The 72,089-nt window shown below is 41.9% G+C and overlaps 2 protein-coding genes across 2 annotated transcripts in view; both read right to left on the reverse strand.

Moving 5' to 3' along the window:
- Positions 1-31,904: 31,904 nt before the first annotated feature.
- On the reverse strand, positions 31,905-43,149 carry T265_14632 (hypothetical protein; the record flags this gene model as incomplete). Its single annotated transcript, XM_009174496.1, has 4 exons — positions 31,905-32,327; positions 33,731-33,924; positions 42,234-42,468; positions 43,042-43,149. Coding segments are annotated over 4 exons (960 nt in total), but the record flags the coding sequence as incomplete, so codon positions are not given.
- Positions 43,150-69,711: 26,562 nt separating this feature from the next.
- T265_08630 (hypothetical protein) overlaps positions 69,712-72,089 on the reverse strand; it is a gene marked incomplete at both ends in the record, with an annotated part of 7,492 nt that continues 5,114 nt past the window's right edge. The window contains one exon of the mRNA XM_009174492.1: positions 69,712-70,179. Within this exon, the coding sequence (XP_009172756.1) occupies positions 69,965-70,179 (215 nt within the window). The remainder of the gene's footprint in view (positions 70,180-72,089) is intronic.

Here is a 72,089-nt window from a genome sequence, read left to right on the forward strand (position 1 = left end):
AAAATTCACAAACTTCCTGAACATTGCGCTCGTATTCCGCGATAACCTAACTACACCCAACGACTTTCCTTAGCATATTACCTGGCTGGATAGTAACCAACGGAAGAGGTAGAGAAAAATACAGAAAATATTTTAATTTGTCATTCTTCGTAGCCTTCTGCAACCATTTTTGAACATTCTGTTGTTCATTTTCAAGCCAAGGACGAACGACCTCTTTGATCTGTTGCATATTTGTGACTGGAAAGTAACGTTTACGCGTCCGTAATAAAAAATATGGTGGTGGTGGTGGTGGTGGAATGTCATCCAACTATGTCCCTAAGATAACCGGGTATAAAACAACCACCATTCACCTAAAAATATCACGTCGAGCATCCTGGTCGATCCGAAGGCTCCTTTTTCATTTATTTCTCGCCAGTTAGGAAGTACAGTGAGCCTTGGCCCACATGCGTGTGAGTATTTCCATTACATACTCTTGTGCTGCTCTGGCACCCAGCACGAGCCACCTTCAGAAGTTTTCGAAATCATTTATCGTGATTTAGACCAACACTCAACAAGTGTGCATGCCAAGGACTATCCCTGATAAATCTTCGTAACTGTCCGGTTCATTTTTGGGCAACAAAGGTAGAAAGGACTCATTCTTTGTGTCATAATTTTCGCAGGTACCAAAGCATGTAATTTCATGTGCCGTTTAGGCAGCTATGGGTAAGTTCGCTTCCAATTATCTGTAATATATTTAAGTTAGGACAAGTTTTAATTAACTCGTTAGGAAAAAGATTGGCCAGGTTCTGTGATATTGTCACGGCCTTGGTATTCGAATAACTCGTTTTAGAAAGTAAATTGCACAGTACGTAAAGCAAACCTGGAAAAATGGCACACAGCTACGTGGTTAAAGAATAATACAGAAGAAAACCATGAAGTATTCTTAAACGTCAGAATGTAAAATATGTAACACAAGGGGTTCTACGTACAAAAGAACCTGTTGAAACTCAGAAGCATTTAGTCGCTCTAGTTCTGGTACATCTCGAGATTTTTGGGAAAATATGCACTAAATATCACACGCCGACTCAGGAGTTCAGAGGAAGCCAAGCCCTGTGTCTAACTGCCATAATTCTGAGCAGGCCGGAGAAGCTTCGCCATCAAACCAAGACACGAACAATGCATGCAATCTGGTGGGAAACTGACAATCGTAAGAAAAATCATCCCCTTTATTGAACTGTGACTTTATGGTGCTTCTCTTGTTTTTTGATCCGGAAATTAGAGTCATGGCGCAGGGATACTTTTAATGGGAAATAAGTCGTTCGTATGACAATGCGCAAAATCTTTTGCGCACAATAAGCTTACCCGTAATATCCTGAATGCCCTCCACTTGTTTCAGATAGCCAATACAACCGTTGAACCGGATAAAAATAGGTTCGGACTTTGCGCCATCTGATGATCGCCATCTGGATTGCCGTAGTTAGCTTTGTTATCAGGGATAAAGGAATGATTCTGTAGTGACTGCAGCGGTGATTAGCCCCCTACTCCATGAGTACTAATTAGGAGGATTGGTGAAACCACCAACGTTGAACAGCATTGTAAGGCACAGCCCACTAGTTCCCCTACGACAGTCAGCTGTGGCATACTTGGAACTAACTAGCCTAATTAATTACGAATCTTACTCATAGCGGATTCATTTAAGGCAGCGTGAACGCATTTTTCTGTTGGGCAACGAAAACAGCCGATTGCCGCAGCCACCCGACAGACTTTCGTGCATACGACTTTTCGCGGCGAAGCTCTGTGCTAAGTGCGGAAGAATTTCTATGGCACTGACATTATGTTTGCAATTATTGTGCACTTATATACAGTAGAGCATATTTAATTAGAACGAAACTCACTCTCAGGCACGCCTCTCAGTATTCGCGCAATTGAACTGAATTGTCGAAAGCGACGGCATTTTCAGGATTACCACTTCATAATGAAGAATGTGTGTCTACAATGAATGGTTATGAAAATTATCTGGATGGATGTTTTGTTTAACTGAGTGAATCTTTACGGTATGCCGCAGAGGACCTTTCGGTGCTTTGGACTAAAACCAGACGTACAGCTATTAAATCTGCTAATCTGTCTACCAGCACATCTCTCGGCTCCACATCTTCGGAGACAGCCGAGACAGTATGAAATGCTAGTCCACAAAATGCCTCAGTCTTTTTTATACTAAACTTCACGTCATTAAACAGTCGGCTTGATTTGAACAATCGTCCATAATAGCACTTATAGAAGCCCGGCTGACACCAGATGCCTCTGACGCGGAGATTATAATAGACGGCTACTCCATTTTTTAAGCTGACTCAAAAATACGGGAGGGTTGGTTTGGTTGCTTTATACTTACACGCGGAGCACTCAGTATTTGCACAATGGAATTGAATTTTCGAAGGCTATGACTTGACCATGATGGACTGAAAGAGACAGGTAATTGAGTTCAGAGTCCCACCCAGGCATTCCGAGCTGGGATGCCAGAGGTATGAATACTTCAGTGGACAGTCAAATTTGGTGAGCTTCCAAAATAGGGTAGTAGATTTGAACGGCCTTTGGCTCGAGCACAAGAACACCCAGATGAAGCATTCTTGCACAAAAAGTTTTATTCCACTCGCAAAGTGTTCGCAAGTAAGAGCACTACGCGGCCAATGGGCCCCTACATGCGGCCATGCCTATACCGGTTGTCCTCCCCGATACCACTGCTGCACCTTTTTGCAATGCACTGTGGATCCAAATTCCGCTGTGCAAGACTGGTTTTCCTTTTCTCCCCGTGGTTAAGCGTTACCTCTCGGGTTCTCCATAAAAACGATTGAGAAACTCTCCTCCAGCTACCACTTCGCAGGTCTGTTGCTGATGAGTGATTTTAACCCACCCAAAACATTCTGGATGAATCTTCAACACGTTCGGTCTTGAAGATATCTTGCATCGGCGCCGACCAAAGTCGTTTAACAGAGCGCCTGGGCTCAAAATGTGGTCGCGTCCACCAGATACCGCGCAGGCCAACTACCATCCATCTTGGATTTGATCATCACCAACGAAGGGCACTTCGCCGATCAGGTGTTCATTAACGCCTCACTGGGACATAGTGGAGACTGCGAATCGATCTTGGCTTTCACCTGCTTCTGCGCCAGAAATCTTGAACTCAAGCGTGTATTCGAAACTTCTGCATTGGAAAGTTCCCAGAAATGAGTGGTTTTCTTGATCCAAGGTAAGTGTCATCAGCTTCAACGGAAAAGTTATATGGGACCATTTTCCAAAAATTTAATGAGGGTGACGCGATGTCCGTCCAAAAAACAGCACGCAGTCGGACGAACCGCAAGCTATCTGAAGGGATCCGACGTCTTCTAGAGAGAAAATCACAACTATTTTGCAAATAACCAACTACGATGTGGTGAACATTGACTCTATTCTATTCATTCTGTTTAGTGTATTATTATATGCCTTTGTTTTACGATGCGATATATAGTACGCCCGCGATATACGAAAATATCGGGCATCCACCAGTAAAACGTACAAAAGCAAGCTAAGATACTGGACCTCGTCCGGGGAAAAAAACAAAAATGCACTATTTGTGTACATGAGGCATCGCCACAGAAATAAGCCAGCCGCTCGTCACACCCAATGTGCTGTCGGCAGTCACCTCAGAAGGACGAAGTTCCAAAGCCCGAAAATGATATTTTTAGACCTACCGAAAGTGCTCTTATCAGGATAATCAGCGGTTGATAACCCTAGTGGTTGCTTCAAGCTTCACAGTTAGACAGTTCAGTTCAGGCGAATCACAATTGGGTGGCGGACTGGAAGTTGTTACTTAGAGCACGATTCCTCTGGCTCTGAGACTAGCACCTTACTTTCTCAACCATTGTGGAGTTTTGGTGCACGCTTGGACATCGGGTAACATGGAGACCACCGAACGAAAAACCGGTCCAGGACTCGGTTGAATCATGTGGTCATCGATCCACGAGAGATAGCCTCGGTCACTGAATGTCATTTCTCCACTTGACCTCAGTGATATGTTCGTGTGGATTCGTTGTTTCTTAATATTGCGCGTGTCAAGGCAGAACAGCTTTGACTCCTCTCCTAAGGTTCAGCACGTTTCACTAGCCCAACAACATCAACAAAATTTGGCTAGAAGGCTACTAGAGATGCGCAGTTCCGCTGGTGACAAAGTGGTTCGAAGATGAGGGGAATAGTGGAATAGCTGCATTATCAGTCAGCAGGACAGTCTATTCGATACGCGTTATTCAATCCAGTGGAAATTCAATAACTTCAGGATCAATAGATTTTAATGCAGAAGAAAAAAATAGAAATGTCGACTAGCAAGCCAGCAACGTATGCAAATCGATCAACCACCGAATAATCGCAGAACTGAAGAAGGGTAGATAAGGCCGGTGGACCGTAAGACAGAGAGACTGATCTTAAGCAGGTGGCAGCTACGCCCTATTTTAGCCTATTCAATAAACTGGCAAACAGGATAGGCAGCAACGTAGCAGTTTACGAAAAAGACACAGAATCGCTATCTTGTAGTAGATGAACAGGGACTTTTAAATTCTGCTACATCTTATTTCGGACCCTTGTTCCTGAAGGAATTTTGGCAGTTCTAAAAGTAACCTATTTTTTTGTATCGGCCATGAAATAGTGTAACCAGGTGAGAGTTTTCAAATCATAGTAGTAGGAATCGACCGCTTAGTCTCTGCAGTTGAATTTCAATAATTCTACGGCTGTAATGGAGCAAGGAGCCAAATCGAGTCTAAATGCGCGGCATGTCGGCGAACGAGAAAAATCTTGGCTGGAATTTCATTTCACTTTCTTGTACGCATAAAATACAGGAGGCTCCAGGGTCCGAACATTGTGGCAATCCATGGGTAAGAGTTACACACAAGGTCTTTTATGTCCACCATTCTTCTCTGATCAGGGTAAACACTATTTTAAGTTACGACTTCATCATTTGCGAGTTCATCGTTCTGCGAAGATTTTGACGCGGTAATATGGATAGTCCTTATTGCACCATAAAGCGTGTAAACACACAAGCCCTATAAGCTTTCTTGGCGCGCAGTATAGCTTTTGGACCTAGTTGTTTGGTTTTAAAGGCTCCCAAATGTGTTTCTGTTCAGAGTCAATCTTGGCTAGTATTACCACCCGGCTTTAGAGACATTAAGGAATCTAAACTGCCCTCTTGGTTGTAGGCATTCCCAAACATCCATCGAATATGTCCATTTATTCTAACTACTGCTGTTTAGAGTGCAGCCATAACGTAAACAACCGTCTACAGTGCATTGGCTCCCCCCGATTTTATCATGAGAGCTGCACTGACCACTACACAGAAGAGTGGCTCTTTTAGATTCCGACCCATCCGTTGTTCGTCTCTGCGCAGTTTTGAATCACCCGCACTCGCCCACAAGTTCACTCTACCCACACCAATCCTCAAACAGACACCGCACTCTATATTACCGTGCCAACAATAAATATTTCCCTGGCATTTTTGCGGAGTTTTTAGCCCGGCTGAAAGTCAATCAGTCGACTCAGCTGTCTCATTTTGAATACATGTGCCTGGAACACGCTTTCCGCACTGACTAACCGGCAAGGAGTGTAGTAGGCCAGAAAAATAACTCGCAAAACTGCACCAAAAATTTTGCATTGCCCAAGCAGATGTGTCAACGGGTGACGAAAACACAACTGTATGGAGTCTGTCATTTAAGCTAGAAAACCTGAAACAGATAACAATGGACATTATTTCCTAGTCCAGGTAATCTATTTTTACGTGAAAGATAACAAAGCTATCTTAAGGTAAGATTTCTTCGCTATGAATCGGTTACCCATCGCAGTTCACTCAGCCAAAGGGCGCAAACTCGTTTTCTAGTTCCAAGTCTCTATTCCTACCGCTGGGATTTTTCCACTCATTCCCTAGGAGAGGATCACTATTCCAGGGACCACGGATGTACCCACCTCATTGTCACAATCATATCACTCAACTGTGAGTTCTTCAACCACAGGAAATCTTTAACTCTAAACTAATTAAAGGGACTCACAGTTTCACGCTCACAGCTCGCAATTTTCTAGACTACAGATATGGTAGCCGCAATTCAACTCTACATTTCTTAATGCCTAATAGCGCAGCTGACCTTGTGCCTGGACTTACTACTACTGAGAGCGCCCTTGCGTCTACGTCGATAGCCAAAACAGATACATTAGCCAACAAAAGTTACCTATATCTTCTCAGACTTTGAAATCACTTCGGGATCTCGCATTTCAGTGTCCGGAAAAAACACTATGGCTCCGACCAAAACTATCGTTTATAGTTCTCAGGAAAGTGGTCCACAACTCAAGTCCGAGTAAATATCCACTGCTTCCGTCTGTGTTCGCCAAAACTGGTTCAATGCCCCTATTTCCGTACTAAATGGCCAAATTCCTGTACTCAACTGGTACAAAGTAGCCCATCCCAGAGTGTCGTTTTGCATGTTAGATGTCTTACAACGCGCGTATCGAGTCACCCACATTCTCATTCCCGCATTCATACCCGGTAATTTTCGCTCCACCACTTTCCATCGAACATTTCCTTGATAGCTTGGACTCTTTTCTTTTCTCTTTCGTCGTGCATGTACCTCTGTGGATTAACTCCTCATCGGTTCCGCTAAACAAAAGCTCACTTGTGCTTTCGTGCACTGATCGCCTGCGTGTAACAAGGGAAAGAAGAATTGCTCTTTTTAGGGCTCACTGGTGAACACTGTCACCGACTTTTGGATTACCTGTATGTTGAAGACCACAAGATTGCAATGCAACCCCACAAAGTAGTCCGGGACGAATCCCTATGGAGACCGTATTGGTGGTGCATTCACTTATACGCATTGTAACATAATCCGATTTCTCCGGTGCACGCACCTGTCCCACTCGTAAATAGAGACCTTTTGGCCGCCCGCGCAATCGCAAGTTGATGGCTTGTTTTCAGTTGGTCTTTCTAGCCACCTTCTACTATACCCACCCCCAGTTTACTTACACGCTTTCCATTCAGTTTCAGTTTCCTCAGCCACCAAATGGCTATGACGGTTCCCAACTTCCGGCTTTTATTCCCCATTTTTATATATCACATCTATTTCTGGCATCACTGACGTTACAGATAGACAGGGCCCGGCTGCGGTCAGAGACCATTAGTTCGAGACCGGAGTCTCACCAGTGATCATACCGTGGTAGATGGGGTCACGATGCGCTCCGCGGTAGGCCAAAGTGATTGCACTGTGTCATGGAAGATTTCATGTTATAAGAGATTTAGTCGTGAGCATAGCCGACGTAGGCTCGACCTCCATACGGATTATTATGCTGCTGTCAACAGCTCCATTGGCTTCTTTGGAAGGTGGCAAGTATTGATCATCGGGGAGCGATGGCACAAAATCGCCACCAGGATCCTAGAGGCCCAGCACTTTTATATTTTCATCGTCTTTTCCAACCAGTTTCATTACCGAAAGAATACTGCTCTACTCTGAAAGCTTCATAATAAAAATACAGAGTGAGGGCATTGCACCCGAAATCAGAACAACGCCGATTAGTGCTATCTGGAACTCCGTCTTTAAAGCCTCCTAACCATCCAAACGTAGTGAAAAAAACCCAACTACTCACAGGGTTGCTGAGAACTCTTCGACGGCAAGTATACTGCAGTATCTCGAATATCGTACTAAATTAAACATGAGGCGAACTTTGTGCAACACGTTCAGTTGAAGAATATCATAAACGAGAGATTCAGTTGAGTCTCCCATGACAACCAGATTCATTTGCAAATTAGTGTATCTGTCGAAGATCTTACTACTTATGACAGCTCAATGGTCTCTAAGACTGCCATTCCATCACAACAGAATGCACAGCCCACAAACGACCGCCCCTCAGTCCCTTCCGTTGCATCTGAGTTTTTCTCTGATATATTGTGGAAAACCTACTATCTCTTTGCGACCCTAGGTATTCTCCTAAACCGTATGGTACACATCAGAGGATTCACAAGCTAAGCACGCTCATCATTGCATCTCCACACTGAATACTCTTCTGCACTAATTTTCCGGTGTACTTCATTCTTTTGGAGGATACTACTGATGAAGCATGCGAGCAGTACGTGGTTTTCTCATAAATCGGTTTGGCGTCCATTGAAAAGTGAGAGTTATTACAGAATTTGTGGAATCGCTCCGTAGAATTCGTTTACGTTTGAGTGATAGTCAATAAGTTTGCGAAGGCACGCTCGAGAACAGGACGGATGCACGGTTGTTATGAACAAAATGCATATGAGAGTTTCGTTTCCCTGTCCAATAGTTTGTAACTGTTCAGTTGGTGTCTTCCAATAAATAACCCCGCGGTGAAGACCTTCTCCCTCTCAGAGGTATATTGATGTACATGATTCTTCTAAAAAAACGTAATGAAACGTAAGAAGATGCATCAATGTTGTCCATTTATCACGAAGACCTACTCAATTGGGATTTATTCTTTTCCTTACACTCCTCCAAAACATGGTTTGCGCGCCGATTACTCGCATCTAAACAGTTCAATCGCTTTTCGGTCATCACGCAACCGCCGCTGAAAATGAGCAAAAGGTGGCTTGCATCCTCTCTGGTTCTTGGAAGGAATTTGGTGTGAACTTCGAGGATGATTGTGGATTGTTAGAAACCTTACGCACTGCGCGTTGCTTAGCCTCATTCAGGCGAGTTCTTCAATCTAGAGTAAGGGCATGTGTGCCGTTGAGCACCACTGCTGCTCTCAGAAGCTCTCCGAAGAATTTGTCATTACACATACACTATTTAACGCACTCCGTCTCTTCTCCACCGACATAGAAGTATGTCCTAGGTGTCCCACAATTCTCAACCAGCAATTGTCACCTGCTAACACAGGTCCCAGATCACCTACCTTCCATTCAGCTCCTACAAAATTGTATTTATACCCTTAAGAATACCATGCAGTTCTTTGTATGCCACTGTCAACCACCGTAAAGACTTGACGTCCAGATTTCACGCAAACTTACTCTATGTTGGCATGACGTCATTTATTGAAGAGATTGGCAGAATATTCAGTTATCTCCATCACTCATTTCCCTCCATTTTTCACCTGTCCAATTTTTATCCGTCCTCTTCTAAAACATCTAGCTTCCTGAGCTGATGAATGATGGGAATTCGGTTAGGAATATTTAACGAAAAGCTAAAATGCTCGTTATTTCATTCCGCACACGTTTAGTGAAGATCTCTCCGTAAGTATCGAATAATAGACTAATGAAAGTTAAGCCTGGGCGATCTAAAAACGCGACGAGCGTTCCAAGGCGCTGTACATCGTACGCCTTACTCTGTTCGAAAAAATGCAAAACACTAAAGCAAAAGTGATCAGTTCCAAATCCTCCGGATTCCGTGTTTCCTGGAGACCCAAGCTGGCGGTGATCAACTAGTCTACCGTCTGCGACATTCTTTCTGAACTAATAAAGTGGTCACTTACAGACCGGATCTCGAGTCAGCTGAAAAAACCTGGAGAACCAAGGCAACAAACGAATAAAACTGGTTTAATCGTCTTACCAACTTGAACAACACAACGCAGTAAGACAAGATTATGTACTGCCAAACTCTGGCAGTCTTCACAAAGTAATATCCTAGTGTATTTGAAATGACTTACTACTTATACGTTTGCTGGGAACTTGTCCACAACTCACGATCGGTTTTGACTTCCTCAAGTAGGTTTAATCCGTTAGTTTCCCCCAACATTATGTTCTATTTGTACCCCATAACGTGGGCAGCTGACGAAATATACTCAAAAATCATACTGCGGCTGGCATGAAGACAGCCTAACTCCTCGTTTCTCATATTATCAAATCGAGTCTTGTGCACAGAGGTAGCCTCACTTCTAAGCTAGCATGATATCTGAGATATCACCGTACGATATCCGCATAATATTCTGCCCATAAAGTTGCCAAATTTTGATCAGCAGGGCCCAGTTCGCAACGTACAAGTTCATTTTTAGTAAGGATACAGTAAGCTTGTCTGTCGATGTTATACTTTATAACGGTGGCTCTATGCAAGTTATGCATCCTCCGCGCGCTAACTGCTATATCTGGGATTTATTACCACTGTCACAAATTTTACTGGCCTGAGGCAAGCAGGAACACTTACCTTAATGTTAAACGTGCATATTGTGTAATTAGCTGGCGGTGCAATTTCGGGATTCTGCGCATCGTATTTTCAAACGCATCACGGTTCGAACGGCAAGCGCGTTACCAGTTCTGTTTCACTGCATCTTTAAGGTACGCGAATTAAACAGCCCGAGCGACTGAATCTTCTGGAACTTCATGGAATGAACCGACGCCTCTCAACTACTTTCCCTTAACTTTTCAGGGTATCTCTGGCCGATACCATATTTTCGAGCGCATTTGGGCGCATGAGGTCTGCTTTTTTAGTGACCTCCAAAAAGCACCATATCACAGCTGAGAAGAAGAGAAAATTATCGTCAAGTTATTTTTCTCTCGGAAAGAATCCTTTGACATGATCCATTAGAGCATAATTACTGACCGTAAAGCCACCTGAAAGCAAGTTGGTAAAGTGTCATTAGCTGGTAAGATGCTGTTGAACAAACTTTCAACTAATTTCTCTTTCTTATTATCACTCATAAATTAGGCCAATGTTTGTGCTCAGAAGAGATAAACACATTTGACACGCGCCAAAAATTCATCTCACGTCTACATTTTCTGTTCCACAGCAGTTCAAACACAATGCTCTAAATATTTTCCGTCACTCTGATAAGGCTCAGAGTGCCACTCAATAGTGGCTGAATAAATGGCCACAATCAAATCAGCCGTGGTAGCCGCTTTGGTCCTGGAGACCAATTCGCACTGGTCAATGAAATATGATATCACGCTTCTGCTATATGCTACTGGTTTACTCTGGGTTTTGCACACACAAATGGAGATTGGAGGTGGTTCGCCTGCGATTACTACGTAGCTAATACGATGACAATATGAAAATAAATTGAATAGTGTTCAGAAGATATTTATTGCTATGTTCTAGGCAGTTATCGAATTCATATCTTGGTATGAAACTTAAAGTTGCTAAATAGCCTGCTCGAGTTTACCAAGTTTTAAATGTACACTTTCTAAAATAAACTCAGTAATTTCTGCATGTCTCAGTCTTTGGACAGGGCGCTCAAAAGAAGGTGTCCGTATTTCTGCTCTGTCCACATAGTGATTGTAACATATGTGTTTATTTGACAGTTATTCACCGGCTCCGTAGCACAATAACTCCGTCTGGAAGAAGTACTTAGTTCCCTTTACAGATTCGAATGACGAGATCTGAGGAAGACTCAGCTTTATCAAACACGAGTGAAATATAGATCGATATGCTATTAGAAAGTCAAAATCCAAAAACTAGTAGCTAAGGATTTCACGACCTCAGTCAAGATGACCAAGGTAAAGCAATACTGTAGTCATTCCCTTTTAAACTCATTCTCTCGCCTTTTATCAGTGTAACGGTGGATATTACCAATTACGTCTGCGAATAGTATGTGGTTATCTGGAAGGTGGGATTTATTATGGACTTTGTGGAACTGCTTTGTAGCATTCGTTCACAGAAAGTTCAAGAGAACGCGTTCAAAAAGAAGATGGATATTCAGCTTTTATCAACAAGGTGCATATGAGAGTTTTGCGTTCCCGTTCAAATGTCTGTAACTGTTTAGTTGGTGTTTTCTAGTAAACAACTCCGTGGCGAGGTGCTTTCTTCCTTTCTCCCGGTCATGATTATTACACAGATGAAGGTCAACAAACAAGACCGAGGAGTTCGCGTGACCGCTTTAATGACAGTTCGTATCTCGGGCGCAACAGGACTGAGTTGGTTGTCTGGCGATCGAGGAGGTTGGACTAAACTAAATGTGTTCCGCTGAGTGTGGTCTTTTATGATTAAGATTACCTTATGGACTAGTTTTGGGCCAATATATGTAACCTTCACCGCAACTAAAGTTCAGTGAACAAACAGCCTGAACGGTGCACCCTTGGTTTGGAACTCCCATGCTAATTGCACCACGGGATACGTTTGCTTGACTATAGTATTCAAATTATTCGGCTACACCCAGCTATGAGGTTCCCTTAAAAAGCGCATCGAAGTTCTGTCATTTGCTTCAGCGTAGCTGGACGATGGGACTTACTATGAGGTAAAACGTAATTTTCAGGGTAATTCAGGGTGTCTGGCGTGCAGCTTATTCTGACCGTGTACAACAACCGATGATCGCTTTTGTTCTACTGGGGAGAAACTAAGAGAATGTTGGTACTATCCTGTGCAGGCAGGTTTGAGTTAAATGAAGCGCATGAATGTAGCACTCAATTATCCAGTGATCAAAGTACCGAAAATGACAGTACAAATTTTCTGCTTATGTTAGTACGTAAATTTGCAATTTTCTGTTTTGTCGTGCACAATGATAGATACGTTGTTCACATGACGTTTACAGAGGTGCGATCAGTCGACCTTTTGCCTCGGTTAATTTTTGTCTCACTGGGCTACCAACCGCTGGGAAATCAATTTGTTTTTCTCCGGAACAACAGGAGGTATTTTTCTGCGCAGTCAAATAAAAACCTTATTTAAATTGTCACGTGTTTTGGTTGACGACAGCGTGTACAATGGTTTGACCGGGCAGAATTAGTCTTTTTCTGTAATCCGGTATACATACGTACCTGGTTAGATTATACTTCCATATGTTTACGGTGGCCATAAATGTGGCGATTCACATCTATCTTGATTCGGCTTTCTGCTCAAGCTAAACAAGGTACGACACTTCAACAGATAGAAAATATAGGGGAGAATGTTGCTAGCTCAGGTAGATGGTCGCTGAGCCGAGCAATTTGATTGCAAGCGTTTCATCACAAATCGAGGTAACATCATCAGCTCACAGCCACCGACCTATTGCTACGCTCCAGTGCGCTCCCTAAAAATGCAATGACCATAAACCTAGATTGTCGACGAAACGTTTGAAATGAACTAGCACAGCACAGCTCGGTAAACAAACCAATGACCACCAACGATCAGAGCATCCTGGCTATCATCATTATTGTCAACACTAACTAGCCTATTCGCTGTCAACATCTGCATGCTGTTGCACGTCTCGTCATGGCCCTAGCCACCCCGGTGCTCGGCTGGGTTATAAAAGTCCACACCACTACTACTACTACTATTGTTATTGCTGAGAGTTCTACATTTAATAGTATCATTATATTTTAAACACAAAAGGCTTACTTCAGTACTTGCTGCGTCGTCGCCATCGGACGTTGTATACCTTGCCTACGTTGGGTTTAGCATTCAACTTCTCTGCGATCAAAGTGGGGATGGACCATATTTGGTCTGGTTTCCAATACACACTCGCCATACTAATTCGCACACGTATTTGAGCATACGCTCGAGCATCGATGTCGTGCACTTGTAACCAATCACATTGCAGCTGCTCGAGAGTCAAAGACAGTTTCATTCGTATCTGTTTTTTGGAAGGGGACGAATTATATGCAGCGGAATGAAAATCACAGCGACCTGTCACGCGAGCAATTTGTTGTGTATCCCTTTCACATGTTCTAAATAGTTCTCACAAGACGCCGGTACAGTGATTCCCTCAAATATGGTGGGTATTGAGTGAGAATCATTTCAAGGCTGAAGACAACCATGCAAATGTTGCAGTGTTGTCGTTTAGTTTCTAACTGCGAGGAATTCCCAGCTCCACAATGTTTTCCACTCAGACCCAATCAATGAACGGAATAGATATCAGTACTTCAGTCTACGTCATCGGCTTGACCTTCATGGGTTTTCGATGGGGTTAAATGTGAGAAAATAGCAAACAACCTTGAAAACCTGACGCTATAAGTGGATAGTGATGCTGGTTTCCTTGTCTAAACGTTGGAAAAAATGTAGGTATCGAATTAAACCTCAGCGGGAAAATGTTCATTGAGTACTACATGGTCCATTGAGTACTGCATGAATCGTTGTTTTTAAAGCGAAAGTCTCAAACTCATTCAAGTGGACTTTTTGCAAACTTTTCGTCCCAATACTTCGAATTTGGTTATATAAGTTCCAGGCCCAAAAAAGGCAGCTAACTGTTTTGAGTCCTATCGATTTAAATGTCCACAGAGATAGGTTGGTATGTAGCTAACTGATCCATACTGACCTTAAATTGGCCTGCTTCTCATACAGCGCTATTGTATCGAATTGAAACCAAAAATTTGAAAAAGAATTCTTCTCACTGTAAAGTAAGACAAACCGAGTTATTTAATCCTCACAGCACTGATTGGTCGCTGAGTTTTTTTTATCCAACCCTGCATACTCCACATCGGGCCTAGCTTCCATAGGAATGAACCTCGGGTCAAGTGCTTCCTTTTTTGGCGTGAAGCTGACAGACGGATTGCGCCAGGACAGGGGGAAGACCTTCAGGCGAGAGGGATGAGGATATAACACCCGTTGAATAAAAGCCACCGTTCTCATGAAGATGATTAGGGAAACTGCCACTTATTGAATTAGGTGGAGTATCCTAAATGAAGGCTACATGAAAAGAAAGCCTCCAGACGCCGGAGTGCATACTTGTCAGCCCACACTGGTAATTAACATTACCCATACTTCTGACCATCTATCTTGTTTTAGATCGCTTCATTTTCAGATGAAAATCGGCTCACATCCTTGTGCTTATTCACTGCACTCCATCATTTAGTGGCCATCATTTTGACCGTTAGCATCCCTCTGGAAAGTTAGTGTCGAAAAGTGGTGCTTAATGCCTGACATGAGTCGAAACTGACGAATCGTGAGATTTGCATTGCTGAGGAAACAGCTGTGCACAGAGATATGTGGCTTTTCAGCATAGGTTGGCTTCCTTGGAAGGATGAAAGCATTATTGAGTTGAGGATCCTTTATTTTTTGAAATAAAAATGGCCGTTAAATCTAAGACGTCCCTTGGAAAAATATTGAGTCTAGAATGTTATGGCACCGTGTACGATGGCATAATTGGACCTATTCGTGAGGTAACGAAAAAAAGCGAGGCACTAACCACATCCGCAGCGTCATTTAGATTTGTTAGAGTCACCGGCTTTCGTAGATATTCCCATCCACCTGGCTAGACGGGACTGATTTTCTCCGTTATTAATCTTGAACCAAGATGCAGTCAGGTTGACTAGGTAGATGGACGGTAAACTGCAGCCAATAGAGAGGGTTTTCGAATCAGGCACGGCGGTGTATCAGGTCTCCTGAGAACGATTCACGGGGTGCCAAGAATTTCTTTACATCATCATTGTCATCACCATTATCATAATCATCATCATCATCGACAACATGACATTAGCGTTCAACGCCGATGCTTTGCTGTTGTAAGTCTCGTGGTTGTACGTAGAACGGGATAGTGCTAGAGCGCCCACACCAAGACACGAGGACGATTAGGGTGCTCAACCAAAACCTTTGGTTCAAAAGTCTAACCGCAAGGTAGCGGTGTTTATCAGGAAATTCAGATTCATTACCAATTCTACGAAACGAGTTTGTGGGTCGTGTTCCGACCCCCAAACTGGGGGACCAGGAGACTGTTTGTCAGATTCCTAACCACTGACCAACTTGGTATGGGAGACTCTGAGTGTCGCGGGGACACCTCTCCAGTACAGCTAAATGGGTCACTGAGGTGCACAAACCGTCAAACCACGGTAAGGTCCTGTGTCTCCTTCGTATTTACTCTATCTCCGAAACACCCTACCTAGATCACCCTGAGTTCTTTAGAGGCAAGTTTACCTGAACTGAAAATAAGAAGTGACTTGGAGATATTGCAAAATATAGGCAGCTCAGAGGTGGTGCTTTTCTGTTTGTCTGTTTGCCGAGCTTGGCAGCTGGATTGCAAACGATTCACCAGCAATCGAGCTGACGATGTCATTTTGGGAGACCACGTACTGATGAAACGATTGAAAAAAAACTGTCAACCTTGGTGAACGGAACAACTATCATTGAAAACTGACTAGATATGATAAGTCAAACAGGACCACGATTCCTTACACAATGACTATCAGCGGCTCCTGAACTAGTGGACTACTGTATACCGCTTCATCCTGTCTCTCACTTGTATGTCTCTCATTCACCATTTTTAACTAGGAATATTTCAGCAAAAGTGCCTCTCTAATGCAAAGATTCCAGTCAAGTATCGTGATATAGGTTCCTCTAATACTGTGCAAAATGGAAACTTTTCGAAGTGACTGTTAACTGGCTACTCAGTGGCATGCGGTACCTACCTGATTTACTGATTTATTGTACCCATGGGGAAAAACTTTCCATTATTTTGGGTGATATGGAACCGAGGCTGTGGGTAACTGAGATCCAGAATTACAAGGAAAGCTTGGATGCTCTTGAATGGCCTTTTTAGAGGCATGGATAAGAAATTGTTAGCAGACTATTTGTCAAGCAGTAGATTATCGTAGGCGAGTGAGGGAATTTTTATTGGTTAGTGAAATATCATGCTTACCTGTCCACAGAAAAAGTCGCGGAATAAGACATTGCGGTCCCTTGGTAAGGACAGCAGAATGACCTCCAACTTTTTGAATGGGCCATGTTTATTGATGTACCTTTGGACAATGACGACTAAGAAACAAAAGCAGCAAACACCAAAAAGTAAGGCAAGCCAAGTTGAATTTGGCATACTCAAAAGGAAGGCTGGTGCTACAAACAATAATCGCGTGAGAGTGCAAAAGTTTCTTGAACTTGTCCGACTGATAGACGAACGCACTCGTTTGAAAACCTGATTGTTGTTAACGGCAGATTCATTTGCTTATTATCAAGCCTACCTGATGAGCCCCAAGAAAGACATCCTAGTGGGTTGGTATCCGGAAGCATCTCGCCAGATTCTACTGAATCTACAAAAAACCAATGGATCCTTCAAGTCAACTTTATTTCCGTGTCAATCATTCCAACCCTAACCATACTTTCAACGTTTGCAGTGTCTATCGAACAGCCGTGAGGATGAACACGTCTTCTGAATCAGACGGTTCAGAAGAAAGCCTCAATGTGTTTTAATGAGCTGAACCGAACTGTTTACTAAAAGAAGAAAATCTTGTTCGATAAGACAACCAATCAGTCCAATCTGATAAAAATCGGACAATAAAACTACTAAATTTTATAAACGACCAGTGAGCTCGGGACGGCATAAAGCTGCTAAAACCCAAATATATATGGATAAGCAAGAACCAAGACCAAACAAATCTCAAATGAGCCATACGGAACAAAAGAGAGAAAACACCAAAAGTGATTTCTAAAAATTGCATCGTAATACAAATTGCAGAGGACAAATACACGGGACAGCTATCCTCCAATAACCTATTTGTTTGACGGGACATCAGATATCTTCCAAGGACTATAAGTCAGAAACAGTAAAACACGCAGTGCTCAATCTTAACCATACTGGAAGTACTCTTTTAACTGTTTTAAACACACTCCAAAGCTAATCGATCCAATAATCAAGCAAAAAATACATCTGAGTCCTTGATCTTCTGACATATTCATAATTTGGATAGGTATTCTGTGATGTCAGCCAACAAAATATATTGGTCATTTTTCTGTCTGACATGACAGAGATCTTTGAGAAATATCGACCAACGGTATGCATAAAACACCATAATCAATCGACTTACTGGGACAACAATGAAGCTGCTGCCATTAGGCAGAAACTTAGAGCCAAAAAACTGTTCCCGGGGGTGGTGATTCTCTAACACCTGAGCTTTTGCCTGGTTTAAACTGGACATCTGAATTTTATGACTTTCTATCATCTTCAGCCTTGAATATCCAGAGCAAGTTTCACCTACATCTTTATCTAAATACCCTAGAAGTTGGGTATTGTAAGTCTTAACTCTGGATGCTGAGGTACGGGCTGTTAATGCTTGTACCCCAGCGCAGTGGTACTAAGCCGAATCTAACACTGCTTGCTTGTAACAAGTTTACCTAAAACAGGCCTCTTGACTACTTACATAGCTCATCTTCCACATTTGGAAAACTTCAGAGCCAAGAGTATCGGTCGAACGAAAACGATGGTTTAATTGCCCATCCTGGTCGCCTGCTGTGATGAAACATTCAGGTCAGACTTTCACCAGCCCGAATTCAGCAAAACAAAGATGCATAGCTGGTTGGTCTCATTCGATTCAGCATTCAGTTGCTGGCCCGTCAATTAATAATACATGTCTAGGAATACTCTGTTACAAGAGAGACTCCTATTTCAAAAATGAAATTCCATCGTTGACCAACCAGACAACATGGAGAATGTGGCCGACCCGTCAGTCATGACAGAATGAGTGAGTACCCCTGGCAGGCCTTTTAAAATGCGTGCAAACATCAAGCGCACCGACGCATGAAAAACAACTGCAAAGTTCGGCGAACCAATCAATAAAAATGCAACCTTGTGCCGGAAAACTGGTATTCAGTATACTACTAGTTTACTTCCTGAAAGATCAATCGGCTGCATCGCATCCGTTCGAAAATTGATTCGACCCCTGAATAAAGGCATAAATTTGCTCGTTCACTCGGAATCCAACGGGTAGGCTCCGGTCTGAGACAACTCCCAAAGCAGATACACCACTACTGTTATTTGATAAAAATTGCGCAAGCAGCTTCATTCGGCGAAATAGCTGAATAACTACCGAAACTTGTAACCGAAGCAACCAGACTTACCGAAACGCGACGAGTCATCTGCGTCCCTGATATAACCTGAACAGAACAATGTAATAAAGTGTATACGAATTATTGATTTTACTGAAGGGGACTGGAGGAAATTCCGGGATTCAACATACATCTAGTCTTTTGCATGTCAGACTGGTTGTCCTCGGGTGTGAAGTTTCTGGTAAAACGCAAGTGCGTCAGGTGACACGCTCGACATTCAGTGTCTTGATGGAAAACCTCGGCAGGTTAGTGAACAAAACGCTGTTGGTTCATCGTCAATCCGAGTGATGTGGCCAACTTCAGATTGTTGGAAAACAGTATTTGTCTTGCTTTCTTCGACTGGGGTCCACACCAATCAGTAGGCTTAAGTTATTTACTTTTTAAGGTAAAGCTATTACCAGTTACGCGTTCGACTGCAGTTTTACCTTGTGCGTGAACTAAAGCTATGCTGAGAACTGTGGGGCGTTCTGAAGTTACTGCATCCTTATCAAGAACTGTCGGCAGTATACCTCTAAGAGGATTCGATCCTCAGACCTGCAGCCCACCAGTTGGACACTATACCCCTTGGCCTCAATTGGCTGATTAACTATGGCAAATGGGATTTAAAGGTGCGTCCGTCTAAACCCCAGGGGGGGCATGTGCATAACTAGTGCTTTTCAAACGGTTGTTCAGTGATTCGTCGCTTTGTGGCACAGATACACATCACTTAAACAGGAGGAAAGCCTAATGAAAGCTCCCGAAATTCCTCAAAACATACACAGCAATTACCGGTTTACGATGGAGCTGCGTAATGTTCAAACGTCATCAAACATTTTGTGCCGTTTAGCTGTGGTTTCTTGGAAGGAATCGTGATGTGTAAGCAGTAATTGTTAGCTGACAGGCACGTGCGCTTTTAATTTTTATTGCGTTTTTGCAGGTGCTGCCACAAACAGTCAACAGATTCTGTGCACCAAATTCACAAGCGAACTGATCAGACGACAATATTAGGTACTTTCTCACTTGTAAGAACCGAGAATGTGCTAGCTTAACCCCTGCTTTGTACATCTTATTGGGGGTTTCGGGGTAGTATCTCCCAGATTTGTGTATGTGAACTGCCCAGTAAGTTCAGAGGACGTTCAAATTTGAGAACTTCGGAAAGAAAACTCAAGCTTCGTTTTGTTCGTATCATTCTTTGCACAAGTGTGCCTTCCCTGGAAAGAATATCATGTTAACCGTTCAATAAATAACCGTACTAAATGCCAAATGCACGTTCCGATCGATAAAACAACTGTTCGATGCGTCATGCTGACTTGCCCCATCGGATAATGAGTAAAGCTCAAACAGATGTGGATGAATGAAGAAAGCGAACAAAATGCATTTTCGTTAATAGCTTGTTTTCTCACTCCTTATTTCTTGAGAGCTATTTCGGGTAAGTGACGTAGAGCGAATAACAATTTGGTAACCGCCTAGGTTGGTTTGGATCACAAAAAGACTTGGTTTCGCAAACGCCTGTCGACAAAAATAAACATGTCACGCTATAAATGAATTAGGGTTAACGTTTAGGCATCCTCAAGTCGAAAAAAAGTTAAACCTGATTCTGCTTGGAAGACTATGAGTTTTGGATTGCTGGATGTGGTAGCCTGATCTCCAAATTAGGACGATATTGCTTGTTGAATATGCTTCACATTTGGGGTTGTCATTTTCAATGTTCTGTCAAACAGTGATTTTTTTCTACAAACGTATTTCTATACTGACACTACCAAACCATTTCATGACCGAATAGTACCGTCTTTCTAGACATGTCCGTTCTTCCCGCTTGCTATGGAGCATCTATGAGAATTCCGCTGTATTACTTTTGTTGTAAGTTCGAAATTGACCAGAAATACTCGGATACGCTCTTGTGTACGAACAACTAGAGGACCGTCGTCAAGATATGAGTGAGAAATATTTGAGCACGTAAACAATCTGGATAAAATGTCACTCTATATGTTGAAGCAATGGTCAAATAGGAACTGCAAGGTAAACACGTTCACCGAACCGTATGTTGACTGGGGTGTGTGTATGTACGTAGTATAAACCATTTGTGGCCTCAGTCTAGCAAACAATCCCAAGAGTGCCAAGTCGGTTGGTGTGTAACTCTGCAGCTCATCCGTTATTGTCGATCGTAACATAGTGATTCGCAGAATGCCTTGCAGGCGTTCCTCCTCGCCGACGTAACGCTCCAGTACTGAGCACACAAATGTTTCCCTGATGAGAAAATATGCGCGCAGCCAAACATCGGCCAGGATTCCGTGAACCTGTTTAGGAGGGAAATGAGGCATATTTAACCGGCCTGAAGTTTCTGCAATGGCGCTCTATACTCATCAGCAACTGCGCGATTAAATTGTTTAGAAAAAGATGTTGAGAGCGGGGGGGTCCCACTCAAGATGGTGAACTATTCCATGTGCTGTACGACATGTTGAATCAATCAGTACTTCGAGAAATACACTGATTTGCAAATCAATTTGGTTTTCACAAGAGATTTAACTGAATCTCACTTTTATGATATTCTACAACTGATTCAGTTGAGTCTCTCGTGAAAACCAAATTAATTTGCAAATTAGTGTATTTCTCAAAAACAGTGCAATTTCGGTTCCAGTAGATCATAAGGTTGACGGAAACTCGGGGACTGCGCCTGCCTGATGAGCCCCAAGAAGGGCAAAACCGGGCATGGGCTGCCGAAGAGTTTTCAGCAACCTCGTGAGTAGTTTCCTTTATGTTGGCAAATCTCTTGCTTAGCTCAAAAGACACATTAACAGCAAACTGGCATAAAGCATTATTGCATACCGGGTGGTCTGAACTCATTTTCCATCTTTTCCAACCAGATGTACTTCCAAGAAGTCTGGTTAATCAATGGAATTCCTGATCGGGAATTGCGCAGTTGTGCAAAAATAAAAAACCTGCAGTGTTATTATACGATTGCGTGGCTTTGTGCATTGCATTACTCGGAAATTTGGCTCGTCACAAGCAAGCATTGTCTGTTTTGTTATTCCATCTTAATTGTTGGCTTGCTTGGTAGTCACCTAACGAGCCAAAGAGTTAATAATAAGGACAGCTTTATTCTATCAGTGTCATGCTGGTAAGGTTAGAATTTTGATATGTGAAGGTGGCTGAACAGGTCGTTTGCCGCACATCAAAAGTACTGTAATTATTTTGGACGTGAAGGCAAGATTTTCTTATCCTGATGACAGATGTTGCCTAAATATACGCTTCCACTGTTTCGGCTGACTCGTTTACGGTCTTTATATGAGGCTAAGGACAGGATTCACGTCTACCTAGTGTTTAGTTTCCGCTAAGTAGGTCAAAATGTTGCTGAAATCCATCAATGATTCTTTCCTGGGCCAATATGTTTGGTACTCTAGAAATGGCATTTGTAAGGGACTGGTTGCTTGAGCATCGTCTTTGCCGCATTACAGCGGTTGATTTTCTCTCATTCAATGGTTTGATTGAATGGTTTTCGGGTCTTAGTATTTTTCTCAACTCTATGCGACTAGTCTTCATCCTGCAGTTCTATTGGTTGGGCTTTCAGGTGATGCATGATTTCGCCATAATGTACTTTTTTCGTTGGAATGAGAGACTTGATCAGTGTGTGTGTGATTACTGGCTGTCTATTCTGTGGAGTGCCATGCACCGACAAACTCCTGTTCCCTTTTCTTTTTTGGCGGGGCAGGTAATTGAACGTCATCTCATTTGAGCCAATGCACCTCCCTCTGTTCTTCTGGCGTACTTCTCTGTCTTCCCAGACATTCCACCAACACGGAGTAGCGTTTTCTGGTAAATTGTAATCATGACACGATTACAAATTTTGAAATCGCACTGGTATTCACAAAATGCGCTCGTATGAGACAAGTGACGAGAGGAAAAAACAAGAAAAAAACAAAATCAGTTGCATAATTTTGGCGAGTGAAATGTAAACCTACTGCATCGCAGAGAAAATTTGGTCTTTCCGTTTGACTACCTGACCAGTAACCAGCCGGGGCCAGAATTCCCAATTCGAAAGCTGTGTGAAATTTAACAAAACAAACAGAAAAATCATGTGCTCTTTTGTCAGAAATATTTTGGAGTTATGAGGGAGGTGTACTATTCTAGCTGTGTTCCTAAAACCGTTTGAGCAAACGAGGGACGCACGGAATCCCCTCTGTCATGAAGGGACCGAGAAAAAGCTGGCACTCTTTGGGAATAGGTCAACGGAAGTTTGCCAGAATGCAGAACATACGGTGGACACGAATTTGAAAAAAAATTCAATAAAAGTGAGAAATTATGACTGAAACGAAAGTGAAGTTGTCAAACTGTGCCATTGATTGTTGTATGGAATGGTCGTTGTTTTCGTCTGAAGAGGTTCCATCATTCCAGCAAAACAAAATTAGACTAGGCCAACTGTCCGTGAAAGAAAGAAGGCCTTCGCTGCTTATTAAAAACAACAACTGAACAGTTACGGACAGAGAAGCAAAATTCTCATATGCATCTTGTTTACAAAATCGGAATACCCATTTTCTCTTTGAACGCGTCAACCTGAACTTTCATGAATATTCATAGACTTCTGCTCAAATGCAAGCGAATGCTACAAAGCGGCTCCACTGATTCCGTAATAGATCTCACTTTTCAAGAAACGCGAAGCGGATTTAGGAGAAGGCATACTACTCCCATGCCCCATCAGTAGTATCCACTGTTACACCCGCAGTAGTTGGAATACTGAAGATTGGAACTGAGTAGGCGTGAAGTCCTTTGTTGCTACAGGAACCTCTTATACACTGTACACAGTACGGGACTTGTGGAGGACGTCCATAAATTTGATAAAATATGCTGATTTTAACACAGTCATGAGCAAATTTCTAGGATGAAAAATGTCCTATTGAGTGAAAATCCACCAGGTCTCTGCTGAAAGACTGCCTTTGTTGCCTTAGCAGCAAACAATCACGATGTCAGAAGCCAAAGGTCACTGTGAAGTTTTTTCCTAACTAGCTTCCTTCATCCAACCCGAGTGCACATAAAACCCATTGCTAGCTACAAAATCCCGAATAAAGGAGCATGATGTTCGGTAGTACTAAAATTTCGGTCCAGACTATGTAGATTCGGTATTACAGTGCAACAAGGAATTCGCGATATATACAGCCACAAAGATCGTTTGTGGCTCCGTTACCATTTGCTGGCGAACACTTACCAAGTGGTTAAGCCACTGTGAAGAAACGAGGTTTATTTCCACCAGCCGTACCTTCCTTCTATCTGTCTGTTACTGGGTCGAAAAAAACTGATCTGAACTAACAGCGAGTCATATTGCTTCATAAACGCTCACTTGTTTCCCCTCAAAGGTTCTATTTTTAGACTAACCAATCTACGAATGGGAATACCAGTTCTGTGAACATGAAGTCAGGACTCATCTGTGACAGAATCAGGCAATTTTTTAGTGGACAGACAAAGTCACAAATCATGAAAGTATGCAGTGATTTCCAGAAAGATCTGCACAATTTACTGAAAAAATATGTAGTAGCAACAACAACTGGGAGTAACCGATAAAGGACACTGAATGTCCCAAAATGTTCCAGACCTTGCACCAGGTTTATACCGACGTTCAACACAAAACAAAAAAAGAGTTGTTGGGCGTGTGGCTGAAGTCGATCATAACCCTATTGAATAGGTGACACACAAGGTAATTACTGAGTAAGAAAATGCTTTCAGTTCGACGGAAACGAAGAAAATCGGGATAAACGAACTTTCCCAATAGGGTCTCTTTATTATTGGGTCACGCCTATCTCGATCCCTTCAGTAAGGATCGAACTAGCTATCTGTTTTGCTCAACTCAGGTTTCAAGGCTTCCATCAAACTGCCTCGGGTACTAAGGACTAAAAGATATTTTGGTTAAAGTTTCTAACTAGTTAGGAAATCCTACTCGCTTCTATCCCATTCATTTCACAAGCATCTTGATAGATAATTGGACTGCTGGTTGTTCCGTGCTTTGTAAACTAAACCAACCTGGAATAGGGTACACTTGGTCGCCACAGCTGATGTAAATAATTAGAGTATGTTCTAACTGAGCAAAAGCAGTCATGAAATACTGAATGATTTCCGTGAACTTTAGAATTGATCGGATGATGTAATTTTAGTTTCCATTGAATTCCAGTAGGCAGAGTTATCTTTGGGCTGATCCGGTGGATTAAGAATGACTTGCCACGTGACTGTCGATGAACACTTTCTGTGAAAATGCACTCACTCACGAACTAATACAGACACGACGGCAGCCCCAACTGTATCCAGCTGGATCATCGATCTGAGATGTCCTTTTTCAACTGGCTTTGGAAACAAATCCTTAAAAGCAATAGGTTTCGTTGAGAAAACAGATGGCAATATCTCGAGTATTATACAAACTGCAGCATGTAGGTGCCTTTCCTATCAAATTGAGTTGAAGAATAGCATGTAGGAGAGATTCGTCTGGTTTCAGTTAAGTTCCCCGAGAAGACCAAATTACTGCTAAAATGAGTGTACTTCGCACAGTGCATACGATTTTGGCCTAAGTATAACATAAGCCTGAAGGATTCTTGGGAACGACGCGTGCCTGATGAGCCCCAAAAAGAGCAGCACTGGTCGTCTGCTGTCAAAGAATTTTCAGCAACTTCACAAGTAGAGTGTACCGCCAAAGAAATTACCCGGGTCCGGTTTGATTATCACCGATTCATCATCCAAATAGTATGATAGTTCATAATAGTTGTATTTGATAGCTTTCTGACGCCTGAATAAACCACCAGTAACATATGGTACTGGCCCAGGGGAATTGTCCTTGAAGAGAATAACTGTCCAATACTTGCACGAAATCGCCCCATTCGAAACTTATTACCACTTTGAGGGGAAGTCTAACTCCAAAGGCGAGAGGCACTCCTAACGAGAGACCGGATTGCTCATTCTAGTCTGGAAACACCTACCTATCCTACACTTAAAGCTTCAGCTGCTTAGCACAAGAGAGCTAAGAGCAAAGAGAAATTGTTTTCAGCTATCCAGTTGTCTAAGTTCTGTCAGTAGATTTAACTTTGCTCATGGGAATTACGTCCTACGCTATGCAAATAGGAGTAATAACTCAGTATCAAGTTGGTACTGTAGTCCGCGCATATTTTCATAGTCACAAATCTGAACTCAACTGTAGAAGTGTTGTTTTATGGTAAAGTATCATTAGGACGCCATCTCAATCAAAACCACACAAGGTATCCCCAAACTACATACCTTTATTTGGGCCTACGGTGCATTAAAATCAAAACTCCACCGGTTGACTGTATCCATAAAGTGCATAGTTCTACGGAAAAGTTTTTGGATCCCCTCGGTTGGCCTGTGTGACAGGCTTTGAGGAAAAATATCCAGCAGAATTAGACAGAGAATAGCAACCTTTACTGCGAAACGCAGCTTATCAGAAAAAGTGCTTTTCGTTCTTCACTTTTCCCCCTTGAATGGCCCATAGTGCCTTATGAAGGCTCAACCATAATTAATATCAAATCTATATGACAAAGTTGCTTGTGCTCGCGTACTGTAGCCTAATTTCTGGTGAATAAGTAGAACGGCTACGTGAAGTTTTTTTTCTAGTCTAACTGCTAAAAAGATGTCATAGATATGAGTCCAAGCACGTGCCAATGAAGGAGTCTCCAGGAGGAGCATCATCTTGAGAGGTCATGATGGTGGGGTATCTCCGAGAGAAGTGCTGAATCTTTAAACAATCTCGTGGACCTCGCAAAATGAACCGGATCACGTGGTCTATCCCACCCACCAATCTATTGACTTTAAAACGCTCATGTACAGTAACTTGTCAGACGTTCTGACATGAACATGAGATTCCCTCGCCACACTGTCTCAAAGCAATTTAATCAAGCTTGCCATAACCTCAAAGGCATTTCCACCCCGTATAGAAGAACTGGATGTGATACCAGACATTCTGATCATGAAGTGATCGCTATTCTTTATCCTGGTACTGTGTGGTGATAAGCAGCTCAGGTGTTTATGAGAATTTAAAATGTTTAGAAGTATTTTGCCATATGCCACCACAAACGATTAGGGGAAAACCCATTCGTCTGAAGAAAAATTACATATGTAATGCGGATCAGGCAACAAGCAAGCGGACCGTAGTGTAATGTAGGCGACTGAGTCCGTGCAAATTCTGATGCCAACGCTCCAAAATCTTTACCTAGTTTGACTTTGCAACCTGGACTTTTACCGACCACTTTTGGTACGGTTTTAGTCCTACCCCCCGAAGGATGCACGCAAAGAACGAAACGACATCATTCAGTCCAACATCAATCTTGTAGACTTTTTAATTAACTACCACTTTGCACGGTATATACTACTGCCAGTTTTCGAGGCGTCACGCGTCCTTTTTGCATTGGCTTAAGGATAAGGGGATCATTTCGTCAGGTTTCTGTTAGGATTCTGTTGAAAAAAAGCTAATAAGCATTGTTCGATTTTAGTTCATATATTTTATATGGCCAGATTCGTCCAAAAGTATACGCGGTTTCCTTATACATTCATACAAACCTGTGTTATCGCTTTGGTTTTTCTAGTAATCTGTCAAAAATATAACAGTCAAGCAGTTACACGATCACTGTAGGAAGAACCAGTAATATTTTGATAGAGTGGACATATCACTTACTGATGTATTCGGATTGATCTGTTTTGCAGGAATAGCGAAAGGAATATTATCAATTTGCTTTGCATAACAAAACAATAAAGAAATACTGGTAAACGAACAAGCATACCGAACAACGTTTTTTGGTGAGATGCATGTAGGTTAAACGATTGAACAGTGATTTTGTTCCATGAGAACTGCTGGCATAAGATTTATAGAGTAGTTCGCCTTCTGGATGAGCGGCAACGCTCTATCCAGGAAAATTGACCAGGGGCGCCGTTCTTCTTAGAGTTTTGAGGTTTAACAAAAACAGTTTGGGAGAAATAATTGGGGCGACTTAACTGAGGTGAACTCATTCAGCTTGCAATATTGGGCCACAATACTCCGAGTACTCTCCTGATCAGATAATCATCTGAAATTCGTGGTTTAATCGGCTCGTTTTTCATCATAGCTTAAGCGCGCTGTACACTTCCAAAACGATCGTTCTCCTGCGGATGGGTTGCCCACATAAAAGGTTATCTTTGTCTAAGCACTTGAAAATCGTACAGTGCACATACTGTTACTAAAAGTACGCTGTTTTCCAAACCCATGGCTATATAGGAACTAATCCCTATAAGGTACGTCGGACTGATTTTGAAAATACTTATTTGGCGACAAGTAAATCAGTTTATTACTGACGGCTGGAAGACATCACTCCGGTATACAAATCATCTGGGTTACTGAGGTGGAAGCTATCGATCAGCATCAAAGCTAAACAAGTTTTGTGGGGGATGATTACCGTATCGTGGCATAGGACATGTGTTTATCAACCATTCGTCATTCCTAACTGGGCAATGACATGAAACTCAGTGGTGCCTAAAGCTTACAGAAAATAATCGAGAGTACCAGAGAAAACAAAAATCAAATGTGTTTCGTAGCTTTCTGACAGTTTCAGCCCGATTTTTATAAGTAGGAGACGCAAAATTCCGGTAGGGTAAAAAAGAGTCCCGCCTGCCGCTTAAGATCAGCTGATTAGTGCACAAAGTTACACAGGTTACTGAAGCTGGACGTGGCGGCATTTCCAGTAGTCTGTGATATATTGATGTTTGTCCCTGTAATGAGCAACACAAATCTCTCTCAAAGGTTGGTCACAAACAAGTTCAGTAGGGTGGCTTTTTTGTATGAATATTTTGAGTGGACTGCTCACGATTCACAAAGGCCCCACTGCCCGTTTTGCTTTCTTTGAAGCTCGTCATGTGGGGTTGGATTGCAGAATAACAGACCATTCCTTCAACTGTCAGCTCTGATAGGCCCACAAGTAACGTGGCATTCGAAATGGATGAACTGTTGTTGGTGTTATCCAAGGTGCGAAACTGATCAAACGCCTCAACATCCTGCTAGAAGTCATCTGAAATTCCGGGGATATACCCTTCCTTGTTTCGAAAAGGAAAATAATGAGACCGTGACAAGTGCTTGCAGAATATGACTTTTGAATCGATGGGATTATTTATCGAGTTAAAATATATTCGGAAAAAGTGGTCATTATTTGCGATCACGATCATATGTCTCGAAATGCAATCAAAAGTCAGAGGAGGTCCTTCTGTCGATTTAAATTTGAATTCCCTATGCATAATAAAAATATTGTTTAGGCGAGACATCTTTTCTTTAACGAAACCTAACCCCAAATGCCAAAAAAGACTCGGTGTTGACAATTTGCTCGAGCTGAAACGATATTTCGCCAGAATCACCCACCCTTAATGTCGGAATTAGAGCGGTGAGTGCAAATTCCCCATAGTTTCTTTTGGATTTATACTTTCACCCCAAGACTCAAGAAATGCACAACAACACAGTATTGAACCTAGTATTTTGGCCTTCGGATATTCTCCCCTATTAGGAATATGGTCGAAATTCCGCAAACGTTTCAAACGGTTTGCCGGATAAACATTTGTCAAAGCAACATCGACATACTTTGGGAAACGGCGCTTCCACTAAAAATTATCTGTTCCAACTACAACATATTTTTACTGTGATATTTAGGCGACCTTGACCGAAATCACTGTCCATCGCAAGACTCGTTATGCTTCTGCGTTCCCCTCAGTCTTCGTGCGGTATCATTAATGAAGACCTAAAGCATCCTTTCCTTTGCTAATAATTAATAATTTCTGGAGTTTACTGTTTGATTCATCCAATGGACGCTAGGTTTGGAAATAAACAAGTGTCCATCGGAATACACATGCCTTTCAGTTCTCGTATTCAAAGGGGAGTTGAATCTACTCCCGGTGGCCTACCTAATTTTGCTGTCGAAACACTATCTTGGGTCCATGTTTGCTGCCTCCATTGGTATAGTGAACGTGGCTGATCACACACAGTAAGCGATTGTGGAAAGTCATGCGTGGAATGCTTGAATGAACGATCTGTCCAAATTTCGCGCTACCCGGAAACCAGTCGAATAGAACCCCAATTCAGGTACCCATTCGACCTAAACTTGTAATTTCACTTCAATTTTGATATTATTTATAAATTAGATTGGCTGTCCACTTTTTCCTCCATTTTTCCTCTGATAACTGGCCCAACTGATGGCGACTCCAACTTAGTTGGTAAATGAATGTTTATTTGTGACCCATCTGATGTGCCCAAACAATTCACTGTTCAAGCGGGCCCATAAGTAGTACCATGCTACCAACGGGACCATGCAGCTGCGTTTGCGCAGAACATTCAGTTTCGTTAGCGCCACCTTATTTTTCAAGTGGTTTCAGATTTCGCTTGACTATTTTATGGCACACGATCCGTGGATTGTCCTTCCGGCCTACGAAAATCCCGCAAATTCAAACTTTCTCCTCGGTGATACGGTCAGTACGCTACATGGTCATTTTCTGTGCAGTCCATTGAGGAGTTGGAGCCAGTCTGAGCATCTCAGGAGGCAATTTTTGGTGCCAAAATGGCTGTGCGGTACCCAGAGGGCAAGGTAACAGTGGAAAAACCCTCATCCGTTAGCGCCACCTTATTTTTCAAGTGGTTTCAGATTTCGCTTGACTATTTTATGGCACACGATCCGTGGATTGTCCTTCCGGCCTACGAAAATCCCGCAAATTCAAACTTTCTCCTCGGTGGTACGGTCAGTACGCTACATGGTCATTTTCTGTGCAGTCCATTGAGGAGTTGGAGCCAGTCTGAGCATCTCAGGAGGCAATTTTTGGTGCCAAAATGGCTGTGCGGTACCCAGAGGGCAAGGTAACAGTGGAAACACCCTCATCATGGACTTAGGTTTCCTGGTCCACCATATAGAGAATGGTGGAATTTCTGTCGGTGCGATTCCTCCGATATTAGAAACCCTGTTTGTACATGACTTGAGACCATTTCTCCAATAGCTAAATCTGCACCAAATTTTCACTTGGATATATCGCAACGAAAGAGCAGGATGGGGTTACATATGAAAGTTCGCTAGTTATCGGGTTTCCTTTGGTTGTGCTTGTGACTAGCAACCTGTCTGATGGAACTGTTCTGTTCGTCGCTTAAATCGCGAGTCTCCTGAATCAGCTCATGTAGTGCGTTTTAGTGAACAATATTTCTGTGAAAAAACTAAGCAGACTTGAAATGTAGTTGTGAGGGTGACACATTTTTCAGTCTAATGAACGCTCACTCCGGACAATAGAAGTTTTGGTTTCTCGGTTTCTACAGCAACGAGTTACTAATTCCACCCTGCAGCCTAGTCAGGTTTTCTGTTAGTACTTCATGTAAATAGTAACATCTGGCGATTGCAAGATAAGATATAGAGTGGCATATTCTGTCGCCACTAAAATTTCAGTCATCCTTACCAAAGACTTTGGCAAAATTCCTTGTACAAGCGACAATTTAAAACTGAAGTGAAGTTCTTTTACGTGGCTCCTCCCACTCACTCTTCATTGTCCGAAACATATTCATCATTGGTAAACATTCTGGCATTCACGGAAGATGTCCTTTGCGACGCAAAAGACATAATGACGTAACTGAGTTATTTTGTTTACATGGTGAAATTTAGCGGTAGTGTCCCCATAAAGTTACGACTCGGTCCACAGACAGACTTTTAAATTGAATCGAATGATTGAAAGCCAACCGTGCACAAATGCTATAAACGGGCGATTTATACCGGTTTTAGACTACCTCATTTTTAGGATATGATTCCGTTACGCAAGTGGTGCGAAGAGCACCAAGGAAACAATTTTATTCTGCATGTAACATACGGGTTTTTTCTCCTATCAACAGCAAACGTAACTTGATGGAGTCTCAGGCAAGGACTCGGAGAATATGCCAGTCTGGTGAACTGGAGATAAAGTAAACTCAGGAATCGACCGTAGCGACTTTCCAGTACTGTTCCCAAAATACCATGTACTGGTAATAAAATTACTTATCACCCTATCTTTTAACAATGAAACCCCTTTTCAATGGCCTCCAAAGAGCCTATCAGTCCAGTTTTTGTTGTGGATTTTCACACATGTGGATTTGCTCTGCTTATTAGGTCTGTTGGTTATCGGCCATCCGGGGAAAAAACGAGTTACCCATCGACTAATTTTTCTTCGCGGATGAATATGGAGAGTTACCAACCTTTTCAGTAGTTCCCTCCATAGAGCGACTGACCTCCACTTGCTCCAGTCGAGGCCAACATGTGCATGTCAGACTAAACTTTACGCTGACCTGAATCTACGAAGAATCACGAAGAAGGTTAGTTTAAGGCGGTTAATCAAGTGTTTGTTGATTCGTTCATCGCGCTTAACGTTTGACGCCCAAACCTTTTGTTGCAATCTTAGGAGACATCGATGCGCACCCGGGTGGATTATTACTAAGATCACAGGGTTCAACACTGAACATAGCTCACCAAGGTCAACATAGATCGGCAACTTGAAGTTTGCTTCACACACACCAGGATTTCCGATCAAATCAATCACGCTCTTCAAAGGTAAATTCCAGTATTCGTTGTGATCCAATGAAGTGGCAGGAAGGGTAGACACCATGGTCATAGAAGCCTGGACCACAGAGAGCGTATCGAACTCCAGTAATTCCTCTGCTGTAACTGTTAGATCTTTGGCTCTGTCGCGTAGTTTGTCGGAAAGCTGTAAACGTAAATAACTCAAATGACCGTTCGTTACATTGTTCCTTGTAGTCAGTAAAACAATATAGCGTTAAACTTATCGCCCGGCTTCAGGCGGTGAATCAGCTTCTTGTTCTTGACACACTAAAATTAGAAAGTAAGTTTGTGAATAGTGTCGGTCGTATCTATTTGGAACCCCCCATTTCCACTGTCATTCCGCTCCCACTAATGAATAATGAATCCACCACCCTCCAGAATTATACATTATTATTAGGGGGTAAGCTACACAGCGTTGATTATGTTTTGTGACGGAGGTAAAAGTCAAATCATGAAGGTAATTAAATTTTCTCTTTCTTAAAAATGTCACCAGTTTACACCTCAGGAAAACACGGGAGTATTTTAAGTCTGCGACATACCGCGTAAAATTTGAACACAACACCACTGGCTTTAAGAATCCTCGGTTGCTCGGGGGGCCAAAATGTCGGATTATAACCTCTTATTATACTACGCCATGTAATAAGTAAGAAAACGGTCCAATTTTCATTATTCACATAGGGTTGGGTTCTTCGTAGGAACACCTCACACAACCAGCATGCGGCCCCTTGTCCGCAATACCCGAGAAGCTGTAAGCGGATGAGCCGCACTGTGCGTCAGCTATCCGTTTCTGAGCTGAGATATCAGGATGAGTTCCCGGTAGGTAACATTTTCCACAGAAGTTGTTGACATTCCAACCCATTTGATAACTTACATCATAACTCAACGATTCCTACGGCTCCTTTTGAGTTTTCTGCTTCGCCTGTTGTGTAAACGTTTGTATTTTTAAGCGTAAAGCTCCATCATCCAGTTTCTCCGACACCAGGTAACTGCGGCAACGATTTTCTAGCACTGTTGCGATGCAAGCTAAAGCAAATTTTGACTTCAGGTTACCTCAAGAGAAAATTTGACGTCAGCATTCAAGCGAGGCGATAAGTCCTGTCTGTAATCTGCGGACTGTCATTTCTTTGCTAAGCCACAGTGAACGATTTAGAGGACAGCAAATTCACTCAACATTCATGCATAAAACTAAATCAAAGTGCGTGCATCATCAGCAGATGTTAATTCGTTTGGGCACCAAGTTTCATTTTAGCATTTGATCACTCCAAACGGGAGCTAGCCGCACATAAATAGATAGCTAGATAGATAGATAGATAGATAGATAGATAGATAGATGGGCACCCAGACGGACATACACACAGGTAAACAGTCAAACAGCTGATGTCACTAGTGAACTATATGATTGACTTCTACAGAACGTCCACGCTTTGTATAGCTAAACTTCTCCTTTCTGGATTTACCACATTCTCTGTATACTTAATATCTGCTGACTTTATTGTCGTTCCGCTGCTTGAACAGGCCAAATCTCACAGCCATACAATGACAACACACCAGTTGAGATTTAAATTCACAAGTCCGGAAGTGTGAAAATAGAAAGGCCTTATTATGTTCACGAACTTTTCGGGGCGTTCCTCGGTGAGCAAGCTTGTCAAGGAGAACAGACCGATCCACCGAATCGAATGCGCTTTGAAAATCCAAGAATAATAGAATTGTGGGTTGCTTATACGTATGGCATTTTTTAGCCACTGAAGGAGTGTGAAAACTTGGACAACGCAATCTCTACAAAGCAACTATGACCCAAAAATACGGGTCAATTTCAAATTTCTAGAAAGTGTTATCTACAACTATCGGTACGCAGGAGTTCGGTGATTCGAGTATATTCTCGGGTGTGTACTTTTCATTGTTACTGAAGTTATGAGTTCATGATCTGCTAACCACTTTTTCTTCGATTCCATTTTGTTTTCCAAAGAAATCCCAACTGCAGTTTACGATTTTGCTGATTACCGTACAGTGCACCAGCAAATGGTCTCTCAGATGAAGACATCTCAGAAGTATTCTCATATAACCTGCTCTCCTCATGACGGTCACGAGTGAACTATTTTAAGGGGTAGGTTGAGACGATGGAGCAAGAAAAAGCCAACACGATGGTGGGCAGTCAACCTAGACCAACACCACTTCTAAATGACCGAAGAGGGTGTGTAAAACAGCGACATCGATGTGTTTAAGAATGCAACTAAAGGTGGTGTGGCCAGGCAGCACTGGAAAGATGATACAGGACGTTTCTGTTTTCAACGGATAGTAGCGCTAAAATTGGGTCACCTGAGATCCTTTAAGGCATCCTATTAAGGCCGAGTTAGGATAGAGTCGTAACCGTAAGGCCGAGTTAGGATAGAGGTCGTAACCGTTTTTTCCTTTTGTTTTGGAAACCAATATCCGTAAAAATTATCAGGACAGGGCCTGGTAACAACTTTGAGGGCCACTGTGCATCATTAAAATCGGTTGATCTAAAAGACAACTATGAACTTATCCCTCGGGCCACTAAAACTAGGGGCGCAAAATTGTTAAAGAAACTCAATTTGACAACCAAATGAGCTTTTGAACACCTGTCCGCTAATGAAGCTCAAGATTTAATTGCTGAAGCACGTTTGTTTTTGCGATGGTAACACGTTGCCCTCGTAATAACAGAAAATGCACTTATGACAAAAACTGTACTCTAACAGTGCCTCTGCCTATAGCATCTCCGCAGAGCGTGTCGGTAAATGAAATGGAGTGTCTTCGAAAAATCACACCTACCTCTTGGAACATCATTGCCTCCCAAGGGCTTTTATAGCTGGCGAAATTCCTGAGATTCGCACTTTGTCCCAGGATTGGCATTGCAACGGTAAACATTTGTGGCCCTGTAAGAGTGTTGGGAAGAACGGTTGAATTTCTGCTGATGAAGCAGAGTTCGACGCGTCAACTTCCTGTGGCGGCGATTCAAACGGTCTGTACATGAAAATTTCATTCTGAAATGCAGCTTTTGTCGCACAGTTAAAATTCATTAGTATTGAGAAGATGAGTTGCGTTGTTCAATCTTTTCTTCATTGTCTGGATCATAAGCAGTGCACGTTTCATGCATCTCGAGGCAGGTTCGAACCTGCGACATGCTGATCGGCAGCTTAACTCCGTCTCATTCAGTGACGGGTGAGTGAGGACTAGTGATAGACGGTATTTAAATTAAACGGAGTGATGCATGCGCATATTTCAAGCACGCCATTGACGGCGGTCCCAGCCAGTATCGAATGACAGGCCTCTAGTTGCTCGTGGAAAGATCACTATAGATCACCTTTATATGTGATGAAAAATTATGACGGTTTCTTCACCTTCTTAACCTAGATTAACTTCAGTAGCAAAGCAAAATCCGATGGCAAAAGGCCAAAATCCAAATTGGGCAGAATTTTCGGTTGCTTCTAGTGCAAGCAGATATAGAGATTTTGGTTTGGTACTATAAATAAAGGCAGTGCGAGTGGAACATCGAAAGACTTCTATGAAGTCGTAATAGTCCTGCTGAGGTTGCCAGCAGTTCGCATCCTGCGGTCCTCTTGAGGAAGAGTAGGTTGACCCTGCTAACTACTGATTGTTGTCTGAATACACTGACATTCGGCTACCAGTGACTAACCAACAGTACGATTAACTCGTTTTCAGAAGAAAACATGGTACCAATAGTCGTTCAGTAAAACAATTAGCAACACGCGATTGCTTGCTGACTGACTTCTTACGTAGAGAATTTTCAGATGGAAGGTCTAGTGAACTTGCGAATCATTCCACTCCCTAATCACCTGAGAAAATTGGGTGTTTCCATCGAGATTTCTTTCAGCGGATAAACTCGATGTTCTTTGTTTGAAATCGTGGTTATTTGGAACTCTTTTGGTCGCAGAATTGATACAGAAACTTCATTTGTTTTACTAACACTGATTTGCACCCATGAGTGTGTGGCCTTAGCCAAAGCCAAACCTTTACTTTTCCGAACGCTTACCACAAGTTTGCCCCGCTGCTATTATGGTCCTTTTGCGCTTACTGGTTTCCTTCTGAGACCATCCTTTCTCAGTCACCTTGCGTATGAGGTATAATTTAGAAGACTGTTAGCTAACTCGACTCCACGAGGTGTCTAAAAAATGCGACGCGATTTTTCTGGTTAGATTTTGGCCGGCGTTTTTAATGAAGTGTAATAATTCGATAACGTATCATATTCTGAGACCGTTTTTCATCTTGCGCGAAGGATACTGAGAGCAACTAGATCGAAGATATGAACCACTACCAATGAAACTCAGAGTGCTTCTCTACCGAAAAGGTGGGATAGCACATACATGGATAGACATGACAAGATCAATCAACATTTGTGAGTGCAAAAAGAACTGCCGAGCATGAAGTACATTTCGGGTTAACGATTTGGTACTTTGATTAGGTGTGCTCGAAGCCAGATATCTTCTCTTGAGCCAGTACGTATGGCCTCTCTGTATTCCTCTATAAAAATTCATAAGTGTCTTCCGGTCCAGCTGCAAATACCAACCCAATGCAAATGCATAAGATCATTGTCGTGGACGTGAAAATCATGGAAGGTCATTCATGTTAAGTATCCGACTTTAAAACTACGGTTTGGCTCTTGTATACGGAACTTGAGAAGAAGTAGACAACCATCCACTATTTTATCCAGCCAAACAAGTGCTTGTGGATTCAATGTGTGCCCAACTTAAATATCGGTGTTACTGCCTTCAGGCGAGATGACTTTACATTTGATGCGTAGTGAATATGCCACTCGTATTTTCCGTGACTGATACCCGCATTGTTAACGTATGTAGAAATCGGCCCATAGACCGGCTCTAACAACGTAAGTGACTACCTCACTGGGTGGCAAATCAGACGCGAGATAGACCAAGCAGTTCAAATTTATAGAGTATTCTGAATCAAACCCAATATTTCTAGCCAACAACGAGATAGAATAGATGGGACTGTTTCAGCCTTTAATGGGAAATCAAAAGCCTTTTGGAAACCGCAAACCAATTGTTTAGTTTGCTTTTAAACCCTACGCTAGTGAGTCCTCGCATGCTGGAGTCACACAGCTGTTTAGCAAATAAATATATTGTCAAAATGACTTACGATAAAGTCTATTCAAATACCATAGCATGTTTCACATATATTTTATAACAACACACCCCAAGGTGAATGTACAAAAAATCTAACCACTGGACTCAGGTGCTTGGAACTCGAGCAGTACAAATAGAGCTTTCCTAATTTGAAGAACGCTTTATTCCCTATGAAGTCTTTATTATGGTGAACGCGCACATAGGCAGTTAGAGGAATGCTTAATTCAACTCACTTGTTTGTATTTCGAAGTGCCCCTCAGAATTGCTGACAACATGCCGCGGTGCTGCACAAAGTAGGCAAAAAACGCCGACACCAGTGTTACAAAATAAAGATCTAACTTTATGAAGTACAAAGGGTATTTTTTTACACTGGGCGTTTCTTTAAAAAACTGACGCATAGGTTTTTGAATCCTGTTTAAAAGCATCTGGTCATCTCTCCCTTTCTTTACTTTGCCTTAATAATTATTTTTTCTCGATAATGATTGAACAGCAGCTTGATCTGCTGTGAAACTGCTAAATGAGACCAAGCTGGTGAATTGTCCCCGTGACAAGTATTGATCCAAAACGACTACCATTTTTTTCGAAGGGTGTTGGTCGCACGCAGTAGCAACACTTGAATCTTAGTTGGAACGGTGTATACATTCCCCGTCAGTGGATTTGTAGAGTCATGGAAATTAATGTTGTTATAGAAAACACCAATTTTGAGATCAGTACATTCACGGCAGTGTGGATAGTTCTAAGACAAACAGAGAGACTGGATATCTTGTGAATTCGGCAGACGTTTCGGAAGACTTGATCGTAATGACTGAACTGTGATATATCTAATGATATTTCGGTATTTGTTTTCGAATACAACTCAAAATTCGCAACGAATTGGCTGATTACTATTTCGTCTATTCAAAGGAGAAACTTATTTATGTTTTAACCAGAAAGTCCAAGCAGACAACTAATCGAGCTCCAACAACGAGTTGTTTCCCCCTGCTTTTGGCTGCATGTTGCAAGTCCTATATTCACGAGTTTGCAATGCCTAGAGTGTGATATGTTCCAAATCTCATTCTAAGTATCACACACTCCAGGAATTTAAACGCCCTTGACGTGAAATCCAGGAAATATAAAGTACAATGACAATCGCAAATATTTTTAAACTTTTGACGCTTGTTAACAACAGACTCCGAGCCTCCTATCGACAGAAGGGCAACCACATCCTTTTGTTTGAAGTTCTCTATGTAAACAAGAGACACTGAATTTTCACCCTGTAAGTAAAGGTAATCTATACTGAAAAGCCGATAAGCACTGTACAGCCGTTTCATTCTTATTGGGAACTATCAGCAGTGCGCATCTCACGAAACTCCGGAGAGTCTCGAACCCGCGACCTCCTGGCTAGTAGTTTGAACACCTAACCATTCGGCCACGAGCGGCTGATCAGCAGTGTGATCAACTCGCCCTTAGACAGGATATAGCGCCGCTCGTCCTTCAATCACGTGATCCACATCACGCGGTAACAAGTGTTGACCGGCTCCTTGAGCCACGATTTCTCGGACGGAATTTTCACTCATCGGGTGAAGTTTATTCTTCCACTGAGCTACTTATAAATTGCTGGTAGAGTGGGGAGATTTGAGTTTTTGTGGAGATTTCTTCCTGCAAGTGAAGTCGATATATGCTGAAAATTCGAGAATCACTGTACAGCTGTTTCATACTTATTGGAAATTGCGTGTCTTACTGTCTAAGTGCGAGCAATCACACCGCTCATCAGCCAATCGTGGCCGAACGCCTAAGTGTTCAAACTACTAGCTAAGAGGTCGCTATTTTTTTCGAAGGGTGTTGGTCGCACGCAGTAGCAACACTTGAATCTTAGTTGGAACGGTGTATACATTCCCCGTCAGTGGATTTGTAGAGTCATGGAAATTAATGTTGTTATAGAAAACACCAATTTTGAGATCAGTACATTCACGGCAGTGTGGATAGTTCTAAGACAAACAGAGAGACTGGATATCTTGTGAATTCGGCAGACGTTTCGGAAGACTTGATCGTAATGACTGAACTGTGATATATCTAATGATATTTCGGTATTTGTTTTCGAATACAACTCAAAATTCGCAACGAATTGGCTGATTACTATTTCGTCTATTCAAAGGAGAAACTTATTTATGTTTTAACCAGAAAGTCCAAGCAGACAACTAATCGAGCTCCAACAACGAGTTGTTTCCCCCTGCTTTTGGCTGCATGTTGCAAGTCCTATATTCACGAGTTTGCAATGCCTAGAGTGTGATATGTTCCAAATCTCATTCTAAGTATCACACACTCCAGGAATTTAAACGCCCTTGACGTGAAATCCAGGAAATATAAAGTACAATGACAATCGCAAATATTTTTAAACTTTTGACGCTTGTTAACAACAGACTCCGAGCCTCCTATCGACAGAAGGGCAACCACATCCTTTTGTTTGAAGTTCTCTATGTAAACAAGAGACACTGAATTTTCACCCTGTAAGTAAAGGCAATCTATACTGAAAAGCCGATAAGCACTGTACAGCCGTTTCATTCTTATTGGGAACTATCAGCAGTGCGCATCTCACGAAACTCCGGAGAGTCTCGAACCCGCGACCTCCTGGCTAGTAGTTTGAACACCTAACCATTCGGCCACGAGCGGCTGATCAGCAGTGTGATCAACTCGCCCTTAGACAGGATATAGCGCCGCTCGTCCTTCAATCACGTGATCCACATCACGCGGTAACAAGTGTTGACCGGCTCCTTGAGCCACGATTTCTCGGACGGAATTTTCACTCATCGGGTGAAGTTTATTCTTCCACTGAGCTACTTATAAATTGCTGGTAGAGTGGGGAGATTTGAGTTTTTGTGGAGATTTCTTCCTGCAAGTGAAGTCGATATATGCTGAAAATTCGAGAATCACTGTACAGCTGTTTCATACTTATTGGAAATTGCGTGTCTTACTGTCTAAGTGCGAGCAATCACACCGCTCATCAGCCAATCGTGGCCGAACGCCTAAGTGTTCAAACTACTAGCTAAGAGGTCGCTGGTTCGAGACTCTCCGGAGGTTTGTGAGATGCGCACTGCTGATGGTTCTCAATAAGGATGAAATAGCTGGACGTTGCTTCTCGGCTTTCTAGCGTAGACTGATTTCACTTGCAAAAAGAAACCTTCATAAAAAAGCCGAATCTCCCCACACTACCAACAGATACTGAAGTTCTGATTGCTAGACCCTACTCTCAACAGCATACGACTCAGTCAAACTCCAAATGATCAAGGTTAATACATATTTTTACACCCTCAGATTATCATTTACCAATATCTGAGTCGTTTCTGTCAGTAAAAGCTGCTTAATACCTCCAAATCGTCCGCCTCATGAAAGTTTGTGTACATTCTATTGACACCAAAACCCATCAGGATTTCGTTTGTCTCCAAAGAAAACCAGAAAACTTTGGCCACCAATCCGTATACATTCTTAACCTATGTGATTGGCTTACACGTAAATAGTTTGAACTTGCTTGCTAGGAGTTCATATCTCCCAACACATATCATAATTACTTGTTCACTGCTCGTAAGGTAATGACTAAAGTGCATTCCTCTTACGTTATTTCAGGAAAGTTTGTTACGAATTTTAACTAATTCCCGGACACAACTTCAGTCTCAATCAACATTGAAGTGACTTTCCTACTATCCACTTGTCAATAAGGCTTGGCCGCTAGATGTTGCTTGAAATTTTATAGATAACTGCATTCATCTGTGGCGTTTATCTGCTCTCATAGCGGGGATAGTACTACTCAGTGATTTATCTGATGAGCGTACTGCAGCGCGGTATCTGGATGTCAGTATTCTTTTTCTGTTTCTGGGCTGGATCGGCGAACCATGGAAGGTAGATTTCTCCGGTTAAATACTTGCCTCCCCTTCCACTTCTAAAATGGGATAGAGTTGACTTCCACTGCTTCACTGCTTAGTATTAGAAAATTATAGAGCGAGATTGCAGTCCGAACATTCTGTTTGAGTTAACATACGTGGTGACAGAATTGTGTTGACTGGTCTAATAAACTCCCTGAGGAACGTCATGGCAGAAGCGATAATTACGACTAAATCAACGACCAGGGACGCAAAAGTACCATTCTTCTTCCAGCATCTTTATATATTTCCTAATTCTTCCCGAGCTATTGGACAAACGTTTCTGATTCAAGCCTCGTAATTTATAGTTATGGTTGTCTGACTTGATGGTGGTGAATGATCCAGGATGACATAGAAAATTAAACTACACCAACGGTTGTACGGTCAAGATTGTGTTGGAAAGTGGGTCTAACTTTTATATGCATAGCAGTGTATAGCAGTTTAGGTGCACTTTTTTGTGGCTTGGATGAGTGAAACTTACATTACTAAACACTAAGGACATTTAATTAAAAGTATAAACTGTCATGTAAAGTGGATAACAATTTAAATTCTCCTACCATGTTTAGCCAGCCAGTTTTGTTGACTTTTGGAAAGAAGTAATCGGTATCTGAAGAGTTGGGGAGGTTGCCGAACGAATTTGAGTCCACCTCAACTGTGATGACTTGGATATAATGGGAAAAGTACTTTTGCACATCAGTCCTCATTTTGCTGAGGATTTTCGTCATCCTCAGCAGAAGTTTGGTTCCCTTAAAGAGATTTCTCAGTATTTACAATGTCGTGGGATATGTAGACGTATATTTATTTGGTTTTTGGTACGGATTGTTTCTTTAATGTTCGGCTTAAAAATAATGATAACTGGTGGCACGATACCTACTGATTATCCTTTCATTAGAGTCTCTGATAAACTTTTTCGTCATGGTCAGCTCGTCAACAAACCTCATTTTGAACCATTCTTACGAGATTACTGGGTCACAGAAATCCCCGTGACACATACTAAGATGACAGGAAATGAGAAAGAAAGGCAAACAGCAAACACACCTCCTCTCATTTCTTCTTCCGCAATATCCACCGCAGAGGCACATTGCCCGAAGATGACACTTAGATGCCGGTTTGTCGTAAACGATCTAATGTTATGTGATCTGAGGTCGCTGAGGATGCCAGATCCGGTTTCGGACAATGAGACGTTCAGCAAAATCACCACATCTATGTGCTCGCTTTGCACGTGGTAACGCTCCAGGTTACACTCTTTGAACCAGTTGGATTTCTCTTCTATCTGAGGTTTTTTTTACAGAAATGGGAGATTGTGACAAAGCGCATTTGTGTAATGAATGTATAATGAATAAACAGGCTAAAAGAAAGGATCGCAGATATATATTCATTAGGAATGATGTATGCTAAAAATGATCTCTTGGAGACGACTTGTTTTGAAAAGTGGCTGATGGTTGGGATATTGTTAGGTTTTAGTCCTCGAAGATAGTTCATCCTTGAGGAGTTCCGATTGCTGACTTTCTAGCTTTATGGTGGCTTGCTTAGATTAGAAAACCGCTTTTTACATAGCCATGAACGTCAACCATGGGCGATTTTCAAGATTTTGAAATGCTAGACATCTATGAGGTTATCTGCATGCTATTATCGTCACACACAAAAATATTCCATCTTCCATATTCTATTGGTTTCTCGGACAAATGTACCTTTAGGCTTACAGAACTAAATACAAAAACTCAACGCTTAGTCGTCAAGCATTTATCTGATACTTTCAACCAATTCATGTGAAATAATATTTAACGTTACCGATGACACCTTTTCCAGTGAAGCATCACAAACAGCTCATCTGAAAAAAACCCACCTGCGAACAAACCACTTGGTGAAGGTACTTTCTCAGTTTTCCAACATTCTTCGCCTCCTTGAACTGGTGCTCAATAAAGTTCAATTTCAAAAGGATTCGAAAGTCCGCATCTGTCAGACAGAAAACAGTTTATGATGTTTCCTGGGCGAACGTAAAGCGCTGGATATTACACTGGATTTGGCAAGAGAGCGGAGACGTTGAAATTATTGAATGGATATCGAGCAGTCGAAGCTAAGCCTCTTTACGGGGAAACTTTCCGCTATGACAACTTGCGACGAGCATGCTGTTGGTGCAGTACACTGTCCTGCTGATGACACCGTGAAAATAATTCAGAAAATCTCGTTTGTGCTTATAATTTGTGAGTAGTGTAACAACTGCTACAACTGCTACTGCGTTTACGTACTCATAGTTGTACAGTGAAATGATATTTTGTCTGTTACCAAAGTATTTTGATCTTCATTGCGCTGTGCGATATGTCAGAGTAGCAGCTGGAAGGTCAAAAACTTCAGCCTGGCTAGGTGTCAGGTTTTAAACTCCGATTGCACTAATTTGGGCTGTGTATGCAATTCAGAGTGCGCGCTGAAAACACCTGATTTGCCCTTCAAAACAAGCGGAAGGTCATCTGCTCGAAAGACAGTATTCCCTAGAATCATGGATGACCACCTCCAGTACCTCAAAATAATTCTATCATGTCACCATAGAGATCGTCTAAATAATCTTTTCTGTGTCACGCACACTTGCCTTGCAGAAGTTATGGAGTTTACGCGGGCATCATAAAAGCGATGATGTAGAACGTTTTTTAATGAAAGTCAGGAAGCCTCACCTGAGTACCCCTTTGAAATGGAGCGTTTTTAGGCTGGAAAACTTAAGCTCAGAGTTTTAAATTAAAAAATTCTGTTTCCACTCATATCGTTTGCAATCCCAGATAACACCGGCTTTATGTTTACTTGGTAACCTGCGGGCGTTGTAGCGTATCTAGGTAAGGAATAAACGTGTTAAAATATGACGCAATGCAACACAATAATAAGAGGATCACATGTAAAGCTAACCAGTGCCACCGCTTGTAGAGGGCACTCATGTTTAGGTTTCTTTCGACGAGCTCAGGATGGGTTTTTACATGCCCCAACGGTACTTTAGCAAATCCACTGTCTCATGAGATATCAGCATCCCACCCAGGTAAGTTGGTGTTACGAATGATATTCCTGTGTTCAGATGAGAACAGCAGGTGAATTACTAATCTAATTTCTCTTCCTCAAGTAAGCATGAATGGATCATTTGCGTATCCTCACGAGATCTATATTTCTGGTATCGTTTTTTGGTTCAATTATTTTGCCTTTAGATGATGATGCTGAGACACACTAAACCCTGCATAGATTTGGCGTGGCTGTCATTGGTACTGCAAAGGTGGCATGTTCAAATAACAGTGGTGTGCCCACTTTAGACACTAACTAACTCTTCAGTGAATCCACAGGCAGTCCAGGTACCGCTGATTCGGTAGATCAGCGTATCTTATGACTCTAATCGCCTGAAGTGGTTGTCGGGTGCTTCACGTATTTCAAGAGCAGAGACAGTATCATTTGCAATTCTGTAGCTTGGGGCGTAAACCTAGTGTTTGGTGGCCCGTTTAATTTTCCGTGATTTTTTTTTCAGAATGCACATTATTAAAATCGACGTGTAGATTTTGTTGGGTGTGTGGGGTAATGGTTATGAGAGTTTTCGCGACTGGCTGGTGTAGTGCACGTTTCCTGCGATGTCCCCTTAAGCTTGCATTCTCAAACGCATCAGTCTGAAAGAAGTTTGGCAAACAGATCAGAGTTGTATTCCATGAATAACCCGATTATCTCTTGGAGCCTATACTAAACTACACTACATAGCTCATTGTCAGTGCTTGCCGTTGTGAGTGTACTCAGAGTCCTCGGTCGTATATTCTCGGCCAGTGAGGTCTGGATATGATTGCCGTCCAGAGAACATGTTTCAGTAGCGATATAAATGACGGTAAATTTGTTGGTGAAACCAAGGTCTCCACATCATTAGTAAACTCAAGTGAAAGATGATTCATTTTTTAATTTATCCCAATGGGAAGACAACTGGACTTGGTACTACCACTCCAAGTCATTGAGGCTTTGAGGAAATCTCAAACTAAGAATAATGGTATGCTGCATCCCACAACAACACCTGGTGAAATCGTCCGCACGTTCTAACTTGTGGGTTGTGCAATTAACCTTAGAATTTACCAGCGTACATCTGTTGACCCTAGTGTCACGTGACCAACCCTCCACCAATCAACTGAAGCCTGCAGTGTGGGAAATGCCAGCTTTGGACAAATCTGTCGGAACTTCCTGACACTTTGCATCATTATGCAGTGAAAACTCGCAGGAATTTTGCGCTTGTGACGACCACCAGTAGCCACTTCAAAGTAGACATATATACAGCGATTTAATATACGATTGTTTAGTTAGATGGTGGAATTTTTCAACACAATAACAAATGAACAAAATTCCCAGGTCAAACAAATAATATATCCATCTACTTTTTTTGTAGTTCTCAAATTTAATATCCATTAAACGCCAAATGAAGCGCAAGCAGAGTGACGATGGTAGGACTGATAGCAGAAAATTTACCTGAGGAGTTCAGAACTAAATTCAAAAACGTAAAAATACACGGATTAAATTTAAGGAACGATTTGCAAGGTTGAGAACAATGTAAACAGTTGCCGTGAGATATTTCGATGTCTTTGAGTGTGAAGCAATCGACTTTTTGTCACGCGCGTCATGTGTGCTGGCCTAAACGGGATAGGTAAACAGAAGATTGGCTTATCCGTGATGATTGTCTCGGAATGTTTCTCTTTGTGGCTGCATGCTAAGTTAACGGAGAAATTGCGATCAAAGCTAGCATCCTTGATTGACAAACTACATATACTGCATAAAAGTGGATTTGATACTCTTTCACATACAGGTAAGCCTGGGTCGAAAACGTCACGAAATTTACCTTTCCATAAGTCACCAACGTATCGAAGATATTCGATACGTAATCTCTCGATATCCGAAATCAACAGAAAAGCATGCGTCCTTAACCTAGTTTCTTGGCATCACTCTGTCCGGAGTTAAACTTTGTCCCCAGGTTATTGATCAGTCGACACAAGGGAGAAAGTGAAGATATAATCGCTGTTCCATAGTATCACATCATGCAGCAGGTAGAATACCATATATGATTAAGCAACTTAAAGGATTCCCCCATTTGAGTTTTTAGTACCAGTCAAGAAATCCCTGCCCAGCGACGGTCGTATAGTACTTGCAGACTAAGTCTTCAGTCGAGCTTTTGGCGCTCAAGTGGAGTTCTGGAGCTTCGTGACATGCGCTTTAATCGCGATTCAAAACAAAAATGGTGGCTAAACAGTGCTTTTCGGCATTTTGGTATAGATCGACTTCACTTGGTTACAAGTCAGCTTAAACTTAGTCCTTGACGGTTCATATGAACTTAACACCAGCAAGTCAACTGACATCGATCCGAACCCCTCAAATGCCGCGTACAAAAGGCCATGGCTCGCTCATCAGCTAATGACAGTCGTTCAACCTGACAACCATCTGACAAGGTGGTTTTTGTGTTCAATAAGTTTCGTTCAACCGGATAAAATATCAAACCACAAAACAGTTTACCAAGCGGGTAAAAAATACCGGACAGTGTGTTTGTTGGAAACGTGAACGTTTGTAGCACTTAAACTCTCCGGATCATACACTTATCTTAACAGTCTTACCCTAACAAATTCCATCTTAACACTGAGACAAATTCGGAGGACAGCTAGACAGTCGATTACTTGAACGGAATTGTATGCTTGGAGTTGTGGAAACAAAAATACAGCGTCCCCATTTCAGTCACCCCAGATGTATTTTATCACGTGATGTTTGTCATCGGCGACCCGTGGCACTTACACATGTCTTAGAGTGGCTGGTGCATCTTTCAATTTTGCGTTCTTGTACGTGTAGGTCAGTGTTAGAATTTTCCCGGGCTTATGTTTTAATATCTACCATTTATCCCTTGATTCGAGGACTGTAAGATTAACCAGTTTAGAAGAACAATGTATCCATTATTCTGTGGGTTTTTATACGGGACACAATGATGAGGCCAACTCACGGCTAATCAAGTATGGTTACAGATGTTACCAGACTCGGATAGCTCTGTGTTCAGAACAACAACTCAAGTAACCTTGCATTGCAAACGTTTAGTGGAGTACCAAAAGAAATCTGACATGCTGCCTCAAATTCACGGTAGGTTTTGTCAATATCCCGCTATCTGTGTTGAAAAGCAATAGATTAATAAAAATTTCTGGTAACTCTATCATAGTTCTAAGTTAATTTTCTCGGATAGATTTTACCATAACACGCTTTTGTGCTTGAATAGGTCAGGCAGATGAGATGGATGACTCAGACTGTTTGGAGGAATGCGGTTTGCTCTTTATTTCAATCAGATATCCTCGGCTTTAGATAGGATCGACTCCATGACCCACGCAATCCTCATTGTATGTGATCGTTACTTTAGGTACACAATATACTGGTCATTTATCTTCTGCACATTCGGCACTCTTTAGTCGTCCAGGATTCCAAGGTAGTGTTCGACCGTAAAATTTGCTGTTCTGTGAGACGATTGTCCTAAGGAATCATGACATTTCAGATGATGCTATCTTTTTTTGGGTTCAGAGGTGTATTCCAGTGGGGATTCTCTTTAAGGGCCTCAAATAAGCAGTATTTGGTAGGGATTTGACGTTGTTCCCCCTACGACAGTTGAGTTTGCTATTAAATGTATGTATTTTATAGAGTCGCGCAAGCTTATTTTTTAGAGAGCAAAATTTATTGCATATTTTGGTAAAGATTGTCTAAATTATGGTATAAAATATTCCTGACCTTTTCTATGGCTGAAAACTTTTCGAAGAGTTTAACTCATTCACACATTTCACTTACCTTCGAAACTCAAACAGAAGAGCAGAATACAAAGTGTATTTTGCAACTTTCCGGCAGTCATGATCCGGCTTTTGAGAGAAGGAAGGTATCGTGGTTTTATACGGTCACCAATTAGCACACAGACACCAAATTTGCTCTAAACCAGTAAACCTCGTTCTTAATAGGGTGGATTTACAGCGCGATTTTGGTTGTTCAGACAGCGCAAACATTATTAAAAATACTCATTTACCTGGTCAAATGAGGTGTATTCTTTAAAAACTGAGCAGAACATGTTCACACTGAGGAGATTTTTGAGGCCTTGAGCAAAACCAGACATGGTTTGTGTCCGTAAAAATCTGTCTGTGCAAAACAAAGGAAACGCCCTTCGATTAATTACGTTATAAAATTCTTTGCGAGCTTCTCTTCTGACTCGCAATCACTTCATCATATTCGTCCCCCACTGGGGGCACAATCTTTGGGTCTCATCCGAGGTTAGTAGATGGTATCTGACCATACAGTTTCATACACCTGTCCCATACCTCGTGTCACACATTAAGATACTTTAGTTGCATAGAAATAACGAAAACAGAATTTCGTATACGCAACTGTTGAATTGGAAATTAGATAGAAATTAGATAGATTAGACACTGATAGGCGTCAATTTGTGTGGCAGATATAACAGGGGACAACGTTGCGGCTACTCTTGCAACGAGTAGCCTTTGCCTAGTTCATTTATGTAAATCATCCCTTGAGAATGGAACTATCTCTTGCCTGCTTGTGCTGGTGCACAGTCTCCATCTACACCTTTATGCACCGCGTGTCTCTACAAATATCGGGAAATACTTCTCGTCGATCTTTTCTCACAGTGCTTGCGAAAGGAACACCTGTCAAACCTTTCGAAGACAGGTTATCTGATGGAACAGACGAATCTGGGAATCACGGATCACACTGAGGACAGGTCAATGAGACACAACAGTTAGCTATCCAAGTACCGGATAATCTGTAGAATCTATACATAAAAGCAAACTGGTTGAGTAAGTACCCACTGAGCTGTGCACAAATTATGCTATGAAAATTCGCAAACTTGGCAGACAGATCAATTGCTACCTGATCGACCACAACAACAAGGTGTGTTGCACTCTTCCGTGGAGATCTATACGCATTCCTGATCCTCTGCTTTCTCTAGCTGTTCTATCAAAGGCCTTCTGGTTTGACAGCAGTTTTGGAGATCTAATCTGTGAGCCTTCCGCATCACGTCGATCGTCCACTTCGATAGATTGTTACAAACTCGTCACTTAATGTGCTACGACAGACGTTATCAATTAAAGCGCATTCGACAGAAGTAAAATACGCAAATGTTCTACAACTCCTTCTTGCCTTCAGACTGTCGCGAAAAGTACATGGTAAGGTTTTAGCGCAAAAGCCACACTCCTAGCGTGAACAGCAACTCATGAGCGATGAATCACCACAAAGGACAATCTAACAACCTAAAGTCGTGTCCCACATTACGTCTTGAGTCATTACGCATCTTTACATCATCTTCTATTCATCTATTCATTTCTGCATTGAAACTTTTCCAGGCCTCCAGAAATCCGAGCTCAGCTCATACTATAGCTCAAACGAGGTTTCCACGATAGACACCTCAAAATATTTGGCAATAAAGCGTATCTGTCCAGAGTCTTGCTATGGCGTGACGTGATCGTTATGCAGTTTAATGATCGGTACAGGTATATACTGGACGTATGTCGCTACGCTTCAAACAGCACAGTTTAATAGTGGACGACATTTTGGCGGGTTTGCAAAAACCGCTTGTTCACATGCCAAAACGTGTTCAGGGCTCTGGGAAATCGCTCAAACCTCTTAAGCGTAAACTGTGAGTTTTCCAAAATGCGTATTATTTGGAGCTGTCATTGAAAAGATACACTTGGAGGCATAGCCTTCTGAGGTAGTCGTCTTTCGAGACGAATGGCATACATCATTCTGGCGGGATTAACGGACAGTCATCTCGACAGTGATTAACAATTTCGCTTACATATCATCGTTACCCTAATGAATGGGGTAAAGCTGGTGCGCTTAATGCGTACCGACGCTTATTACCCATTAGTTAGGAAATATACACAAAATCTACCATGTTTCAGAAAGTTTGAAAAAAGCAGGTGCATTTACTTCCGGGAAACGTCTTGTCATTGGCATAAAGACAGCCAAGTGACCACCTTACAACATTGGTTGAATTGTGAGGCGGAAGTAGGTTCAATCAACAATCTTTCTTTCGACTAGCGGGCTAAACCGGTGCTTGTTAGAGAGCTTTTGTTTATTGGTGTGGGCTGGCCACTATTGAGGACTATAGATGAGAGGGAAACTTGGGTGGATTTGGTCCGGTTCTAGGGTTCGATATTTCGGGTGCACTTGTTTTGAAGATTCGTCTTGAGTGCCACTCACATTTTGTGTTATTCTGTGCGGATGGGCTGGGTCTTGTCTTACTTCTGCTAATGACTCCACTTAGGTGAAAACTGCCTACCAACGCGGCCTACCTATAGGCGTCCTCCGTACGCCTAATGGCACTACACCGTCTGTTCTCTCCATTTTCATATGCTGTTCTACTCCCTCGGGTTTCGTGGAACGGCTGAAAGTGGTGCTTATGCTTGTTGATTCTTACCCTCACTTTTCTGCTGGCACGTCATGCGTAGGCACAACCACAATCGATACAATCAATCTTACAGATGGTTGGTACGGCTATTGGACTCGAGCGGGTCTATCATGGAAACCTGCTGACTCTGCAATCGTCTGTTGGAAAAGTGGTGCGGATTTTGAGGCCAGAAATTGTGAAACGGATGCCTCCACAATACAGGGCTCGTATCCTTTCGGTACGTTCAATCGTTTGCTATTGATATGATTCAAAATTTTACAGTCTCTGACACACAATCTGTGTCCGGCCTTTTGTGCTCCGTCGTAACAAACGTTGCTGTTTAGGTGACGAGTGAGATAATATGAACACGTATCACTACTCATAGTTTTCTATCCCTATACTTACTGCGCACTAAGATGAACAGTTCTGCTTTGACAAGAATCAATATCGACTACTCGATGTCGTGAATTTGAGTTATCTAGAAAACAGAAAATTACTTCAGTCATTGCAGAAAGCATACATCTACACTTGCTATTTTGATGTTGTGTCGGATGTCAGCTGACACGCGCAACCGACGCCAATTTATTCGAATGAAACTCTTACTTATATTGAATACACGGCTGAATACGAAGCAGGCGGGTATCCCTGCTTCCTAGATGTGTGGATGGTCAGAGGCGAAGATGGGTTGCTCAAGAGATTGACATCTCATTGCACAAGGTCTGTTCACCAGAGCTCAAAAAATTCTCTGAGACGGTACATTACAAAAGACCTTGAAAACCGAACAATCAAGTAGCTTATTAAAAAGGTACGTAACGATCGATCGACGGGATGAAAAATGAGGAATGCCTCTGTAATAACAGTTTTTATCATACTATGATTCAAAGGAAACCAGGATGATAGAACAGCGCGCTGAATGAATAAAGCTCTCCCAAGAACACTTAACTGCCAAAATGGCAACCACCTTCAAAGCTTCGCTTAAGTGACGAGGATTGAACCCTACAAACCCAGTTTGTGTAAATATGTGAAAGTAATGACCCACTTCACTGCGGGTTGATAAGGTAGGTATTGAATGAAAGCAATAGTTTTGGTACTTTTGTCCAAACTGATAAACGTAATTTGCTCCACCCAATTTTATCACTGGCCTATACATTAGTTTATCCAATTTTCCGTCCGTTATCATGTTCAGATATCGATTCTGAAAGTATCTAATCAGTATGGAAGAGTTAAGTTCAGTTTATCCTGTTAAACTGCTTCGTTTCGCTCTCATTAATTTCACAAAGGAATTGGATGGATGAAACAGAAGGGGTGGTTTTGCTGACAAAGCACTGCAGTTTGGATTCGTGCTGTTCATAAAGCCATAGGTGAAGCAATCTATGGGTGAAGTCTTATCTTGAGAGCACCACACCTCCCAAACCGTGCGTTGCAGGGAGGCCGAGAACAACCAGATGATATGTTCCTAGTAGCAAGTATACATCCACACATTTGTAGATGGGTTTACCAACTCCGTGCTTGGCTGCTGAACGTTACCCAAGGAAAGTGATTACTAGCACACACCTGACAAGTGGAGAAACTTTGGGTTTTTCTGCTAACTGAACTGCTTGAACTTGCCACATGGTAAGGGATCGTCTGCCTCCGAATGTGCGCGTTATTTTGGAAGAGATTTGGTGTTAAAGTTCCATTTAAATTCCTTCACTGACCTTACCATTGCATGTTCCGAGAGAGGCAACCTAATGCGAACCATCACACCACCACCGACTAGTAATTAATTAACGAACAAAGGAATGTCAGTGTAGAGGCATTAAGTGTGTGTGTGAGAGAGAGAGTGAAACTTGCAAATCACCTCGAGATCACAGCAGTCACTGCATTTCCAGACTGAAAACTTCCTCATGCAATGCTGTTCTAGGGTTTTGGATGTAATACTATTTAGTGCACTCTGTAGTCGCTCAGGCCCATATCGATTCTCCTGAAACCAGAGTTCAGTCATTCCCTTACAGTCGCGCCAGGAGCTGCAAACACAACTCAGGCGTGGGAAGCTTGATTAAGTTTACAAGGCGGTTGATGCATACAATCGATGTGACCCGATCTGAACCTGGTTATCTACCTGTGTGCGGAAAGAGTCAGTGTGTGACATTCTCCAGACACAACAAAGATCGCGTTTCCTGCAGCAGCTGGGAAAATCTATCCTGTAGGCGGGATCATTGTGTCAGATAATCGAAAACCACCCCACAGATATTTCTTCCTTTTTGGAAATCACCAGTAACACGGACTTTGGGAACCCGCAACCTCCCGTTCGGCCACCAACTGTCGATCGATAGGGTGTTTAACTCTCAATTAAGTGGGAGACGGCTCCATTTATCACACATCACGTGAACACGTGATAACTCGCTCCTCAAGCGATGACATCTCAGATGGAAGGCTCACGCAACTGGTAAATTATTCTTCCTTCTGTGCTCATTAAACTGAGTTGACAGTAAGAGAAGAGCAGCAAAAGTAGGCAAAACAACAAGATCAGGTACAAACGCAAAGACCCATGCAGGATTTTTGGAAAAAATAAATACTCCACGTTTCCCGTAACTTCATCTGCAACTATTGCTTTCCACAAAATTTCTCGGAATTCGCTTGCATTCGGATACATGGTTCGCTTGTTATACTACAACTTGTTCGTCTCGGCTTCAAAATTGCCAGGTAGTGAGTACACTGAGTAGGCTAGTCTTCTTCACGGCAGAATACTGTAGGTGGATGGCTGGTTCTCAAGGTGACGGCCGTATGACAGCTGTAGAAGTGTGATGATATCCCCTCGTTTTTATCAGAGTAAGTGTAACAGTTTCACGTGATGAAACGGATAACTGGTTATCCAAGACATTTGGGGACACATCTTATTCTGTTAGCAAAAAGGTGTACAAAAGATTATTGATCAGATTTACTGCATAAGATGGACTTATGTAGCCATGACAGGAAAGCAGTACGGTTCATTGGTTTGTCCACTAAGGTGGAAATATGTGCTTCAGAATGTTTCCCCAACTGCAAAAAACTTATCCAAGCACTAAAAAAATGGCAGGATGCCCTCGTTGCTTATTTCTCCCTTTCAGTTTCATTGCAGTGTATATATCGATCTGACAATCAAGTACTGTCCAGCAGCACCTCAGTTGCAATGAAAATAGTTTCAAAACAGTCCAAATTTTCTAACATTTCCGGCTAGCTACACTCATCAAACTTGGTTGAGTTTACTAGCATGATTTAATTACGGTAGATGACCTGTAATTAGCGCACGAACTGGGAAGAAACCACATGTTTGTTGCCTCAACATCCACTTGGCAATTATTAAGTTGGTTTGTTTGCAAATATGCAGCCTTACAGTATAAATGTGGAATTAAATTTGTCGTCCCTCTAGATCTACCTAATACCCTGAGTAAAGTTGCAATTGGATGGGCCAGGAGAGAGAATTCTTAAAGATATCATGCCACTATTGGGTCATTCTGTGAAATCAGCATCTACCCACGGAACGCTTCGTGGTTTACTAGAAGGATGGCAAGTTTCTCTATTCATAGAAAAGCTGTCTGGACACAAATGTCATGCGATGAAATGCACCATCATTGCATTCCTTGCCCACAGTTCCAGCTTGATTGTCGATATGGATTTGAGTCACTTGATTCACAGGTTATTCGGCTGAGCCCAAGCTCTTTGACGACCTATATTGTGAACTCAGCCTACCTGAGGCGTGCAACTAAATGGGCAATTGCATTATACACGGCACAGACAAACGAAGTGCATCTCGTTGCGTATTGAACGATTAGAAATTTGGGAGTGAACGGACTTCACTTTTTCTTGCAGGATTGTAAAGGAGGAACTTAATGATAGAAAAAGAACCCACTTGCGAAATATGGCAACTGGCTTGCGAAAACTCCGATACAACAAGCCCGTCGGACACTGGCGTCACCTAAGAGAAAACCTATGCATGGCGAAATCCAGTATGGATAACATAGTCCGAAGTCGGTCACTGACGGCTGGTTGGTGAAAACAAAACTTTGAGTACTATCTTCCACACTTATGGAGACAGCGCACAGTAAACGAAAGGTACGTTGTTAAACCAGTGTATCTCCGAAACTGCTCATCCATCTACGATTTACCCCGTTGTTCTGGAAAACTGCCTGATTTCTTGTCTGCGATATTTCACAAATAAATAGGCTGCATAAAGACCGCCTCTTGTTTCGTTTGGTATGATGTTCGACAGATCATCGTACATTTTCTCAGCCTACTGCACTACCCATAAGACTGCAGGTTTTTCCAAATTCCACTTGCTGTTTGAGCCTTCTGGGTCTGTTCACTCAGGTGTTGTTCCCACCTCTAACTTGTTGAGATGCACAAAATTTCAAACTGCTAATACGTAGCGGATTGTATCGGGAGAATACACCAAGTTAACTTTTGTGCAGCAAATCCAGTCGAAGAATATTATAAACAAGAGGTCTAGCTGAGACTATGGCAACACCAGCTTATTTTTTTGCAAATGAATTTCTTCCACCAGTTGCGTACAATTCAGTATTCATTTGTAAATCCCTTGGATCACGTCTTCCGTAGAAAACCCAAGAATGGCGAAACAAATTATCGGTTGTCGACGGCATTTCAGCAGTCTTGTGAAACATGCATTAGGTCACGGAAAATTCATCCAGTGATTTTTTACTTGAGTGGTCGCTTTGAACCCGACCCTTTCAGGAAATGCATTACTTGGTGATAGATACAGAACATTTGCTGTAAAGAGGTAAGATCACCCTATAGTTTTTCGCCACTTGGCTGAATGTGAATAGGAGGCGAAAATCCATTAGTCACAGGTTCAAAAAATCATCAACCAACGGTTGTGTCACGCGGTAGAACTCCTGGATTTCTTGCTTTAGGGCGTTGTTCGGTGGAAAAAGCCACTATCAGTTTGAATCGCATGCAATATGAGCCACATATGGACTAAAACTTGAAAAATTGTGAATATTGTTAAGTGCATCAAAGTCAGAATGAAACCCTCCGTAGGAATTAGTAGATGATAGGAACCGCCGGGATACAGATTTTCCCACATGCAAAATATGAGTGTTCACAGTGCATCGGATAAGAAACGAAAGTCTCATTCGCCTAGGGTTACATAAAACAAGTCTTTTTAGATGTGCTTCCAAACATCCTGGTCGCAATGAAGAACACGGTGGAAGCAACAAGCAAGTTTGAACTTGAGTGGTAGATAATTGCAGAGTTATTTTAACCTCGAACAGGCACTACTCACACTCTTCATCAGTAGCAGGCGGTTTTACACAAGTAGAATACCTTTCGCTTGGGTAATATAATTTGTTGAACTTCGCGCCTGCTTCAAGCACCAGTTGATTTCCTGTTCGATATGCTGGTTTATTCTAAATTCATGGGGCGTGATATCCGTAAATTGGATTTTTAACCGATTTCTCCTCTACCATCTAGGAGAGTGACTTGGCTTTCCATGTACTTATTATTCGTGAAAAGTTCAGAGAATCCAAGCAACAATTCCGTTTTTAATTCATCGCCTAATTGTGCGGTACATACCAGTCAGTCATTCAATAACTGAACAAGTATTTTTTAACTTACAAAGGAGCTGTATGGTGTTCTTTGTAGTACAACTTGGCTGATTTTGATGTTCCCCATCACTTAGAATCAAAAACCGTCGTATACTTAAAGTGTACTCATATAGATGGAAACTCCCAGAAAACGTCACTCCCAAAGTATATCATTACGGTTGCCCTTCTGCTCCAGAATAAATAGCTGATTGCAAAAAACAATCATATCTCTTGTGTAAATGTGAAATTCATTTTATTTACTCATTTTTCTCCTGAACTTAAATAATAACCAGAGGATCGCACGACATTTTCATGCATTTTACTGTGGTGTAGAGGTTATTTTACATTGCCGAAAAGTTTGTGCTGGCATTTCTGAAAAATCCCGACTCCCATCAGTGTGGATTGACTTTAAGTATTCTCCACTGGTTCTGGATCTGTCTTGGATAAAGCTTTATTTTACCACTGCAAGAACAAGTCTTCAATCGGTTTGCTGTGAAAAGGTTCATGCCGAATTTTCGGTTACCTGTTCACCTTGAATATTTTTCATTCAGCTATTTGTATTCAATCAGGCAACCAGAAGAAAGTTACAGTGGGCAAAATTTCAGGCGTTTACTCACGTACAAGCCAAAAAACATAAAACAGAAAAAACGCTCCGAAAATCTTGACCAAAAATAGGCAGTTTCGAGGGTAAGTGTTTTGTAAAAGGCTGAGATACGGACAAATTCTGTCCTTCAGTTCAGAATGACTTGCTCTCCAGCCGGTACTCTCCTGCTTTTAGGTAACCCCACTTTAGATGTTTCAACCAGGCAGAATCTGAGAAAACCTATTTCGCAGCCGAACGTTTACGCGACTGAATTCTCCCCTAATGAACAGAGTTCGCGTGCGTGCGCTTAACGCGCTTGGCTATGGACCCTTCTCAGCAAGTCTGTCATTTACTACGCTCCCTCTCTGTCCGGGTCCTCCTCGTTTCATGGCACCCACGATGCTCACCGCCACCTCGGTACGGCTACAGTGGTGTATGAGCGATGAACTTGAGGCTCCCGAGGCTCCGCATCCTGCATCTTGTTCTAAAGCATCTGAACGAGCCAAATATCTGTCTCACTCAAATCTACAGTTTGTTCTTCAGCTTAGCCGGCAACCGGATGGCGAGTAAGTTTGACCTCTCATTTGAACTCCTTGATAAAGGATGCAGAATATGGCAACCGCTTAGTTGGATGTACCCTCATTTTTGTTTGTCCTAATTCGTACTTCATTGGGTGGAATTCTTCTTTGCCAGGTACTTCGTCACTCCAAAGTCTCTCTGTAGTACTAGCCACATACCTTTCAATACCTGGTGTGTGGTTTGTCTGGTCTCTCTTCTTTCTCGTTCAGCTGTAGCACCCTTCCGGTGCCTAGCTGCCATGCCACCTGAAGGAGGCACGAGGGCTGGAATCCTGCTAGGTTGCCCAAGCCTGGACAGGGGGAGTCGAGCAGCAGAGGTCGGGTTCGAGCCACGGACCTTCCGGTCAGTAAATTCGTGCTTCAACCACTTGGTCCATCTCGCCCTCGTGGAACTTACACAACTGTCAGTATGACACTATCAGCAGTTGACATAGTATTAATAGAAGCCAGCAGAATGTAGCGCCCAAAAATGTAACCAACCCCTGTGATTCTGTAAAAATCTGCAAGTTTCTGTAAAGACGGTTGGTAGGTCAGTATATCAAATGCTTATGTACTGTAATGTTGCCCCAAAATCGAAGCAGTTTGATGTGTAACATCTTGAGTTACCGGAGCGGATGCGGACAACTTTATTAACTTTTACTTATTTATCGTATCTGTGAGGCCAAAAAACCATCTGAATTCTTTGTCACTGGCTGCGGCAAACGTTTTGTTCTACCAGTGTGACGTTTATCTTAATCAGGTTGAAGTAGCTCTACTTAGAAGAGAATTAAGTGTAGTGCCTTCTATATGCAAGAGAATTTCCACTGAATTTGCTCCGTTGCGTTTCGCTGCGCTTAATATGCAGTAACACGTGCAAATATAAAGATATATGTCTATGTGTGAACGGCTGGAGTTCAACTTAGAGTTGCCGGCCTGTAGTGGTCAAACTGCTGGATGCTTGCGGAAATTAGGGCGGTTAGAAAAATCCTGGAGGAGACGACTGTGGCACTGCAGTGCTTGGCCAAACTATGCATCCATTTGTGCTAAATCAGCGGGCAGTTTTGGTGATGCCAGCTAGAAGCCGTTAGTCGGCCAAAAGTAATGGTATAGCAAAGATCACCAGCATCTTCCAACAGTCTATTTAACACTCAGTATGCTGCGATAGTTCTCCATGCATAGTGCCCCACATCTGTTCCAAGAGGCCGTACATCAACCACTGTCAGCTGGTCAGTGGATTACCAAAAGGTATACTATTGACTACATGACCACTGGTGTTTTCATCCTTAGGACTCATGTGTTAGGGACGAACTTGCTTCAGTTTCAGTGGTTAGCATCCACCAGGTGAAATGGCCATAAGATCCGTTCTGTTGAGGCAAGATTGAACTAGGAAGCATGTGTTCCTTTGTGGTGCATCAGGTATTCTGCAGCAACATTACCTTCCGATACTTTATATATATATATATATATATATATATATATATATATATATATATATATATATATATATATATATATATATATATATATATATATATATATATATATATATATATATATATATATATATATATATATATATATATATATATATATATATATATATATATATATATATATATATATATATATATATATATATATATATATATATATATATATATATATATATATATATATATATATATATATATATATATATATATATATATATATATATATATATATATATATATATATATATTTATATATATATAAAGTATCGGAAGGTAATGTTGCTGCAGAATACCTGATGCACCACAAAGGAACACATGCTTCCTAGTTCAATCTTGCCTCAACAGAACGGATCTTATGGCCATTTCACCTGGTGGATGCTAACCACTGAAACTAAAGCAAGTTCGTCCCTAACACATGAGTCCTAAGGATGAAAACACCAGTGGTCATGTAGTCAATAGTATACCTTTTGGTAATCACTGACCAGTTTCACCTGGTGGATGCTAACCACTGAAACTGAAGCAAGTTCGTCCCTAACACATGAGTCCTAAGGATGAAAACACCAGTGGTCATGTAGTCAATAGTATACCTTTTGGTAATCCACTGACCAGCTGACAGTGGTTGATGTACGGCCTCTTGGAACAGATGTGGGGCACTATGCATGGAGAACTATCGCAGCATACTGAGTGTTAAATAGACTGTTGGAAGATGCTGGTGATCTTTGCTATACCATTACTTTTGGCCGACTAACGGCTTCTAGCTGGCATCACCAAAACTGCCCGCTGATTTAGCACAAATGGATGCATAGTTTGGCCAAGCACTGCAGTGCCACAGTCGTCTCCTCCAGGATTTTTCTAACCGCCCTAATTTCCGCAAGCATCCAGCAGTTTGACCACTACAGGCCGGCAACTCTAAGTTGAACTCCAGCCGTTCACACATAGACATATATCTTTATATTTGCACGTGTTACTGCATATTAAGCGCAGCGAAACGCAACGGAGCAAATTCAGTGGAAATTCTCTTGCATATAGAAGGCACTACACTTAATTCTCTTCTAAGTAGAGCTACTTCAACCTGATTAAGATAAACGTCACACTGGTAGAACAAAACGTTTGCCGCAGCCAGTGACAAAGAATTCAGATGGTTTTTTGGCCTCACAGATACGATAAATAAGTAAAAGTTAATAAAGTTGTCCGCATCCGCTCCGGTAACTCAAGATGTTACACATCAAACTGCTTCGATTTTGGGGCAACATTACAGTACATAAGCATTTGATATACTGACCTACCAACCGTCTTTACAGAAACTTGCAGATTTTTACAGAATCACAGGGGTTGGTTACATTTTTGGGCGCTACATTCTGCTGGCTTCTATTAATACTATGTCAACTGCTGATAGTGTCATACTGACAGTTGTGTAAGTTCCACGAGGGCGAGATGGACCAAGTGGTTGAAGCACGAATTTACTGACCGGAAGGTCCGTGGCTCGAACCCGACCTCTGCTGCTCGACTCCCCCTGTCCAGGCTTGGGCAACCTAGCATTGCCTCAGCCCTAGTGCCTTCTTCGCGTGGCGTGGCAGATAGACACCGAAAGGGTGCTACAGCTGAACGATTATATTATTATTTTTTTAAGTTCCACGGTATTGTAAAGGAAATGTGGGTAGAACTAGTGGACTGACTCATCCAAGGAAATCAAGGGCCGTTTTGGGTATGTGGTAGTTCTTGGCAAACACTGTATCCGAGGGGGTTGTCCTCAAACTGGAAGTTCTTCCAAAAATGCTGCTTGGACTCTCTGGCCAATAAAATAACTTGCCTCATGGGAATATTGTGCACCTAAAAAGCAACCTTTCCTTAAAAATGCGGTTTTAGGTGTGCATGCTTTTTTAAAAGCATATGTGTTTATTTGTATACATTTGCTATGTACACATCTCCCTCGAATAAAGACCCTTCGACCGAAAATATACCAAGTTTTACCTCCCCCAATAGCCCTGCTTTGGAAACAATCCAAATCTTTTCAAATAATAGGCAAATGCGTACGTGTCAGTTCCACAGCTGTGATAGCCATTTTTCAGAAATTAACGAATGCAAAGATTTTTTGGCACCCTAGTTGCTTTTCTGAGTCTGCATTCTGGTATGATGAACCGTCAAGTGCGCGTTAATGATAATGCCTGTTGTGCCGGTAATCTAAACTTTCTCTACAGCTGAGTTGTCTCACGGCTCACTTGTAACGCAGAAAGGTGAAATAAACCACGGAGCGTGAGCTGAAATGCACTTGGTACAGTTTCCCAGGCGGACGATACTACTGACTCAGTTATTCAATGACACGTCAATAATGGGTCCGGTAATCCGGCCAAACAGCTCCGGTCCTTAAACAGGCTTTGTGTAAGGCAATAGTAAGACCATTTACCGCGGTCACGCGACACGATTCAGTCAACTTAACGCTGATGGTGAATATCGCTGCAAATGTAACGTGATTCTTCGCATGCTTCCCCCTGAAGGTTTATTCAAATATCATGAGCGTCTCGGTTGAAACAATATGGATTGCGGTGTCAGACATAGAATGGGTGGCCGTGCATTTGAGCACCTCATGATAACACGTAAGTTTGATCCACTAAATGAAAGTCTAATGCAGGAGAACGATGCCATGCCTCTGTTCCGCCGCAACGTGGGCGCCTATATATATATATATATATATATATATATATATAATTGCAGACACACATATATTTAACATGGTCAAATAGCACGAATTGCTTGTGTTGATATTTATATAAAGAAAGCTGAAATGCCCACTCACTATTCATCAGATCAAGTGAACGGATCGTTTTATTCTCTTAAAGTATATGCCACCTGAATCGGCACACTCTGAAGTTGCGGCAACCTTGCTGGTAAGGTCACGTGAAAAAATGAAGGAAGTTTCGAACTCGAAACAGTTTTTCTACAGTCGGCCACTGTTTTGTGGTAAATTTGGAAAGTTAGTTGGTCAGATGAGAGCACACATCCAAGCAACCGACATAAGGATACTAACTGCTCACGCATGTATGAGGAGTTGTGTGACAGTGTATCCGAACACTTCAAAAAAGTCGGGCCATTTGAAACTAAATTAGACTCCTCGGTTTGTGGACTTGTATTACATGCGGCCGTGAAGACCACAACCTTTGACACCTGAAATGAGGCAAGTTTCTTCCAGCTTCAACATGCTAATTACACGCTTGCTGAAAAAAAGCCACGACCGATTTGCCGTTCTTGGTATTCAACGTGTAGGTTTGGTCCTCCAGGTTTGACAGCTATATAACCTGTTCGAGAAATTCCACAAAAAGCAGATTCATTTGGGATTTACGTTTGTCAGAGAAACATAACTTGTAATTAGGATGGTTTTTAGTCGCTATTCTTCGTGTGACCATATCTGTAAAATACTACCGGCTTAGCAGTTACTGAGTCGTTAGTTGGTATCTCACAGGATAAAACACGTCAGTACAACTTGAGCTACCAACATTCCCCCCAACAGTACATGATATAATAACGAAAGTTTTATATTTTGCTCAAACCTAAACGAAGAAACGCTCCAACTCTTCGATGGCAAGTAAGAGTTTGGTGCCACGTTCTATTATTTGGCTATCACCTTTTCGCCAAATGATGTTTTGCAAGAGATATTTTGTGATTTCGACCCACCTTATTTCGTTGAATGTACATCAGAATCAAAAACTTCAAAAGACATTACACTTGACGTCGAGGCCGATTAATCCTGACTATAAAATTACTCACTCTTAATAGCTAGATCACTAGGCATTTTGCATGAATTCCGCAGAATGAGCTGGGAATGGCGTAGAAAAAGTACATCTTATATCTTGCACAATATTACCTTAAGAAGAGGAAAAGATGCTGCATGTAGGAGCGCTTTTTAAAGGATTTTGCTCTTACGCTCTTCGTCACCTGTATAAAAAAATCGTCCATATGTATGTCAATATGTGTGTATCGGTCACAAAACTGGTACCAATCGATTCTTATCGATTTTACACACGTCTACTGTAATACACGAAGTGCTAATCATACTTGGTTGGTTATGATGAAGGAATTTTCTGTCACACCTTGAATATCGTGTTACATTTGTGCTGACTTTCTACTACTCTCTGCCACGCCTTCTTTCCGGAAAGCAAACTGCCACTGTCTGCTGCCAGTTGGCAAATATAACTGCTTGAATCGGTCCATTATCCACAGGTCTATCGTGGTTAATATTTTTGCAGTTGGTCTGTAAACAAAAACCTAAGTGATTTAGTATTCTGTAGTTGCGAGCGCGCTAAACCATTCCCCCCTGGTTGATTCTGGGTAGCTCGGACGTCAGTCTGCGTAAGCTGAGGGTTAATGAACTGCAGAAGGGTCCTAATAGTCTAACGTACTGGTTATCTTTAACGATTAACAGCACAATACAGCTGGCGCCTCTATCAGTCCCAACCAATACACAGGAGAGACTCGTGGAAACCAAGCTGGAATGCGATGGTACGCTTTTGAACGGAAAATGTTCCTCCACTTTTATTTCACTTTTTCCTGTACACCATTAGATATCTATCTGTTATTTTGTTTGAGAAAATAAACACAAATAAACAATAATTATTAATTCAAAGCCGAACTGCAACGGTTTGAGGATAGAAATTTCGGTGTGGAATAGGCAGTTTACGAAACCAATAACCACTTGTAGCTGTCACATTTTTCAAGGTTCCTAATGACTGAAAAATTTATGAAGAAACATTTAGTTTCTAGTACAGAAAAATGATGTGATCCGAGCAAAGCTTTATGTATTCTACACTTTCCTGGCGCTATTTCGTACAGCACACTTCTAAATAGTTCGTCCAGCAAGAATGACACCCGCTAGCAACGACGGGTTTCTTTCTTCCAAATCGAAGGAAGCGAAAAGTAAAGTGTTTTATTTGACTCCCCTGAGCCCTTTTAACTTCTGTGCGGTATGCAAAAGTCCAGTGATAATTCAGGTAGTTTATTTTTACAGAATTTACATGATGCACACCTTTTTATTATAGATTATAGCATTACAAATTGTAAGCAAAATATGCAAGAACAAAATAGGCAAGAACAATCTAAATGCTCATCGCCATAAGCGATCTCTTGGCACCTCAGTGAGATATTCGATTGCCCAAATCCTCTTTTTTGCAGCTCACTGTTTTTTAATCTCCGCACGCATCTTATAGCAACACGCGGGACCATAACAATCACAGAACTCCCCCCGTCATCCTACAGGGCACACTACTCAAGGGGTCACCAGAAAAGTTCATAGTCCACTACCGTTTCGTCCTCCTTCATACCCATGCTTTGCGCCTAATCGCCGAGAATCCGGCGCTCTTATTTTTTTTTTGAAGAATTACGAAGCGCTTTCACATAAGTTGATGTTAACGAAGAGTTCACATGAAGCACACTTAAACCTCACATTTACGATATTTTTTAGCTGAATGTGCTGTACAAGACCCAACTGACGTCGCATTTGATAGGATTGTGTAAAGATCGCAGTATGTGTAGACTACTCATAAGTAGTTTCCAAGAGAGCGCCAGTCGACACCCATGTAAAATTTGGAGTTCGAGTAGAAAATAAGGTGGATGGAAACCAGGAAAATATACCTACATGGCGAGATGCAGAAGGAAGGAAAGCGGTATTGGATTTTAAACGAGTTTTTATCTACCCGATAAATTGTCTCTTCTCAGGAAAATGTACATCGATATAGTAAACACCGTGGAAGCTGGAGCACGAACTAGCCTTTGTGTTGTGCACTAACTTGATTAAGATTAAAAAGGAGATATCACGTTAGGAACACAGTGCCATTCTTTTTTAGGGCCTGGCAAATGGTGTTTCTTTCAAGTTAGTACCTCTCCTAGTGAAGTTTGCATTTCGTCCGATTGTTAAAGTGATAAATACGATTCATCAATCGACGTCCAAAAAACAAGTAGGACATGATTAATCACATTGGAATCGCGTCTTGCGTCATTTGTTCTGCCCTCTCCTTTGAAATAACCTCACTCTCAGGTAATGAAGATGAGCAATTATTTGTGTAGAAACTGCAGGTTACCGGTATTTTGTGAAAGTATACCAGGTTCCGCTTTAGATTATATACGAGACTAAAATCATATGCTTTGTGGGTGATCGTGTATTATCCGAGGTCTATGAATCGCATGGCCGTATTCATCAGTCACATTGAAAAAGTCGAAAAAAACTGTCAAAATCTTTGATTCTCTACGGTTTTCCAAAATGCTCACATATCAGGCTGAGCGCCTGACAGCAATTATCGTATTTATTGGATCACAAAAGCGTTATATTTCACAATATGTGGACTGCTGGCTGTCAACAGAGCAGAATGTTTAAGAATAAAACTGATGGATCGTTTCGTTCTCGAGCAAATAATTTATCGCCTCGAATCACGAGGTCAATTTTATTCTGGGTGAAAAGTCGTGAAGTACTTTGCACTTACAAGTTTGGCATTCAATTAGGACATGAAATTTGGTGAAAGCTTAGGAAAAACTCCTAATCACTGTTCTCCAAGAATGGCTAACAAGCCAATGAATTTTGAAATTTTTTTAATAATTCTATAAGCAGTGTTCTGCTGAGAAAACTACCGCAATATCCCTTGCCAACATAAAATTAATGTCACTTTAAGCAGGACATTCATCTGAAGACTATCAGCCGATCGCTTTTGTTAACACCAAGGTGACCTGCGAATCAGATTATTAAGCCGGTTTCTTATGATTTTGTGTTCAAATAGATCATTGTGTTGATGGAGTCTCTGGAAGCATGCCTGTCTGCCGATTAATAAGAAGTGCGAGAATGGTCATGGAATATCGAAGAGTATTCAGAAAGCTTATGAGTAGGGTGTTCCGTTAGCCCTTTTCATTCTCAGTGACAACAATATCTGAACGATATCTAGGGTGATTCTGATCTGAAGCTTCCTGATAAGTGATTGTATTCTACATTGTGCGCTGAGTAACAAAATGTTAATCCGTTATTTTTCCATATATAGACTCCACTTTTTATTCAGGACCCCAAGATTGAGACCGATCTAGTGAAGTCAACTATGCTTCCGAACCTACGCAATATGCTGCACAAAATTCTGTAGGGCTACGAGCAGACATTGTGTTAAGAAACCATCAGGTGTAAAACTGACTGGCAGACAGAAAAACCAAATTTTTGTTGAATGAATTACATGATTTTGTTTTGCGTTCCACTAATTTTGCCGAAATATATGTACTTCGGCTTTCCAGTTTAGCTTGGTTTTGCCATCGTATGCTCGTAAGTATGCATAAATTTGTGCTCCGCCTCGCTATAGGTTCCTGGGCTTTCCCAGCCAGGTTTACCTCCTGTCTGGTAGCCGGTCAATCCCGTACATAAATACTACACTACAATAGATACACACCAAGTCCATTTTGGATGGAAAACCGTGGGCAATCCCAACCTAAAAGAATGGCTCCCTACACCAGGCCAGTTTCTGTTCAGGTAATACTTCAACTGCAGTCGTCTGCTAGTCGGACATCTAGACGGTTAGCAGAACGTCTTCGAAAGTGTTTCATACACATTGTGGCTCACTTGACGGAAACCGAACACCAATTTCATGTGCATCCTACCTTCAAAATCATCCATCAGTTTCCAGTGGATCGACCAAAGGCAATTAAATGACTTTTATTGGCTAGTGTCCGAAAGTAATGTAAGTACACGCTAGACTCGGTTTGCCGCCAAATGCAGTTCAAATGCCTTCGGAGAGCGTCAACATAGCTTTATCATCCGACGACCACTCATTACATATTGTGTTAATATTGCCTTTTCAGACTCACTTTATGTAAAATCTGATAGCCCACCCCACTCAAAATTCGACGGAAGGATACATTCTTTTGGGTTGTATAGTTCGCTGCAAAGAACGCTGACGAAATTAATAGTATTAATTGGATGGCATTATTAATTACTGTACGATTTGGGAAAATTCCTCGCCATTCAATCATATTACGACCATAAGGGGGTGGTGAAATCCACAAACAATTTAAATAGCATCATTTGTGGTCATATGTGCAGAATCTTTTCGAGAAGGTCCTTTTGGATCCACCACGTATGTGGTCTTCCTGAATGACTGAGGTGTGAAATTCGGAAGGAGTAAACCAATGAAGATCACGATTTCATCATGGCATCCACTAGGGACCAAACCTGAATTTAATGCCTGTGCCGTGGAATGAACACATACTCGGCGTTTGTGTCCCAAAACTAACAACGTGAAATCCCAGAGGGATGAAAAAGTGTGTTATCAGGCGAACGTTCGGGAACATTCTGGTGTATCAGCATCCTTTAATTCTATGGTAATCCGATGCAGTGAGGCGGGAAAAGTGAAGTGGTGCACTGAAAGCCAAAAGAACGCAGGCATGATATCAGTATTTCAGTGACGAAAGATCGCTTGATGCCGAGGCACATGGGATTGCCTTTAGGAAAACGTATGGATAATGACCCTTCTAACTGCTTCCTCACCGACCCGATTTCCTCATGTCCTCACTGACATCAAGGTCCAGCATCCGGTCGCGCGCAAACCGACCGATTTTATTTTCCACCTATATCCCCTACCGTTCTCAGCGTTTTTCACGAGTTCTTATTGTGGTTGATCGATTTCTTCGGGTGTTTGGTTGTTTCCAGAAATAGTTGTTTGAATCGGGCACTCACATTCACCAAATCTGAGCAAATATGAGCAAGGCTTAGTTGTTTTAGGATTTTATCAACTGCTGGAATTGTTTATGTTGGCTATATGTTTACAGTAAAAACTAGTAAACCTTTTCGATTTCAGGTTAAAATGCTCACTAAGGTTTATGAGTGATATGACTGTGGGAAAAAATATTCGGTGTTTGACTGCATTCCTGAGGTTACACATTGGTAACAGCCTATTTTTAAGGGATAAAATGCCAGGAATCTCAAAGATGACAAGTTAGTCCGAGATTCCTCTAGGTTTGTATGAATTTCATTGCAGGATCAATCGACTCTGTTCCTATCTCACGGGGTCGAACAGTACTATCGCCACTAACCTGATTAATACAATTAGGCCAAATGATTCGGCCGGGGAATTCACTGCAACACATTGCCAAATACTGTTCAAAAATGTTTGAACTATCTGAAACAATCGCTTTTCAGTTATGCAATCTCTCTTCTCGCTAGCAAGAGACATGTGAACATCTGACGTTGTCTTGGGACACAAATCCAGCTTCCCAATCACTGATAGGTAAGGTTGTCCTTTTTGCACTAATGTTACAGCGACACTTTATAACACCTTGATCGATTTATCTATTTTATCGTGCTCCATTCCAAGTTAGACGCGAATAAAACCGATCCTTTGCAACCGTTCATATTCTGTAATCAGGACGAGAACAGTTGATGTTACCTAATTTAAGAATGGATATAAACCACCTTTAGATTATCAGGATCAGATCGGATGTCCAGATAAGCTGAACTGGTGGAGAATAGGAACATCATGTCCCTGATCCACGTTCTTGACCCTAGAATAGCTGCGGTCAAGTCCTCTGCTCCAGCAAGCACGGTGAAATTATTAAGAATTGACTGTTAAATAACGGACAAACTGAATAATTAGGTGAGTCAGCAGACAAAACATCCAAAGCTTTATTCAAGTTTACTTTATTACAAACTGTTTAAATCATTGGAAGTAATCTATCATCCGAGTCAAATGACTAAACGAAGGTGTAATATCGACCACCTACGCCACCAGTCCCCAATAATGTTCCATGGTGTATGACCAAACAAGGAGGCAGCAATTGCTTCATTTGTGCGCATATTATTAACCGATTTGAATAATCGGTAAATTGCGAAGGCTGGTACACTTCCGGTTTGGAGCTCCTCTTGCTCGGGACCCACAAACAGCAGAGCCAAAGGATTGTGCGTTTTGTTGTTAGGTTGCGAACTAAGGAGGGAGGGAGACTAGTTTTCGTTCTAAACCTACGCTACCATTGGGATTAGTCATCTCACCATATACACGCCTACCCTTCTGATCTACTAGCCACTATATGTGGTTGGTTTCGGAAATTCACCTCATGAGACCATAAATTCGTCACTGTCCAGACCAGGCAGCCACGAAGTAGGAAGTCGGACTTCACCAGAAAAACGACCACTACCAATAAGACGAACCGAAATGGTGCAAACGATACTGGCCGTCAGTTTCCGGTAGGCCACGTGCTTGAAACCGAAAGTGGTCAAACTGTCGCTGTCCCTCTTGGAACTGCAAAGCTTGGGGCATAGCTATGCGGACACTTCCATGTCTACACTGAGAAATTCGATGCAACCAGGTTTACCTCATTTTGCTCGGTTTGGAAAAAAGTGATAAATTCACGCGCAGTAAACTGTTAGCTGTAAAAGTGCTACTGTACAAGAATTTTTTATCGATAAATCACAAATCTGTGGTATATGCTACCACAGTACTCTTTATCGGTTAGTGCCAGTTTAAATGTGGTCTAATGCGTTGCTTGCTTCTTGGCGGAAAAGAACACTGTACGTAAATTAAATAAAATATATCTTTCGAGTATTTGGCTAATTTGCCGTGGAAATTATTGCTAATCTAGTTTTAAAACAAAAGAATCAAAAGCTGTTGTTCACGAAGGGATGCAAGGCAGTTGTTAATAAATGTTGTTAATAAATTTTCGAGGAATGAACTGTTGAGGAATGTCGGTGCAGTAAGCCCCCCAACAGCGACTTCCCATAAGAGTGCTGAGGAGCAATCATTTCTGGGGTAGAAGATCTTGAAGATGCTCATGTAACCAAGAATTTTGTTACTCACAAGCTCGACATTCACCTAGTAAGTTTATGGAGGAAATTCTGAAAAAGCGGATGAATTATTAATTTTGACGTACCTGCTGATATTCAGTTTATGGCAGACACAACGGGAATCTGTCCGGGCTGTGCACAGACGGTGACTTCAGGGAACGTGCTCACTTTAGGGGGTCTTTACCACACTTACCGGGGTGCCTAGTTTGTTAGATTTCGTCAGTACGAGACCAGAAGAATACGGATGGTTTTGGAAGTGATGTGTTATTTTCTCGAACACACGAATGATTCCGATCAAAGGACGACTCATCTCAGCTCGGTATACTTGTATACTTCCGCAGAGGAAAAGATCACCCATGCAGTCAATAAAATAAAGTTGGCTAATTATCACGCATTATATGTCGACAAGTGTGGTTCATACAGACGCCAAGACAACATTCGCTGGATCGGTTACAATGTTCATGATCTCGTGCACAACGCACACACTGTCCTGCAGAGCCAAGACGTTTGCAAATCAAATGCCTTCCGCAACAGGGTTTAAATGTTCCACACTCCTCGTCCGGAGTTGCACAGAGATTCTTTGAGTCAACTAAATCTGGAATAAATTGAAAGGATAAAGACAATTAAGTTTTGTTGTTGTTTTTGGCGTCGGTAAAATCTGCCACAACGTCCGCAGCACCTTTGCTTTGCTGCAAATACGAGATGGTCCCTCTTTTCTCGTGCACTTTGATTAGTGGCGCAAACCAGTTGGCCTTAGACTCGAGTTAACATTAATTTTAATGTCGAATCTCAAATAAATCAATTCGCACAAGTTTCATCCCGATTAGGAACGGTCAAGTCGATGCACCAGGGGCCGTCTTTATAGTCGGTGTTGTTTTGAATGAAATGTTTTGTGAAGCAAGCCAACGGCATAATGACATTTTGAATGTACCAGGGGAAACAAAATATGATCGGTCTTGAAAAAAATATCCCCAGGTAAGCGACGACTACAATCATACTGCCTCTCACCTGAAACCTCTGTGTAATCTTAGCTGCAATTCGCTAACAAATCTGGTCAGTGGTTGCCAAATGGATTTTGGGCAGGTGTTCAGTCACTGTTTTTCCACATATTTCGGCAACACAATAGCCAATACATCTGACTTAAGATAATTTTTAGATACCTCAAATGATACTCAGCTAAAGCCACCGCAAATCAAAATGATCGCAAGTTCGTATACTGACCATTCGAAGAACATCCTAATTGACAGCACTTGTCTGAGTAGCACGGAAAGTTCAACCCCTTGCTTCTAAAGGGCAAAAATCCAACTGAAATAGGGATTCAAGGAATTCTGACATGATTTTTATGTTATGGCTACAAAATTTTTGATTCTGACAGAGACAATCAGTGAAATTGCATGTTAGGTGGAACATCTAGCCTAGCAGCTATCAGTACGGCAGTGAAACATCAGTGTGAAGACTGACGTTGCTGTTTTGATGATGATAACGATGGTGAGCAGCTATCGGTGGGATGGATTTTGCCTTTATGACTGAACTTACGCGTGCCCACATTCAATTCAAATAGACATCAATCAGATATGTCCCGTGATACGAACTACAGGGTATATTATCGATCATAAATTGGCCTAAAGGTACAGGGGCATATAAAGCTATATTTAAAAAAATCCAATCATAAAGGGAAACAAACAGTTATAGTGAGCGTCAGTTAGGTTGTGTTATAAACAAGAAAAAGAGTAGTATAGTGTGTCACACTGTCTTACCTTAAGATTTTTCCGTCGTAGCTCTCCACAGAATTCTCTCGAATACACTAAGGTTTAAGTCCATGGCGCTGATAGAATGTGTCAACCTATTCCCCTCATTGGACTCTGAGCAATTTTGTTTGGTACCACTTAAAGCCTTCTAATTGTTACTCACCTGGCCACTCTAAGTCCAAGATTTTAAAATCACGATATATGTTGCGTGACGGAGAATTATTCACCGTGCACGCTCTTAGGATAACAAACTGTGTAGTTGCGTGTAATCAACATCTCATCCTCATTTCATTGTGAACACGTGTGACGGTTATAGATTTCCGAATCATTTAATTGAGTGGGTAGATTTGTTCTGATCCTGACTGTCCACAAACAGTTCATCCATTGATGTACAAAACGTTCCCAATTCCAGGAACATTCGGGGAGAGGAATTTTACCCACCGACGTATGCTTTGGTTAAGACGTCAAGATATTTTGATAGCTATGCTATAGCCCTTGGAAGAATGCATTTTCCGATGTCATGCTACGAGTCGGTACTCAGATGGAACACTATTACTAGGTAAGGAGATGAAGGACAGGCTTAGCAGAATAAATATTTACACTGTGACTTTAAATAGATTTTTTACGTTGGATTGATGCAACCCCTACGTGGGAATTCCCAATTGACCACCTGGGTCTCAGAATCAACATTCCCCTATTATATCCTCTTGGTCGTTTTCAAGTCGACCATTCAACTAAAGCCGAAACCTGCCAGGTG

The sequence above is a fragment of the Opisthorchis viverrini genome (assembly GCF_000715545.1).
Source record: "Opisthorchis viverrini unplaced genomic scaffold opera_v5_230, whole genome shotgun sequence".
Classification (NCBI taxonomy): Eukaryota; Metazoa; Platyhelminthes; class Trematoda; order Opisthorchiida; family Opisthorchiidae; genus Opisthorchis; species Opisthorchis viverrini.